The 60948-nt window shown below is 44.4% G+C and overlaps 3 protein-coding genes across 5 annotated transcripts; 1 reads left to right on the top strand and 2 right to left on the bottom strand.

Moving 5' to 3' along the window:
* Positions 1–10958: 10958 nt before the first annotated feature.
* Positions 10959–20167, bottom strand: REM1 (RRAD and GEM like GTPase 1). Of its 2 annotated transcripts, XM_037812350.1 has the most exons (5): positions 20045–20167; positions 18582–19124; positions 17426–17514; positions 14004–14205; positions 10959–11666 (listed from the first exon to the last, which is right to left on the bottom strand). In XM_037812350.1, the coding sequence occupies exons 2-5, from the start codon at positions 18919–18921 to the stop codon at positions 11395–11397; spliced, it is 903 nt and encodes a 300-aa protein (XP_037668278.1). In that variant the 5' UTR covers positions 18922–19124; positions 20045–20167; the 3' UTR covers positions 10959–11394. The 2 variants fall into 2 exon arrangements, with proteins under 2 accessions (XP_037668278.1, XP_037668277.1); XM_037812349.1 differs by lacking the exon at positions 10959–11666 and having other exon boundaries at positions 13002–14205.
* A 52-nt stretch (positions 20168–20219) lies between these two features.
* Positions 20220–28348, top strand: DEFB124 (defensin beta 124). Of its 2 annotated transcripts, none has more exons than XM_037812346.1 (3): positions 20220–20295; positions 26066–26147; positions 28139–28348. In XM_037812346.1, the coding sequence occupies exons 2-3, from the start codon at positions 26090–26092 to the stop codon at positions 28294–28296; spliced, it is 216 nt and encodes a 71-aa protein (XP_037668274.1). In that variant the 5' UTR covers positions 20220–20295; positions 26066–26089; the 3' UTR covers positions 28297–28348. The 2 variants fall into 2 exon arrangements, with proteins under 2 accessions (XP_037668274.1, XP_037668275.1); XM_037812347.1 differs by lacking the exon at positions 20220–20295 and adding an exon at positions 23116–23133.
* Positions 28349–38517: 10169 nt separating this feature from the next.
* Positions 38518–45206, bottom strand: DEFB123 (defensin beta 123). Its single transcript, XM_037811143.1, has 2 exons — positions 45149–45206; positions 38518–38687 (listed from the first exon to the last, which is right to left on the bottom strand). Exons 1-2 carry the CDS (start codon positions 45204–45206, stop codon positions 38518–38520), a joined length of 228 nt encoding a protein of 75 aa, XP_037667071.1.
* Positions 45207–60948: the final 15742 nt, after the last annotated feature.

The following is a 60948-nucleotide window of genomic DNA, read 5'->3' as shown; positions in this document are numbered from 1 at the left end:
GGTAGGTATGAGTATTATTCCTTTTTATGGTTGAGGAAACAGGCTCTAAGAGGTTAAGTTACTTGCGTAAGGACTTACAGAGGATAAATAGCAGCACCAGAATTTGAACCCAAGCCAACTAGCAGCACAGCTCTGGAGTCCAGGTCTGTAACCACCAGGCTTCACTGGCTGTTAGTAGTAGTGTGTTGTGGCTGTCCCCTTTAGGTGGGGCATGTGCTTTCATGTCACCAGGTCTTACACTTTTTTTTTTTTTTTAAACCTGTTTGGCCCCTGGAGGCAGAGTTTGTGAGCACTTGGTATAGAGAGGACACTTATCACTACTGAGGGCAAAGACAAGGGGAGAGAAAGGAACTCTTGGAGGCTGTGAAGGGAAGGAAGGCTGGTGGAGTCTGTAATCATGGGCCCCTTCTGCCCCTGACTTGGCAGTGCCCCAAGAAGTGACCAGACTCTGTGGGGATGGATGGACGGTGTGGTTGGGGAGGCTGGACCCAGGCCTGGTGATCCCAGCCTCAGGCAAGACTCCCAAGTCCCTTATTGGCTTGGGAGCAGAACGTCCAGAGCTTGGGCACTGAGGTCAGAGGCCTCCCGGTGGTCCAGTGCCAGGAAGAGCCACCTGGCTTCCCTCCTTGTCCCCTGGCAGGGAGTAGTCTCAGGTAAGGATGGGCATTCAATTTTCCTCCAGCCCAGCAGGATGGGGGCTAGGAGCAGAATTTAATTTAGTTTTGAGAAAATAAAGCAATGACTGTTTCTTGCACACCTCAGTTTTGGGGGCTAAGATTTACGTTTGCTGCGACACTTTGTGATTATTTTTATTATTTCTATTTTTACGAATTTTTCTTTTCTGATTTGTCTCCCCCAAAGGCCTGTGAGCTCCTTGAGGGCAGGAACTTTGCAAGTGGTTTTCACACTGTATATCTGCTGTCTACAGAGTGCCAGGCCTGTAGCAGATGCACAATAATGCCTGTTTACCACTTATACATACTAATTCCTTTGATCCCCACACTACCGTCCTCTGCCCATCAGATGAAGGAATCTGAGTTACAGAGAGACTGAACAGTTTGCCTAGGGTCACACAGCTTGGGTTGTTTCTCATGAATATTCATGGAATGAATGGATGAGCAAATGATTTCCCAAAGTGCACCTTGCTCTCTTTTGCATCCAGGCTGTCTCCAGTCCTACCCAGCTGTACCCCACAGTATTAGAATTACATGTGTCAGACCCAGGCAGGAGACTGCCTCTGAGTCTTCGGTGATGCCCTGAGGCCCAAGGAGAATATTCTCACCCCTGGGACTGCACACTGACCCTTTCCAATCACCCCTGGCCTCTTGTTCTAGCCTAATTTTTCTTTGCCCCACAAAACTACTCCTAGGTTCCCTAAATCCCACCTCAGCCTCCCTGCTTTGGCTCAAACTCTTCTCTGTTCTTGAGACATCCTTCCGGTCCTGAGAGTCCATTATTCTAAAAGGAGACAGCAGGAAGGTAGGCCAGTTCTTTATGCTACTGGCACCCCTGTATAGTAATAAGGACACTAGATTGCATCTGGTCCCAGAGGCTTTAAGATGGGGGCAGTGGGGGTGGGGTGGGGTGGGCTGTACAACAGTATGCTCATCCCTCTCTCTCAGGTGGGGATCCCGAATCCCACATAGGAGAAAAGGCTTGATAAGGGTCACACAGGAGGTCCGGCTCAGAGCAGGGCTATCTTCCGGAATCCATCCTCCCAGCCAAAGGCTCTCTCCACAGCAGGGCAGCTCTGTTTGGCCGTATGCAGGGGACAGGGACTAATCACCGAAAAAGAGCACCTCGATCCTAAACCCAATGTCTGAACTTCTGCCATTGGAGATTATTTCCTTTGGGGGGCAAGCAGTGAAGGCTTTTTGGTCTTCAGGGAGCCCCCAGTTAACGATGAAAAACCCTGCTGCTAAACTCTTGTCAGCCTGTTCCCAGGAGGATGAGCTGGCTGATAGGCAGCCAAGGGTGAGATGCCGTGGGAAGGAGATCCTGACTGAGGGTGGGAGGAATGTGGGAAGCACGAAGGCAGGCAGAAAAATGGTGTGTATGTGTGTGCGCGTGTGTGTCAGCAGTGGAGAGAGTGGGGCAGCTGTGAGAACCATGGGCTGGGAACCAGGAAGCTTGGCTTCACCACCAAGTTGCTGTGTGATATTGGGCAAGTCTCTTTCCTACTCTGATCTGGATCAGTGCTATGGAACAGACTTGCTTCTGGGTTTATCTTAAGGCTTGGGTGTAGGAAGTTGGTGCCCCCGAAGTTGCCATGACGACAATCTCTGCAGAGATAGTGACCAAGGAGATGGTTGTTATGACTACAATGGGGCACCAAATGATTGGCTATCTGTTATGCCGTGAGATAGGTTCCTTCCCTTCCTCTCCTTCCATCATCTGCTAAAGTCCAGTGTTTGTAGGGCCAGAAAAGTTGACACCCAAGGGAGGTGTCAGGAATCAGGGACCTGTGTTCTAGTGCTTTCTTTGATACTGAAAGGTTGTGTGACTTTGGGCAAGTCTCTGCTTCTTCTCTGGGCTTAGTTTCCTCATCTGTAAAATGAAGAGGTTGCACCTTTAAACTTCTACTCATTTGCCTTTACATAAGGTGAAACTTTAAGCCAAAGGGTTGTTTCTAGGGGGCAACAAGAAAAGTATTCACAGCAGTAATGACTGCTACTGACCAATTAGAACTGCCCTTGATGGACCTGCTATGGCAAGTATTACCCCTTTGGAGGCTGTAAGTGGGGAGATCTGGGGGACTGTCCCTGCAGAGCGTCTGGAGTGGCCATTACGTTTGGGGAGGGAGTACTTGAAGGGCACTTGGGACAAGGGTTATTAACAATTGGCAGGAATGCATCTAAATATTTTGACAACCGCATGGCCATGGCTTTGCATACTGGCTGAACATGAGCCTCAGTTTTCTCTATAATGGTATACTCACAGGCACAGTGAGGAGTAAAGAGGGATTTTCTGGGCAGAGGGGCCTCACTGATGTTGTAGAGACCAGGCCCCTGATGACACTGATGGCTCTCAAGCCCGGGCCTGATCAAGATCTCTGAGATTAAGGTCAATCCTCCTTCCTGGTCACCACATCCTCCCTGAGTCAGCTGTCCACAGCTGCTAGAGAGTCGGGTTTGCCAGCATCTCGATGCCAGGAGTGGCTGATACCCAGACAAGTGGGCAGGCATGGCAAGAGCTGGAGGAGTGGGGGAGCCCAAGGAGGAAGCAGGGAGGCCAGGGACGCCTGCTCCTCCTCTCCCAGGAGACCAGGCCCTGGGCAGATGCCAGAGCCATGGCCTCCCAGATCTGCTCTCCCCTCTCCTCTGCACCCCCTCCAGGCCCAGCAGTGCCCCCTCCCCTTGGCTCTTCCAGCAGGGCTCTGCAAACAGCTTCTCTGGATGAACGTGGTTGCCGCCTCCTCCCTGCACACTTTCCATTCCCAGCCCTGAGCCTCAGCCAGGGTTCCTCAGGAAAATTGGCTGAAAGAGACATTTTCCATGCTCTTGACTCCTCTGCTGAGTGGCTGTCCCTGCCTCCACTCTCCCCAGGGTCTTCTCCAGCTGGTCACCCCAGCCCCAAAGGAGGGGAAATATTTGGTCAGCCGGTTGCTGCTCACGCAGCATTGAATTTTATATAGGTCATTTCATCTCCCAGGGCCTCAGTTTCTTCATCTGTGAAATGTGTTAGCTACCCTGGGAAGCAGACTTGGCAGGCAGACATTTCTGATTGAATCCCGAGTTCGGCCGGCTACTAACTGTGGCTTTGGACAAGGTGCTTAACATATTGGAGCCTCAGTTTTTCTCATCTGTAAAATAGTGTTATCTCTTACTGTTGTTAGGATTAATGAAATAATCTGAGAAAAGAGCTTAACTCAGTGCCCTACGCATGACAAGTGCCCAACAAATAGCTGCTATTTTTACAATTAGTAGTTAATAGTGAATACTAGATGTCAGATGCTGTGTTATAGGTACTTTACACATCTCATTCCTAACCCTTATAGTAACTGTGCAAAGTGCATGTCATCACCTTTGTAAAGCTAAAGGTCCAAAGACTCAGAGAGTGCAAGTGACTAGCCCAAGGTCACACAGCTGACGAATGGCTGAGCCAGACAGCTTCACACTCAGGTCTGGTTGATTCCAGAGTTTCCTTTCTAATCCTGGCTGGGTTTCATTCCTTGCAACCGATTTCATTTGTAAGTCATATAACTATGATCCCATTTATGAGAAAAAAGTCAAACAAAACTTCACTTGTGAATCAGATGAATGATTTTGACTTTGTTACAGAAATTCCCAAGACAGTTGGTTTTAGCATTAAAGACATATCTTACATAGCAATAAGTCCAAGGGAGGCAGCTTCAGTGGCTTGACTTCATCATCAAGGACTCACTTGCTTCCCATTTTTCTACTTTGCTGTCCTCTGACTAGATTCTCTCACAAGTGCACGATGGTGGCTACAGTTCCAGGCATCACACTCAGAAGCTCCAGTGACCAGAGGAAGAAAAGGGACTGTAATTTTCTGCTGTACCTCTTCTTTAAGAGCAAAGAAACTTTTTCCAGAACGCTCCAACCAACCTTCTCTCACACTTCATTGGCCAGAGCTGGGTTCCAGGTCCACCTTTAAACCAATCACTGGCTTAGTCCACTCAGGATTTATTCTTGATTCCATAGAGAGGAGAAACACAGGAAAAAATTGTGTCTCTTCCAGCACGGGGAAAGAAGAAGAAGAAGAAAAAAAAGGACAACTGTCTACTACAATGCATATGTATGTGGGCTGAAATAATGTGGAAGGATACACCCGAAACTGATAATGCTGGGCACCTCTGGGAGTGGAGAGGAGCTGGGGGGAGCATGGAGGTGCATGAAAAACTGAAGTTGCCTGTCCATGACCCTTATCCACTTGCCCCTTGTGCACAGGAGCCACTGTGCTTGGGGCAGCAAGGCGGAGATGTGGACCTGGTGTCCTGACGTTGCAGGGTTGATGACTCAACCCTAAAATTGCTACCCCTGGACATCTTGTTAGGAAATGTCCTTATAAGGATTTGTATCATGTGTAGCTGCGTGCATCCTAACAGAATATGCAGTTTCGCTTGTTACTATATATTCTTTGCTGCTATTTTGATGTATTTAAATAGTGAAAATGTATTACTTCTGTAATTCAAAATCGGGCACTCTTGGTATTCCAGTAGGCCTGAAGAGGCTCTCCTGGAAAGGGAGGGTAGAGGAGGGGTTAAATAAAAGGAACAAGCTGTTCTTTTATAATTAAGTACTAGCTGCATGGTATGAGGGGTGAACTTGCGGATTGGAGGATGGCTGAGAATACAGTTCTCTATCGCTGTTTGGGTTTAGACCAGAGTTTGGGTTTACATATTGTCAGTTTGTGGGCAGAATTTGACTGGTGGACATGTTTCGTTTGTCCTGCCCAGGATTTTTAAAAATTGGAATCAGCCATCATTAGTTAAGAATTGGGATATTTCACATAACTATCTGGCTTCTTTTGAAAAACCAAAATATCTGGCAATATTGGGTTCATATCCCACCAGCAGTAATTGGCAGCTTAGTTCATTTTTTCCTTTTAGACAGGGCAGGTGTTTGCCAGTTTCCACAGACGTTGATGCTCCCTAACGTCCTTTATCCAGTCTACTTCACTGATTTATGTGACCTGCCTGGTCCTGTGCACATTTAGGTTTTAGAATTAATGCACACATGTGTACATACATGTATACACACGCATGTGTGCGCGCATGTGGGAGATTCGGCAGTTGTCTCCCAGACAATTGGCCATGGGAAGAGGCATCTATCCTCATTCAGAGGGGTGGGCAGGCCTAGAGGAGGACTGGACTTGGAGTGGACACACTCACCCTGGCCTGTTCTGTAGGACAGGAAGAGCTACCTACTGGGGCACTTGGGTTGTTAATCCTGCCCCCACCATGCAGAGTTGGGGAAATGTACTCTTGGGGGAGGGAAGGCATTCTGAGGAAAGTCTTGCATCCGTGGGTAGAGAGTGGGGTTTTCTGAAAGGTGGGTGGGCAGACATTTGCCCAGTGGAAATCTGAAGAAGCTGTTGCTTCTGGAAAGATGCATGGACTTGAGGAAGGGAGGCAAGGTCAGAATCTGGGGACAGCTTCCCAGTGCTCCCGACATCCAAGTAGCAGGGAGCCCCTTTATTTCAGGGTCTTCTCTATGTATTCATTACAAGAGGATTGGGGGTGGGTGGGTAGGGAAGAGTGAGGACCCATCTACTGCCTTCCCTCACTCTATCCCATTCTCGTAGGCAGACTAATGACTCCCCAAAGTTGTCTCTGTCCTAATCCTGGCACCTGTGAGCATATCATGTGGACCTTAAGATAGGGAGATTGTTCTAGATTATCTGGTTGGACCCAATGTAATCACAGGGTGGAAGAGGAAGGCAGAAGAGGGAGAACCACAGAGAGGCCAACATGAAAAGAATTTGGCCTGGCATTGCTGGCTTTGATGACAGAGGAAGGAGCCACGAGCCAAGGAAAGTAGGAAGACTCCAGAAGCTGGAAAAGGCAAGGAAATGGATTCTCCTCTGTTGCTTCCAGAAAAGAACCGAGTCTAGCTGACGCCTTGATTTTAGCCTAGTGAGGCCTGGGTTGGACTTCTATCCTACTGAACTGCCAGAAAACAACTTTGTGCTGTTTTAAGCCACTAAATTTGTGGTAATTTGTTACAGCAGCAATAGGAAACGAATACCCCAGGCCATCTGGGGGTGAGGGGCATATGTACATGTTCTGGCCAACAGCTCTAGCTGAGATCCCAACCTACTGCCAGCATCAGCCTCTAGACATGTGAGTGAAGACACCTCCAGATGATTCCAGCACCCCCAGCTTTGGACTCTTTCCAGGTGAGACCATGGAGACAAGCCGTACCCGCTTTGCCCTGTCCAAATTCTTGACTCACAAAATCCATGAGCATAATAAAATGATTATTTTATTACACTAAGCTTTGGAGTAGCTTGTTATGCAGCAATAGTAACTGGAACAGTGACCTTTCTAAAATTCAATCCTCACTTCTTGCAATTTTTTCCCTTAGGTAGCTTTTCTCCTTGGTGTGGCCATGTGGGTCTCTATCCCAGCTTGGGGCAAACCCTGATTACCCTAAGACAATGACTGGTTTAAAGATGGCAATATGAGAAATGTGTTTCTGGCAAATGAGAAATGAAGGCAAGTTTGCTAGAAGGCTTCTGGGAAACAGTTTCCTTGATGATGAAAGAGGGATGCTCAGGAAGAAATAGCTTTGCTTCCACTGGACCTTTTGGTATCTGCATGTGATGCCTGGAACAGGGGTGGCCACCTTGGGATCTCAAGGGCAGCTAGTCCAGGGCAAGCTGAGACTCAGAGGATGGCAGAGTGGAAAGATGGAAAGAGAAACTCTTACATATGCATTCAAAGAGGCGTGTGCATCATTCATAGCAGCACTGTTTGCAATATAACAAAATAGCAGCAAAAACAAAGAAACAAACAAAAACAACACCTAAAAAAACAAGAGTCCATTAGCTAGGAAAAAAAATAAATAACTCTTGCAAGTTCAAACAATGGAATACTACTCAGCCATGACAAGAAATGAACTATAGTTATATATCAACATGAGTCAATTTCATAAATATAATGTTGAATGTGAAAATCAAACTTCAGGATACATACAGTATGGTATTTAAGCGAAGTTTAAAAGCATGCAATGCTGTGCTTTAGAGAACATACATATACAGGAAAAAGTACAAAGAAATGCATGGGCACACACTAATAGCTACAGTTTACTCTGCACAAATCTTACTCCATCCCCTCCATCTCCTCTCCATTTTCCAGACGAGAAAACTGAGGCCTAGAGAGTTGAAGTAAATTATCCAATGGCACAGAGTGGATTTTCTTAAGTACTAAAAATCTTATGTAATCCTATAGGATAGGAATTATCATCCCTCATTTCAGGATGAAGGAATTGAGGCTGCAAGAGAGCCCGAGCCCAGGTCACACAGAGACCAAGCATCTGAGGTGAGATATGAACCCAGGTCCCTTCTGGTTCCAAAGCCTGTGTTTTACTTCCAATCTCTTATCACATCCATGAAGCATGGGAATGTAAGCCATAACATAAACATGCACACTCAAAAAGTGTGCCCTGAACTCAAACCGGATGGAACTGGAGAAAACTGCACACATTGCTGAACCCAGAGGTGCCATCCCATCATTAGTACTATTTTTAACTGAACCTGGAACCAAACAGAAGGGAGCACTGCTCAAATTGAAACTGAACTTGTGTATTTTTTCAAGCTATTGTTCTAGAATATTCAAATATTCTTGAGACAGAGACAATTACACTGAGACTTCTACCCTAACCCCTTCACTCTGTATATTTTGATTTGGCTAAGGTCATGGCAGAGCTGAGAGTTTCTTAATCTTTATAAAGCACTTGTAGATGAATTTTCCACCACGCCTACCCATCATTTACCCTTTCCTTCCCTTCCCTTCTCTTTCCCTCCCTCCTTCCTTTCCCACTCCCCCAACCCCTGTCAGAGGGAAGGGGCTTGGAAGCTCATGAATTTGACAACTGTGACCCTCCCACCCTTCCATCAGAGCACACATTGTTTTTTCAGAAAATCAATGTTTGCAGAATGAAGGAAGGAGTGAGCCTGTGAGACATGTATTTCCCACCATCTAAGATCAGGGTGCTCTGGCCTGAACCTGATTCCTTTGGGGACCCCAAATGGAAGCTTCATGCCCCTGGCCAAGGAGTTGGAACTTTCCACCAAGTCCGGTGATCCTCTGTATCTGAGAAGCCCAGCTGGGGTGTCTCGGGGCCCAGATCCAGGTGGCCTTCATCTCATTTGGACCAGGCCGGCGCATCTGTACCCTTCCCCCACAGCAAGGGGGTGAGGGGACTCTGAGGAGACTAGGGGGCCCCTGGGGAGACATTCGGATTTTCCAGAGCTTTATCATTTTTTCCATAACAGTACCCATCCCTTCAAGGTGAAAAGGCCCAGCTGGCGGCAGAGGATATTCATTCGCAGTATGCTTTTGTTCTCTGCCCTGCCCCCAGCCCTGGCAGCAGGGTGCAAGGCAAAGACACCTTTCTTTTTATACCAGCCTGCTCCCTGACTTGCTGTACCAACAGGTGGTGCAATATAGAGGAGCCCTTAACACCACAGGCCTGGAGTTCCCCGGTGGGTCTCTGGCTTTTCTATTTGCTAGCTGTGCAAACTTGGCAGGACACTGAACTTCTCTGTGCTATATAATTTCTTCTGAAAACTGGCACAGCGATAACATTACCAGTTTCGATGATTTAATGAATTAATGTACAAAAAGCACTTTGAACAGCGCCTGCTGTCCCTTCCTCTGGCAGGTCAGCTCTAGACCACTCCCTCGATCCCTTTCCTCTCTAGCTTTCAGTTTTCGCCATCTGTAAATTGAGGGGGATTGGAGTTGATTATCTTCAGGGCCTTCCCTGACCACCCTAATTTTCACCCCCTTAGCAGTTTATAATTATTTTAATCACTTACTTGTTTTCTAGTCTGCCTCCCCACGAGACTGTTGGTTTCAGGAGCTGCATTCTACTCCTTCTGGTTCACCAGTCCCTCCCCAGAGCCTGAAACTGTGCCCTGCACTTAGTAGGCCATCAATAAATATTTGTCGATGAAGGTAAGAGGGAATGATGGCTATTGCCTTCAACTTTCTCAAAGCCAGCTCCTGCGCTCTTTCCTGGGCCCTTCCCTCCCTCTCACCACCCAGAGCAGACTCCGTCCCTCCATCCGGCCTGCATTTTTCCGGGTTTGATATCATTTTTTCCACTCTCCCGGCTGCTGAGGGCTGCCTCTGCCAACTTTCCACAGCTTTGGCCCCTCCCCCCAGCTGCAGACCAGAGACACCCAGCTTGGGGTGGGGGAAGACCCTCCTTCTCTTCCTTTCCTCAGGCTGGGGTTAGGGTGGGAGACTAAGTGCCATCACTGCCCACTGGCACGACCAGGGTGGGTGGGGAGCTGGAGGAGATGGCTCTCCAGTGCTGCAGTCTTCCCCTGCACTGTGTCCCTGGGTGGGTTAACAGGCCGGGATCTGGGTGCCTGTGGCTGGGACATGTCCCACGTGCAGGGCTGAGTTGTCTGGGTGAGGAGCACAGCTGTATTAGGCACCCCGGGACATGAAGGCCCAAACCCTCCTGCTTCTTGTCCTCCCTTCAACGTAGTGACAGGGCTTCCCCTACGTCTGGAAACTCCCGACACAATCCACAAGGCCCAACCCCAGCCTCCCAATTCGGCCCAGTGCCTCCCCACCTCCGACCTCCCAGCCCAGATGAGACCTGAGGAGGTGGCTGTCACTGGGGGCTCTAGTCCTCATGGGCTGGGTGACCCTGGAGTGCTCAGAAATATGAGTGAGCCAGACTTTGAATGGTGGTCCAAACCTGGGATTAATGCATTTGGTTTCCTGCAGCCCATGACCGACCTCTCCCTCCTTAAACCGTATGCAAAATTGTGTTTCAAAGTCCATTTTTCTGGGACTCCACAGCTTTTTGTCACATTCTTAAAAGGAACTATGAATAAATCGGGCATAGATTCTGGTCTGACAAGGCTTGGTTGGACTTTGCGGCAACTTTACTTACAAGCTGTATGATCTTGGACACGTGCCTCAGTTTCCTAATTAGTAAAATGGAGCTAATAGTAACAACTTCCTCTCAGGTGATGTGAAGATTAAATAATACTTGTGACCGCTGAGTACACAGCACTTATATAACAAACACCAGCTATTAAATTGCCAGGGTAAATGCAATGAGACTCCGTTCAGATATTTTATGAGTCTATAATCTAAACAAATGGGTCCGTGAGAAAGGAGCTGATCATCACACTCAACTGCACTTGTTTGTGTACAATGTGTCTCCCCCCAAGACCTGAGCCAGGGACCCAGCGTTATTTACCTCAGCGCCCAGACCAGAGGCTGGGAGAAGGACCTGAGCACACAGTTGGTTTAATTGCTTTAATTGACTGAACTAAACACTAGGCCAGCAGGTTAAATCAGTCTGCAGCCAGTGTAGATGGGATGGCAGCGCAGGAGGTGAGATGCCTGGAAGAGCCCAAGAAGGAGTGGGCTGGGCACTGAGACAGAGCATCCTGTGGTCTGGTTGATTGTGGGGGCTTCTGAGGGCTGGCCAGAGCCCAAGAACAAGGAAGATTTTTACAAAAAGATACCATGTAAAATAAAACCCTGCTCTGTGCCCAACTTGGGGCTTCGGCCTCATGGTCTGTCCATGGCTTCCCCAGGGAGGAGGGGTCCTTGAGGATGCGGCTCTGGGAGATGCCCCAGCTATTGGCGCAACGGACAGACAAGGCACACGATGCGCGTCGGCAGAGGCCCGAATGCACCCCTATATCCCGCTACCACCAGGAGGACGGGCGGCCTCAGAGCACTGCCAGATTGTGGCATGACTTGGAGCGGGCCTTGAGTGCCCGGCGGCGGGCGCTGCGGGCTGTCAGGCGGGCCAGGAAGCGGCGGGCGCGCTGGCCGAGGCTGCCTCGCCGTCGCGGTGCTGGCGGTTCTCCTGCGGCACTACCCTGGCGGCGCAGGCGCAATTGGCGCACCACGCCCTCGAAAAGCTCCGCCACGTTGTGCTGCAGTGTGGCCGACGTCTCGATGAACTTGCAGTCGAAAACCACGGCGCAGGCGCGGCCCTCTGAGGGGGCGGGGTCAGGCGAGCCGGGCGGAGTCGTAACCGGACCGCGGAGAGAAAGGTAGGAAAAGGTGTGTTCAGCCTTAATAGCGAGGCAGTTTTTTCCCGCGTTGTACGTGTGTCAGGCCTTGTGCTGGGTGCCGGGGAACTCAGAAATACATCAGACCCGGCTTTTGGCTTTGAGAAGTTAGTTTACAGGCTAATGTGTGAACTGGGCTGGAAGGATGTGGGAGTTCACCTGCGTGGCAGCAGAGTGAGGCTGGGAACACAGGGAGGCTGGAGACCAGTTAGGGAAGGGTCTTGAATGCTAGGTAAGGGGTCTCATCTGCTGTACATCAGAGTTATCTGGGGGAAGCTTGTTAACATGCAGATTCTTCGGCCCATTCCCAAGGATTCTGATTCAGGGTCTGTGATGAGGTCCTGGAACCTGCATTTTAACGAAAGCTCCTGGGGATTATGCTGCAGTGTTTTTGGATATCTGTCCACGAAGCATAAGACCTTCCACCTCCAGGAGCTGCTGGACCTGGAGGCAGGGCTCTGGGTTCTAGTCCTCGCTGGCTGACTGCTCTCTGGGCCTCTGTGTGCACATCTGCAAATTGATGGAGTTGTACTAATATTGGGGCTGCTGATTAAACTTTGAGGAATGTTGGTTTAGAATGGCCTGTGGGTAGGCCATTTAAAAATCTGTATGGGTCCCACCTGACATATCAAATATAGTAAGATGTTCCCCATCACACTTTAAATATAATTTATATATGACTTTAAAAGTTCTGGTTTCACTTATATGAAGTGCCTAGAATAAGCAAATTCATAGAATAAGCAAATTCTTTGAAAGTAGATTACAGGTTACCAGGCTTTGGGGTGAGGGTGAGGAATGGGGAGTTATGGCTTAATGGGTGCAGAGTTTACATGCAGAATGATGAAAAAGTTTTGGTAATGGATGGTGGCGATGGTGGCACAATGTTGGTAAATGTAATTAATACCACTGAATTGTACACTTGAAAGTGGTTAAAATGGGAAATTTTGATTTGTATATATGTGACCACAATAAAAAGTTAAAAAAAAGTTTGATTTGCTGTTGCTGGTTGACACAACATAATGTTTTTTAGACAATTTAAAGCTTTATGGGTTTTTTTTTTTTTAATAACAGCTTTATTGAGATATAATTCACATACCATGAATTCACTCATTTAAATTGCACAATTCAATGGTTGTTTGTATTTTCACATAATTGTGCAAACATCACCACAATTTTAGAACATTTTCATCACCCCAAAGAGAAACCCCAAACCCAATAGCAATCACTCCCCTTTTCCTTCTACCCACCCTCCCCCCCAGCCTTAAGCAACCGCTAATCTATTGTCTGTAGATTTGCCTGTTCTGAACATTTCCTATAAATGGAATCATATAATATGTGTTGTGCTTATTCTTGCTGCCCCATGTCATCAGTCTGTCCTCCTTCACTGGATCATTCCCATCAACCAAAGCACATGTTCTAGTAACTCTTTAGTCTCTTAATTGAAACCACATTTGACCCCACATCGCTTCTTGAGCTGTATTGCTATTCTCTTCTATAATTTAGAATCAAACTTCTCAAAAGAGTTGTTTGTATATGCTTCCACTTCTTCATCTCCCATTCATAACCACTTCTACCACCCAAGTCTCCCCTGCCCCCAATAAAGTTCTTTGCCTCTTCTGAGAGTGATTAGTAAACAATGTTTGTTTCTTTTTAAGAATATTCATTTCCTTTTTATGTATTTGAAGAAAAGCTTTGAATTTGCTTGAGTTCCTTTGTGATTGCACATTTGATATACACAAACTAAAGCTACTCCCACATTTATTTTTCAACCCACTCTAAGGCTTTGTGAATTTTGATTTATAATTTTCTCACTGTATTTTGGAGCCGATAATTGTCCTTTTTAGGTCTCAAATGCAAGCCCTGGAAAAGCCTGTGGGCATTGGGTCTATCATGTTGGTGTATGCAAGGGAAGGATATAGGGTAATTTTATAGCAAGGAAGTGACAAGGTTGGATATGGTTTTGGAAAACTCTGGTGAGGAGGACAGATTGAGTGGGCATAGAGAAGTACGAGGACTGGTCCAGGCTAGAGGTGGAGATGCCAGAGTAGGGCAGAGGCTGAGAGCATGGAAGGATGGGAATGTAGGATTAAGGGAGGTGGACCCGACAGGACTAGGGGGGGACTGGTTGGAGATGGTGAAGGAGGAGGCAAAAATGGTGCCCAGCTTTTGGGCTCCACAGGTGGATGCAGGACAGGGGCAGGTGGGGGGCAAGGTCCCTGAGATGAAAGTACTGGAGGAGGAGGGTGAAGTGGAGGGCTCACCTTCCACCGAGACTTCCCGGCAGCGCGCCAGGTCCGCTTTGTTGCCCACGAGGATGATGGGCACGTGGTCAGCCTGATGTGTGCGCCGCAGCTGAATGCGGAGCTCAGAGGCACTCTCAAAGCTGCCTCGGTCTGCGATGGAGTACACGATGACGTAGGCGCTGCCCACCTGCATGCACAACTCCTGGCTCCAACTTTCATCCTGTGCAGGAGGGAACCCATTTCATCTCCTTGGAGGACGCCTGGCCTTGGCTGGGGAAGGTGGGCCTGGGACGTTCTAGTGGGCACAAAAGGTCTGAGGTTTACACTTTGGGCTGGTTGGAGGGACGGATTCTCTGCTGTAATTCCCTGTGACACTTTGGGAAAGGTACTGGTCCTCTCTGCTTGAAAAATTGGCTAATGATACTTCCTCACTGCATTCACTCATTGATTCCTTCTGCAGGCTAGGCACTGGAGACAAAAGATTTACTTTTGTCTTCCGCTGCCTGCTAAGGTGAGTTCTGGCTTTGCCTCTTCAGATCTTTTGTCCAGATTCTGAGGAGGATTCTGCCTTGCCAGATAGTTCTTCTGTGACCCAGAATGAAGAGAAAAAAGGAAGGGACAGAAGTGAGGACAGGAAGCTTACTTCACGGGGAGGCATTTTTAGGGCATTTTCATTTTGAAGTGAGAGGTTAAGGAGCAACCGTGCAATGTAAGGATAGGAGAGGCAAGGGGCATTTTAAGAAGTGTGGTGCCTTCAAGCTTTTGACCAAGGCAAGGAAAGGACTTGAGTAATTTTGATAGTCCATTTTGGTTGGCATTCTTTTTTCAGGGACAACACTCTGAGACTGGACACACTGGGTAACGATTTTATACGTGTTTTTCATAAGATGCAGTACCTGCCCTCCGGCAGCTCAGGATCTGGAAGGCAGGCCATGGAAATGGAAAGTTATAATGCAGTGTGAAAAGTACCAGTAAGAGAGGCATATGCAGGTGGCTGGGGCAGTCATGGGGATGGAGAGGGGGAAGCCAGAAGAACTCAACCTGGCAGAGTGTGGGAGGGCTTCCCAGTGGACTGGTGAGCACGATGAGCAGGGCGAGCAGGAGAGAAGAGATTCCAGACAGAGGGGGCAGCTGGAGCTAAAGCCTGGAGTGCACTGGAAGCATTGGTTGTAAGGGGAGAAGAAGCGAGAAAAGTTTTCTGGTAATCACATAAGATAGATGAATATGAAAGCATCCGATCCATGGTCAGCATCATTGTCAAAGGGGGTAAATTTTCAACAGCCATATTGATCCATCCACAGGTCAGATAACCTTGGGCTGGGCAGACAGAGGTGTGTTCTCACCCTGGCCTCATTTTACTATGAGGACTATGAGGGAAGGGGGTTCCTTTCTTCCTTGGGGCCTGCGTTTTCCCCCTCTGTAGAGTGAGAGAGTGGTCCTGAGCCATTCATTCATCTCAGAAATATTTAAGGAAGATCTGCTGTCAGGATAACAAAGATTGATTTACTGGTGGGTAAGAATCCTTTGGAGGCCTGATTAAAAATATAGATTCTAGGACTCCGCTTTTAGATTCATGAGGTCTGGGTGAGGCCTGAGAATCTGCTTTTTAATAATCTCTCCAGGTGACCCTGATGGTCATGCAGGGTAGGACATTACTGGATGAGTTGCAGGCCCACCCAATTCTGTCATATTCTGCCTCTGACATCAAAGAGTACCACGTAGCCTGATGAAGGAAAGGATGGATGTTTATTCCAATGAGGCTGCCACTGGGCGGACCCTCTTTGGGAACTGCCTTCACAGTCACCAGCTTGGTCCAGTTTCCCATTTTACTGGTAGGAAAACCAAAGGCCAGAGAAGAGGAGAAAACCTTTTCAGGGCCACAGAGTCCCAGTTTCTGCTTTTTAGTTGAGCACTTTTCCCAAATGGAATTCCCAGTCTGATTACTTTTCTTATTCACTAGACTGTTCCTTTGGATCCTCAACTGCCTCCAGAAAGCAGATGCTCCCTCAGCAGCCAGTAGGCTCTATGAGAGCAGGGAACATGTCTCCCTAATTCCCTGCTGTATCTCCAGTGTCCTGTCCATGATAGACACTCAGTAAGCATTTCTGAATGAATGAAGGAGTGAAGGAGTAAAACCTCAGCTGAAGTTTCAGAAGGTGACGCTCCAAAGGGCGATGGGGAGGGGCTCTTAGTGTATAAAATACAGGCTTTGGGGTCTTGTAGATGTAGGTTGGAATCCCACGTGCTGAGAGCTTTGGGCACATTACTTAACCTCTGTGAGCTTCAGTTTCCTCATAAGTAGAATAGGAATGAGAAGAATATTTACCATATAGTTTGTGTCTTGACTGAATGTCATAATATATGTCTAGTGCTTAACATGGGGGTGATATTTAGAAAGAGTGTGCCCCATGAACTAGAACCATGATCATTATTATGATGCTCATTTAGAACTGGGTTTCCTTTTTTGCTTGTTAAAAGGAATTGGCCATGTAACTCCTTCATCCCTCTCTTCTCTGGGCCTGTCTCTGGAGCTGTCAGCCACTCTTGTCAATCACCCAACATTGCCCCCCTAAGCCCCACCCTATGGGCAGAGCATCCCTGGGTGTTAGGGGAGGGGGCCTACCCCTCGGAGAGGCAGTGATTGTCTCCGAGATGCCAGGTGAGTTTTAGATCCTTCTCATTGCTTAGATGTATTTCCTTAAAGTTCTACAGTTAACATGTATTACCTATATAACAAGGAAAAAAGAACACCCAGACAAGAAAAAGAAAGCATAACAGGGCCATATCTCTGACTGCTGAATTCCTGCTCTGGAATGGGTTAGGCAAGGACAAGTTACACTCTTTGGTTTCCTTTTTTACCAGCTACCAAATTATGATTAATAAGAATGATCATTATTACAGTTCTTCAACCGTGTTCAGCATTTTTTAATGCTCCAAACTGTGCTCATCTCTGTGAAATTGCATGAGAGCTTTTTAAAATCAGCTGATTGGGAAGGCAGGAGTGATGGACCTATTCATCAGATTAGAAAACTGAAGTTCAGAGTGTTTAAGTCAGTTGCACAAAGCCACACAACTGGTAAAAAGGGGTTCAACCTCAGGCATTTTGGTACCAAGTTCAGTGCTTCTTCCTCTGCACAGTGAGGGGTCGGTAGGTGGGATGAAGTGATAAATAGGAGGGGGAGGCTGGCAGGGGAGGAGCATACCCTGGGATGGCTGTTGGGAGGGGCCCGCAGAGTTAGAAAAGGTCAGGGCCATGAGGTTCTTCTCTCCTTGGCTGGGAGGCTGCTTAGGAGCTGTGGGTTTTTTGGGGCAGGGGTATTAGGGATGGCTCCCATCCAGTCCCTGCTCTGTAGCATCTCAGGAGGGAAGAGGAGAGCAGTACTGGTGCTAAGCTCGGCTTTCCCGATCCCTCCACCCCCATCCTGCTTGCTATGCCATACCAGTTTCTCCGCCTCCCAGGTGTCCACGACTACCAGTGTGGTGTCCTCCCCATCCACCGTGAGGGTCCTCTCGTACACATCATCTGCAACTGAGGGAAGAGCTGGATTTCAGGGAGGAGGGGCAGGCCTGGGGAGCCTCCCTTTCTGGTCACATAGCCCCCTGCACCTCTCCTTGTAAGTGCTTACCAAGCTTGTCTGATGTCTGTCTCCCCTGACAGGTTGGAAAGTTCCACAGGGAACCCATGTCTGCCCAGCTGCCAGCACAGTACCTGGCACATAGTAGGTGTTCAGGAAGCTTTTGTTGGATTGGTTGATTGAGTGAGTGTGGGGTGGTGGGTTAAAGTTGGGCTGGGAATTCTAGTCCTGCTCTGTCCCTGCCCTTAGGGAAGTCATGTTACCCTCTCTGGGCCTCAGTCTCCCCATCTGTAACTCATACAGGTATACATGTGTAAACCTTTCATGTGGGTTCTTACTCTCAGGGTGGTCAAGGCTGGAAAAGGGGCCTGGCCAGTGTGGCCTTACTTTCTCTCTGTTCTTAACCACCCCCCTCCCCACCCACCCTGTGTCCTCTTAGCCAGCCATGCAGGGGCACATCTTTATTTCTTCCAACTTGTCCTTGTACCCCGCCAACTTGGGTCCCCCACCCCACTCAGCTTACTGCATTTCTTGGGAATAAAGAAACCGAGGATCTAAAACTGGGGGTCTGGGAGCCTCCATCCTAGGCAGGATCTTTGTTTTGCTGTAGGCCGCGGTAGCCATGGATGGGTGTCTATGGGACTGGGAGGATCTGGGAGTCTGGGAGAGTGGGGTTAGGAATTTCTCAGCTGGGTGAAAGTTCACTATTCCTTGTCACTCAAGAGACTCATGGAATATCAGTATTGCTCCTTTTATGACATGGAATTGAATAATTCACCTCTTTTCCATGAAAAATTGGCAAAATACTCACTATTCAAGGACTTTCCCTTCCTCAGACCATTGTGCAGACTCTGCCCTGCACAACTCTAGGGGGCACCACTCACTTCATAATCTATGTGAATGATGCCCTTCAGAGTTGAGCAGTATGTGACTTGTACAGCCGTTGTTGGCAGCCCTGTGTCCTAGAAACAGGTCTTTCACTCCTTTGGCCACATCCCAACCACGCCCACAGGGCCCCTACCTCCCAGCTGTTCGTGGAGGTCCCGCTCTTGCTTTCCTGCAAAGAGGTTGGCCAGGCTGGTCTTCCCTACACCAGGATCTCCAAGCAGCACCACACGGTAGAAGGCCTCCCAGGAACCTTCAGAGTCGCTGGATTCAGAGGACCAACCATAGGGGGCAGGCGAGGGGATCCGGGCAGGAGGGTTGAGGGAGACCGACTGGCCCAGCCGGGGATGCTGGGATTCTCTAGAAGGTTCTGAGCACATGAGGCTGGGCTGGTGGCCCTGGGGGGACAACGGCAGTGGAGTGCTGGCTCGCCGATACACGGGGGTCTTTGCTTTCTGCTGGGTGTTCAGCGTCATCCTTGGGGGGTGGGGTCCTTCCTTCTTTCTTTCCTTCGCAAGCTTGAGCCAGGTACTCTGAGCCCTTCCTCTGTAGGGTCCCGGTGACCTGCTGAGCCGGCTTTCTCTAGAGCTCCCTCTTGTTCAAATGGAGAGAGGAGGCACCTCAGCTTCTTGGAGTGGGGGCTCTCTGACTTCAGGCCCAGGGAAACCCTGGGTCAGGCCTAGAGAGGTGAAGGCTCAAGTTGTGAACACACACATGCGTGCACTCAGAGGCCATTTCCCATGTTCTGAGGACAACCCCCACCCCCACCCCAATAAGACAGGCAGAAAGGCAGCAGCCATAGGGAATGTATATTGACCCCCACCCCCACCCCAATAAGACAGGCAGAAAGGCAGCAGCCATAGGGAATGTATGTCCCCCCCCACCCCTGCACTCCCAGAGTGTACACAGACCTGGTCCTTCCATTCAGAACATGAGACCCACGACTGGCAAGTGTCCCCTAGTCCTGTCCCCATCCTCCCCTTCCCCACCAGTCTCTTGCATACAATTAGGGGCTGCGGAGGGGGTTCAGGGAAGGGTTGGCGGCCCCTAGGGGAGTTAACTTCTGTGTCTGGTCCCAAGGGCGATGAGGAGGCAGGACGGGGTGCGTTGGTGCCTCAGAAAGGAGAAAGGGTCTGGGGGGTTCCCTCGGACTGAAACCTGAGCGCCGCGGCACCATGGGAACGGCGTGTCCGGTCCGCCCCCTGCGTGAAAAATTCAGGAGCTGCTGGCGCGACGGCCTCCACCTGGGGTTGCGGGGCGGGGGTTCCAGGCCGGCCGGGCTCCGGGTTTGGGAACAGGACAGGGTCCTGGCGGGGGGCAGGGAGGGGAACCCACAGGGCCCGGGGACGCATGTACCATTTCCGGAGTCTGGGTCCGATCTTTCCCAGTCCGGGGCTCCTGGATATAAGCACCCCGACCCGGGGAATTCCTTACCCGGGGCTACCGCACCCTCTGGCCCCAAGTCCGAGGACCCTCACCCCCGGGGCGCTGGTTCGAGGCCCCCCTTGGTTCTGTCCGCCCGGTAGCGCCCCCAGGCAGGCGGTTGGCGAACTCTGCTCCAACTTGGCTAACTTGGCGGAGGGTTGCGCGGGACTTTACCTCGGCGAGAGGAAAGGTGCTGGGTCCCGGGCCGCTTCCCTGCCGGGTCCTCCAGGCTGTACCACCCGAGTCGGCGCGCATCCCCTCGGGCCGGTCCCGCCCCTCCGCCCCGGCCGGGGGAGGAGCCGCGACCCCGCCCGTCCAGCCCCGCCCCGTTAGGGCAGCCCCGGGGTCCCCGCCCTAAGGCCTCCGCCGCTCCTCGATTTTCCTCAGAGCTCAGCTGACTCGCTTCCTCAAGTCCTACGTCCCGGGTAGGGGTGGCGGAGTCGGGGTGAGGGGCGCGAGGGAGGAAGGATGGGGGCTCTGAATCTCCCTCCGCACCGCAGGATCCAGTGGGTCCGCACCTACTTTAGCCCTCCGAACACCACTTGGAGAGTGGTACATTCCCAGGTCCCACCCTGCCTTGAGAGGCGGTGTCCAACTCCCCTCTCAGCAGTTCTGGGGAGAGGAGTTCGGAAATCTGCATTTTAAGCAAGTGCCCAAGTGATTCTGATGCAGGTAGTTTGCGGACCCTACTTTAAGAAACTGCTCTGGATGGAGAATTAATTTTGGGAGATGGCTTGGGAGAGGGGTGAGTGAGTCCCAGAAGGCTGAACTGAAGAGTTCAGAATATGTTATTTAGGGGTCGTTCATTCACTCGCCATATTCTGATTAAGCTTCCGGGTTGCACCCCAGCTGTTCTGTGCCCTGGAAGAATGGCTTCTTCCTCTCGGATGAATGTTTACAGAGCTTTTGTCAAGTGCCAGGATCTGTTGTGAGCATTTTACCTGGATTAGTAGCTCATGGATCCCAGCACAACACTGAGAGAATGAGCAAACTGAGGCTTAGAGAGGGGAACCAGGCAGATTCCAGATGTTCCACCTATGCTGCGGCCCTGGGAGGGGAACATTCCTTCCTTCCTTCATGCTGTTACTGAGTGTGCTTCCTCTGTCAGAGAGGGACCCCAGCCCCTGACCTCCAGGTCCTCTCACAGTCTTGGTGGTGCAACAAAATGAATGTCCCATAACTATTCTATGAGGCAGCAGAGGATAGTGGCTTGGCCTGGGTTTGCATCCTGCCTCTGCCCTTACTTGCTGTGTGATCTTGGGCAAGTTGCTTAACCTCTCTGAGTCTCAGCTTCCCTGTCTGTTCAAACAAGGTTGTGAGAAGTCACTAAGACAACTGACAGGGCCTGGCACATAGCACATGCTAAACAAATGGAAGCTATTTTTTACAGAACAATGACAATGGTGAATTAATACCATGGCAAGGATGGGAGCTGCGATGACAGAAGAGTTATGTTGCAGTATCTTTCTTTCCCCAAGGCTCTAATTCTTATGGGGGTGGGATGAGGAGAGCCAAGGATATCAGCAGCTTCAATAGCTGATAGAGACTGACAAGGGCCATAAAGGGAGGGAAAAAAAGGAAAAAGAACTCAGGGAGTCAGAAGCATCTGGCTAGATGTGGAGAGGGAGGAGTGCGGGAAACGGGGGTGCTTTCTTGGATGAGATGGCATTAGAAGTTGGAGGATAGGTTTTGGATGTGCATGGATGGAGGCACTGCTGGCAGAGACTACCAGAAGCATCAACGTGGCCCTAGTTATTTTTCCAGTATTAAAACTCCCCTGACACAAAGTTGGCATGGCTGTTCAGATCAGCCGCATGCCGCACCAGGTCTAAAGCCTTCTTGACTCATACCTTTATGGGAAAAGACTTGAGGTGGCAGCGATGTTGTTTTGACTTTGATCTGGAAGATCAGATTTATCGGCTCTCACTTTAGTAATTTCCTCCTAGGAAGATTCTCCAGAATCCATTTAATTCTGATTTTGCCTCAGCTTCTCCACCATTAAAATGGTGATAGTACCTCCTACCTTATGAAGACTGTATTCTGGATTTAATGGGATAAGGCTGAGCACATGATACACGACTACAATAAATGCAAGTTCCATTTTTTTATTCATTCATGCAACTTCCATTCATTTATTCATTCATTCATCAAACATTAACCGAGTGCCTATTATGAGCCAGGCCCTGTTCCAGGAGCTCAGGAAAAAGCAGTGAACAAAACAGGCAAAACTCTCTGCCCTTATGAAGTGAGGGAGACCAACAATAAACATGATTAAATTAAAATGACAAGATAGAGAGTGAGTTGTCCTGTGGAGAAAAAATAATGGCAAGGAGTGGGATGTGAAGTGTGTGGGGAAGGGGGCTGGTGGTGTAGTTGGAATTGAGGGAGGTGGGCTACAAACAAAGTTCTGAATGAAATGAAGGAGCTGGTTATGTAGACACTGGGAGAAGAGTATTCCAGGAAGAAGGAAAAGCTCGGCTGTTTTTGACAATTTTGAGAAACAGAGTGGCTGGAGTGGTTGGGGTAACCTGAGAGGGAGGTAAGGTTGGGGAAGTGACAAATCATGCAGGCGCTGTAAGCAGTTTGGCTCATCGTTAGGGTGAGATGGGAACCATGGAGGGTGTTCATCACAGAAGAGATATGATTTAACTTAATTTTTTTTTTTAATTTTGAGATAATTTCAGACCTAAAGAAAAGTTGCAAAAATAGATTCCCTAGATTCACCAGATTCCCTAGATTATCACATTTAAAAAATATTTTTGTTTTATGCTTCTCTCTCGCTACCTATATAGATATATCTATATATAATATATAATTTTTGTTCCTAAACTCTTTGAGAGTAAGTTGCATTCATGATGTGCCTTTAGCTCTAAATACTTCAGTGTGTTCAATGTGTATTTCCTTAAAGCAAGAACATTCTCCTACATCAAAATCAGGATATGATATTATTATCCTGATACATATTATTGTACACTATTGATACAGTTTTATCTGATTTATAGACCTTATTCAGATTTTGCCAGTTGTCCTACCAACATCCTTTTTTCCCCCCCACTGATTCAGGATCACACATTTCACTTAGTTGTCATGTTGTTTAGTTTCACATGATCTGGACTTTTATTTTAAAAGGGTCCTTTTGACTGCAGTGTTGAGAATGGACTGTGGGTTGGTGGAGCAAAGCAGGAGCAGGAAGATGGTTGGGAGGCTATTGCAGTAGTTCGAGTGAGTGGAAGACTTCAAGAGGAGCAGGGTGAAGAAGGAAGGTGAGAAGCTCAGTTTGGATATAGTTTGAAAGGCCTGTTTTTATGGACATCTCCTTCAGGATTCTTGGTTGCAAGGCACAGAAGCCAAACTCCAACTAGCTTAGGCAAGATGGGGAATTTATTAAATCACAAAGCTGGAAAGGGCAGAGGCAAAGGGTGCAGAATCAAGCAAATAAAGGGCCAAGGTGCCAGGACCTTGTGGCTGGACTGGGTCTCAAAACTGTCAGAATTATATTTCCCTCCTTCTGTTTCTCATCTCTGCTTATCCCTGCCTGCCTCGTTTTGCAGAGAGGCTTTCTCCATGTGACCATCAGCAGCCTCTTAAAAGAAACCCCAGTGGGAAGAATATCTTATTTCAGGCTCTAGGAAGGGCTTTAATTGTTCCTGCTTGGAGCATATGTTCATCCTTATGCCATTAACCTTGTCCAGGGGAATCAGCCATCCTGGCCAGGCCAGTGTCATTGCTCACCCATGTGGGCAAGGGGGCTGATTATATTCTTTTCAAAGAAGAGAAATGCAAGGAAAACATACTGTACAGCCCTTCAGAATAGTTACCATAGTCAGGACTTCAACCAAGCCTCATTAACCAAATAGAGCTTTTGTGATCCCCTTCAGTGAACTAAGTCCAGGTGTGTGTGTGTGCATGTGTGTGTGTGCATGTGTGTGTGCACATGCATGTGTGCAGTCTCTACTCAAAAGGAGATCAAAGTTTAATTCAGGAGACATTCCAAGATGAACATATGTGGAAAAGTCGATAAGAGGCAACTTGAAATGGTCTCTAATGTGAATCCTAGGATCAATGTCAGCTCCTCTCTGAGCCTCAGTTTCCTCAACTGACAAATGACCCTTGAGGTCATCTCTAAGGAATTCTTGAAGGAATGCGGGAATTGGTATAGACAACTCACTGGAGAAATTTGACGGGATGAAAGGGGGGTGGGTGGGCTTGTCTAGACAGTAAATGAAAGTTCTGTGAAAGGAGAGGGAGAGATTGAAAGCTAGAGGGCGAAAAAGAGGGAAATCCACCTTTATTTTACACATTTTTAAAATCTAACTTAATCATAATTCTAAATGAATCTGCAGGGTGGACATCATTTCTATCTTGACTGTTAAAGAAAATGAGGTAGTAAAGTTCCAGAACCACACAAGATCTCAGTTCCCCACCCACTAACTGGTTTGTATTCTGGAGCCACTTAGCCCCCCGAGCCTCAGTTTCCTCATCTGTGAAATGGGTATAATGCCCCTAATCCACACAGTGGCTGTGAGGATTCATGAAAGCCTGGAGTGAGTGTCAATAAAAATTGGCTCTCTCCTTTCCTAACAAAGATTGTTTTCTCCACTGTACAGATGTGGAGACTGAGGCCCCTGAGATCACATAGCACACCCCATGGCTTAGCTGGGCTTGGGACTCGGGTCCCTGCCTCTCAGCCTTGTGCCCCTTTCCATCACGGTCCACTGCGTCATATCCTCCCAGAGGTGTGGGAGGAGGAAAGACACACTGTGATCTTGATGTGGAAGACAAGTTGGCTCTAGAGACCTGGTGGTGTTGGCCATCCACGGGGCCAGGATCCAGGCTTCTTGAGTGAGGTGATACCCCTTAGGTCCTAAGCGATTGGAGACCAGGCTGTACCTGTGGGTGGGGCTCATTCTCATGGCTGAGGGAGTCGAAACAACTCCTGCTGCAGCCTGGTAGACTGGCTCGGCCCACATAGGCCCGGAGCTTGCTCCTCTGGCCCAGCCCTCTGGGCTGTCCTTCACCCGCCTGCAGAGTGGGCTGTGAGTGAGGTAACTTGGCGTGGGGTCCCAGCTCTGTGACTCAATTGTGGTGTGGCCTTGGGCAAGTCACCTCTCCTCCTTGGGTCTCAGTTTCTTTATTTAAAAACCAAATCTGAGCAGGTTACACCCTGGTTAAACACCTTTCACTTGTCTACAATACAAAAGCCTGAACTTGGCATTTAAGGCCTGTCATGCTCTGACTTCTTCTGTCCTTTGCAGGGTCATTTCCAGCCTTTCCTCCCAATAAACCCCTTGCTCTGGACATGTCCCGCTCTTTCAGGTACATTCTGGTCCTTCTGCTGGAAATGCCCGATCCCCTACTCATCTTTCATGATACAACTGAGATGCCTGTGTACCAGGCACTGTTCTAAGCTCTATGGGCTCTATGCATATATTACCTCAGTGGTTCTCAAACTTATTGATGCATTAGAATCACCTGGAGAGCTTTCTGGGTTTGCTTTCCGGATCTTTTGATTCTGTGGGTTTGAGGTGGGACTGAGAATTTGCATTTCTAACAAGAACCAGATGTTGTTAACACTTGCTGCTCCGGGGACCACACTTTGAGAACTACTGTATTACCTTATTTAATTCTCTAAACAGCCCTATGAATTAGGTTTTAATAATCTTCCCCTTTTGAGAATAGGCATAAATATCTGCATAAATACAGCTTGTTTGAATGGGTCATTGTGTTCTGGTTCCGTCTCCTTGGCACTGGGATGCAAAATCTCCATTGATTAGCCCTGCAAGGGAGGGGATTGTAGACTTCATTTCATAGATGGCAGCCTGGGGCTCAGAGGGGTCCAGAGACTTGTCCCAGGTCTCACAGCCATTACAGGGAGATGCTGGGATTGAACCAGATACCTCGCAAGTCAAAGCTTTTCACCACCTCCCAGGTGGGGAGGAGATCCAGTTTCTGCCCCCACACATTGCCTCAGGAAGTTCTGCCCTCATCTTCAGAGCTCAGCAGCTTCCCCAAGATGTGCTGTCTAGTTCCCCAGCAGCTGGCTGAGATCCAGTGGCAGCCTGGGGACCCTGTGGCCCAGACTCCCACTTAAGTCTGCCACCCACAGCCCCACCTTGATCTGCAGCCTAATAAAGCCTGGGTCGCAGGCAGCAAGGCTCAGCACCCTCCGCTCTTTTCCTCTGGTGTTCTCCCCAGTGGCCTCCCCGGAGCCTTGTGGCCATGACACAGCTGCTTCTGCTCACTGTGGTGCTCCTGGTCCTCAGTAATGTGCCACCAGGTAACATCACCTGTGTGTATGTGTGTGTGTGTGTGTGTGCATGTGTCTGGAAATGAAAAAGAGGCTCTCAGGTCCTAGGGGACAGAGGGGCCTACACCAGTGTTTAAGCTCTGTCCCCACCACTGACTTGCTAGGTGGCTCAGAGCAAGTTGCTTGATCAGCCAGTGCCTCAGTTTCCTAATTTGCAAAATAGGATTCACTCAACAAATATTCATTTGAAAAATATTTCACAGTGCCAGGCACTGCTGGGGACCCAGCAGTGGAAGAAAACAAAGTCCTTGCTTTCACGGAGCTGACATTTTAGTCAATGGAGACAGAAAACAGATGACATCTAATATGTGAGGTGGTGATAAGTGCTAGGAAGAATAAAAGCAGGACAAGGGGTTAGAGTGGCATGTGCATGTGTGTGTGGGGAGGGGTGATGGCCATACCAATGGGATGTCAAGAAAGGTCCCAGATAAAGTGAGACTGTTTTTTACTAACTTTTTATTTTGGAAAATTTCAAACGTAAAGCAGAGAGAATAATATAATAAACAAATTTTTTTTCCAAAATTTTTTTATTACAGAAAAATATAAATTTATATGAAATAGAGAATAATGTAATCAAGTGAGATTTTAAAATAAACTTTTTTATTTTAGAAATTTAAAACAAAGGAAAGTAGAAAGCAGAGTATAAAGAACTCCCATGTTCCCAGCATTCAACTTCAACAATTATCAACTCGGACCAATCCTGTTTCGTTAGTCACAGCCTCCCTCCTCCCCACTGAATTATGTTGAAGTAAATCTCATGTGCCTTATCATTTTATGTAAGGTGGTTCTGAGCAGAGATCTGAATCAAGTGGGGATATCCAAGGGGAGATTGTTCTGGGAGAGGCAGCAGCAAGTGCCACGGCCGTGAGGCAGAGAGGTGCTGAGAAATGTTTGGGGAGCAGCGAGGAGACCAGTGTGGCTGGAGAAACAGGGTGGAAGATGAGTCAAAGATATGAGGAGGAGAGAGCAGACCACTTAGGAGACCAAAGGCCACATGTCTGGAAATGTCACTTTAACAGACAAGCCTGTCTAAGTGGTACTCGCCTCCTCTCACTTTCCCATCACAGCACCCAGTTAATTTTTTTCAGGATGCTTATCACAAAGTCTACTTATTTTCTTGGGTTTTAAGTGCCTTCCCTGCCAGTTGAAAGCTCCTCGAGGGCATGGACTTGGCCATCTGGTTCATTGTGGTACCCTGCCCCCTGTCCACTGCCCCGTGTTTGTTGAATGAATATATGCAATGACCTTATGCAATGACCAAAGACTCTTCGGGGGGGTATAGAACACACTTCCCCCAAAGCCATACCTTTTCCAGGTTCAAGGTTGGAAATTCCTTCACTAAACCCTAACATTAAACAGGCAGTTAGGTGGGAGAGGCAGTTGGTGTAATGGATACGAATGGGAACTCTGGAGCCAGGTTGCCTGGGTTTGAACCCTGGCTCTACTCCTAAAGGTTGTGTGACCTTTGGCAAGGTTATTAACCTCTGTGTGCCTCAGGTTTGTTACGTACTAAGCAGAGATTGTAATGAAACTAACCACAATAATATTGTATTGTTATGAAAAGCTTTTAGAGTGTACCTGGTGTGTGGGTTAATCTGGACAAGAAACTATTCTCCAATACTTGTGGCCTGTGTGCTAATCTGGACTGAGCTCTGCAGTCTAAATTGTAAACAATAGTCTCATATATGGCCAGTGGTCTAGCCTGTGACCTGTTTCTGACCTATGACTTGTGGTCTAGCTGATGTCCTGTGGCCTAACTTATGACCTGAGGGGTGTTCCATGAGCCACCAGAGAGCTAGCCTGTGACTTGTGGTCTACACTGGGCTTCTGTGGCCCAATTTGTGACCAGCGCTCTAACCTGCAACCTGTGCCCTAACCTTGAACTTTGGTCAAGCCTGTGACCAGTGGTCTAACCTGTGGCCCATGGGCTGCCTTGTGACCGGTGCTCTTCCTCTGCATAGGGAGAAGCGAATTCAAACGGTGCTGGAAGGGCCAAGGGGCCTGCCGAACTTACTGTACGAGGCAAGAATCCTACATGCACCTGTGTCCGGACTCCTCCCTGTGCTGTCTCGCCTACGTGCTCAAGCGTCCAGTGCTGCCCAAGCCCGATTATGTGTGACAGGTTCTGGGGTTGGCACCCTCGCTCTCCAATAAAACACACGCTGCCTGGCTCTCTCCCTTGTTTCCTTGCCTCCTGCCCCACTCCACCCTGCTGGCGGGGGCATGTCCAGGGTGGGGGAGGGACGATGGTGGTGGGAGGCGAGGTCCCTGGGAGGAAGGGGCGTTAATAACTAATGACTGTTCTAAGTGGTTCCGGTCCTGGCTCTGTCACTTCCTTTCTGCCCAACTCCGGAAAAGTTACACAACCTCCGTAAGCCTCCTCAACCTCCTCATCCGTAAAATGGGGATAATTATAATATCAGACGGTTAGGTCCTTACGGAAGGAATGCAAAATGAAAGGCGGAGTTAATAATAAGCTCCTGTTGTTCAGAATGAGTTGTCGCAGTAAGGCATTCTGCTCGAAACTCTTGAGAGTGAAAGGATTTTCCTATGTTCCTTTATTTCCTATTTTAGCACTTTAAGGGTCTGCCTAGACAGACAGGACCATGAGACTTTTATGAAAGCAAAGTTTTCATATAAACAGGAAGGGGAGATAGAGGAAGAGTCTGTCTCTTCCAAGCCCAAGGAATTGTGGGGACAGGAGGGCACGGAGAAGAGATTAAACAGAGAAGACAGACATCATTCTAATTACCACCCCCCTTTTAAAAAAAATTCTTATTTATTTATTTATTTTTTGGAGTAATGAATGTGTTTAAGGGCTGACTGGGGTGATGAATGCACAACTATGTGATGGTACCGTGAACAATTGTGCACTGTGGATGATTGTATGGTATGTGAATATATCTCAATAAAATTGCAGGGGAAAAATGCCAAAAAAACCCCCACGAAACTTAAAAAAAAAAAGAAGTCTGGGGGTAGTTGGCCAGCATGTCAGGGCCAGCTCCGAGGGTCCTTGTGCCTTTCCCTCAGGGTCACAATGTGGCCACCAGAACTTGAGGCATCATGTCCTTGTTTAAGTAGGAAGTAGGGAAGGATTGGCACCAGCTACGGCTCTTCCCTTTTATCAGGAAGGCAAAACCTTTCCCTGGAGACCTCCTCAGGCAACTTATGCTTACGTCTCATTGTCTCATCGGCTGCTTGACCACACCCAGATGTAAGGAAGGTTGGGAAAGAAACAATTTACCTTTCCCAATCTCTTAGAGTAGATTTGAACTTGGGAGAAAGAGAGTGGAAGAGATCCACAAGGACTGGCTACCCACCTTCTCCCTGAGATTGGGCCCAGAAAGGGGGAGGACTTTTAAAACCATGTTTTTTTCTAATTATAAAAGAAACACTTGTTCACTGGAGAAAACGTAGAACACAGAGAAGCACCAATACAAAAACAAAATCATCTGTATTTTCACTACTTACGAATAAAGACTTGTAAAGTGTGAATTTGAAAATAAAATGGAATCAAGCTGTACATATTGTTTTGTGTCCTGTTTCTTTTATTTATAATTATATCATGAACATTCTCATGTTTTAAAATATTCTTCTAAAACGAGTTTTTAGTACTAAATTGCTGCCTGATGTTCCTTTAAAAACTTCCAATTTTTTATTACTTGAAAAATATGTTTAGAACACATGGGAAGATAAAAAATAGATAAACCTCAAAAAATTCATTGCTCTTTCATAATCCCTGTGAACAATTTGGTACACATCCTTTTGGGATATATATACACACACACATATATATGTATATATATGTATATATATATATTCATACACACACATACACACATATATACATATATATGTGTATATATATTACAAAATATATATAATATTTCTTCCCAATAGATTTGAAACATTTCCACATGCATCAGAAATTCTTCTACTAGAGGAGTTTCTCATTCTGCTGACCAGGTGGATACTTTTGGGCTCACAGGTAGGGAATGGACAAGGAGATTACAAAGATGGAGTTGAGGGTAGGATTTGGTCCCTGACTTCTACCCCTCACTTGCTTCCCCACCTGGGTTTTCGATAGCAGCATTCCAAGGAATTGCTTATTAAACCAGAGTTAGGTTTAAGCCTGAGAGCCAGGCGACAATCGCAAATGACCCAAATTACCCTTGAAGATCAGTCAGCATGGTGCCTTGCTGGAGACTAACACCCAGGGAGTTCCCCTGGTTGTGCTCCAGCAGCAGTGGTTGGTTTGTTTAAGGGCCATTTTCATGAAAAATAAATACCTTTTCACAATGGAATCACACAACAAAGTGTGATGCCTTCATTGCCAGAGGCTTTCCCTGCGTGGGAACCCAGACAGCTCTCATCTTAGGCCCTGGATTCCTCTGACTTATTTGGATCACTATTGCTCACATCTGCAGTACATCTGTATCTGACAAAAGACTTATATCAAGAATACACAAAGAACTCCTAAAATCAACAAGAAAAAGACAAGCAATCCAATAACAGAGTGGACAAATATTTAAAAAGACATTTTACAAAAGAAGGTATACAAATGGCCAGTGAGTCCATGAAAACATGCTTCATCAAGGAAATGCAAATTAAAGCGACAATAAGTTAGCACTATACACCCAGAAGAATGGTTAAAATAAAATGAAAAAGACTGACATAGCAAGTGTGGGTGAGGATATAGAGTAACTAGAATGATAATCTTGCTGACGGGACTGTAGCATGGTACAACCACTTTGGAAAGAGTTGCAGAGTTACTTATAAAATACTTTATAAAAAAGAGACTTACTATAGGACCCACTGATACCAAAACAAATGGAAGCATATGTCTAAAGACTTATTTATCAATGTTTATAGCAGTTTTATTCATACTATTCCATAATTGGAAACAACCCAAATGTCCAACAGGTGAACATAAATTGCATCATATCCACACAATGCAATATTATGCAATAAACAGCAGCAGCAACAACAAATTACTGACACGTGCAACATGAATTAGACTAAAAAACATTATTTTAAGTGAAAGAAACCAGACTCAAAGGAGTACATAATGAATGATTCCATTTACATGAAGTTTCAGAGAGGCAAAACTAGGTTGATTTAAAAAGTAAGAAAAACTTTTTGAGAAAAAAACCTTATTATTTCTCTATCTTTTTTTCCTGAGCACACATAGTTGAATTTGGGTAAGTTATCTGTGCTTATAAAATGCAGCTCCATTTTTCTCACAAAGAAGAGATGATCGTGCAAGAGAGAAAGCATTACTTTTTCAGGACTGTAATGGCTAGATCGGTGGTTCTCAAAGGGGAGATACTGCCCTCTACAGGTAATTTTGGGAATTTGTTGAGGGCATTTTTGTTAAAATTAATGAGGATCCCTACTGGAATTTTAGTAGATTGGGGACCGAGAATGCTGGACTGTTCCAGAAAATGAAGTTTTGACCTGTTTCCTAAACAAAATTCAAATGTCCCCCAAGACATTAACACAGGTGAGAAGCCCTGAATCTAAGGCTGTTTTCAAGTTAAAAAAAATTTTTTTTGCATGGTTTTAACGCATACTGATTTTTCCAGGAATGAAACTGTTTAAATGAAGGAATTATTGCACTTCGTTTTGGTTAAAAATTTTCCCAAGCTGTTCACCGTTTTGGAAAATCAGGACACAGAGAGCAACACTACGAGTGGTATTTGAATTGCTGCCATAATAAGCCCATTTGCGTCTGCATTTGTAGCTGGTGCATTCATGCTATATATAGATACAAGATCTGACTGTTTCATTATGTTTTCAGTGTATTTACACATATAATAATAAAATATTATTATAAAATAGTTTCCTTTTCTCTCCTTTGTATTATAGTTAGAGCTTAATTCAACTTTTTTCTTGAAATTATGTGAATAGGTAGGTTACAATATTTGTGACATTTATTTTAGGACAGAAAGGGAACATTGGTTTTAAAAAGGGAGCATTCATTGCATCTAATAGGGAGTAGTGACTGTCTAACGCTCAACCACAGATTAATGGGACTTAGGAAGAGGGTGGAGAGAAGGCCTGCGTCCCTTTCCCCAGAATTCCACAGAGAGGCCCATATTTCAGTGGTGTTCATTCCTTTTTAATCCTAGGGGCTCAGCGTTACTCGGGGATGGGAGCTGACATAGTCCTCTCACTAGAAGTTTATAGCCAGGATTCTCGGAAAGGGGCACAAACAGGACACTCTACATGCCCCATCCATTTATACTCTTCTAGCTCTGCCTTCTCATCCTACAGGTCCCAGGTAAAATGCCACATCCTTGGAGAGGCTTACACTGATAGCTTCACGACAGTTCACCTCTCCTGCGACTTCCCCCCACCCAGTTATTCTCAATCACTATTCCTTTCATAGCCCTGTATGTCATAGGTAACTATGAATTTATTTCTTGTTTAATGCTCTTTATCCCCCACTAATCAGGTTGTAGACTCCATGAAGGCAAGATCCATGCTTGTTTTCTTTACCATTTGTATAACTAGAGACTAACACAGTGCCTGGCTCACAGTAGACCACCAACAAGCATTTGTTGCATGAATAATTGGACAAATCAATATATATTTCACAGGGATTCTGGTTCAAGAGATCTATGACATGGTAGGAAAATCATTAATTTCACAATATTTTAGGCACAATTTTCAAAGATAAATTTCCAGAATTTTGTACATGTTCATTAATTTTGCTCCTTTTCTTCCTAATTTGAACCCACAGTAGACTGGCTTATATCCAGTGAGCATCTGATTGAGGCTAAGGGTTCCCTGATTTGTCACACCTAATGATATCTATTTTTGCCCCAACTGCATTAAGTTAATGATTCCCACCTTTCACATTGCTAGCATCAGCATGTTTTTTTTTTAAATTCAGTTTTATTGAGATATAGTCACATACCATGCACTCATCCACAGTGTACAATCAATTGTTCATAATACCATCATACAGTTGTGCATTCATCACCACAGTCAAGTTTTGAACATTTTCATTCCTCCAAAAGAATAAAAATACAAGTGAAAAATAATACCCAAAGCATCCGATCCCCCATCCCCCTATTATTCATTTAATTTTTGTCCCTATTTTTCTACTTATCTAGTTAAAGGGAGTGTGAGCCACAAGGTTTTCCCAATCACACAGTCACAATGTATACATAGTTATACAATCATCTTCAAGAATCAAGCCTCCTGGGTTGCAGTTCAACAGTTTCATGTATTTCCTTCTAGCTATTCCAGTACACTAAAAGCTATAATATATATCTATGTAATGCATAAGAATAAGCTCCAGAATGACCTCTTGACTCCATTTGAAATCTCTCAGCCACTGAAACTTTATTTTGTTTCATTTCTCTTCCCCTTTTTGGTCAAGAAGTCTTTCTTAATCACCTTGATGCTGGGCCCAGGTTCATCCCTGGGAGTCATAGCATCAGCACTTTTGTTTTTCCTGTTTTCCATTAATCCAACTAATTATTATTGAATACCTACTATATGCTAGACACTATTCTAGGTACAGAGTCAGAAATAGAAATAAATTCCTGCCCTCATGAAGCTTACATTCTAGGGGTAAACCCAGTTTTGGCTTTGGTCTCAGTATTCAGCCTCAGTTTCACTCTTTGGAAGGTGGAATGGCCAAATACCTACTTCAGTGTCTTTCTTACACCCTGAAGTTGTGTGAGTTCAGTGATTTAGTAATTGCATTGTTTGCCAGCATTATCTGTTTCAACATAACACCTTCAGGAATATGAGCAAGGCATGTCATTTGGATTTATTGTATATGTATCTATTCACTTTTTAGGTAAACATTCTAGATGTAACATGGAGTGAAAACTACATGCATTTTATATGTTTAAACTCATCAATTAGTTGAAATATAAATGTCTATTCATTACTGCAAGAATGAAATGTTACAACTGTTAAAAAGATTGTGAACGATATCAGTATTATGAAGAAAAATAATGAACTTTCAATCCTTCAACTTAGGAGAAAATATAAAAATAGTTAATTTAAATATTGAGAAAATGGGTTAGTTTGATAACTTTAAGAATGTTATATCCAGTAAATAGTTTTAATATTTTGAATATTAACATTAGTGAAAATAATAGAGACTATATTATAGTTCAAATCTTGGTTAAAATATCAGCATTCATGACATTAAACAAAACATTTTACAACTGTATTCATTTTTTAGTTATTTAATTCCATTTAGAACATAAATCTTTCTAGGGAAAATTCTGTTTGAGTATTTTGCACATCTTATAAGGATGAATTAAAAGCAAAGTGTGAAATTTGTCACCTCAAAATTTTATAAGGAGGAAAATCTGCAAAATCATGTACAATGACATCAATGATAAATAATCTTCAGTTTATACGTACTATTGAATATAAAGAAAAAGATGAATAGAGAAAGTGTTAGGGAAAAAGTGAGGTACCCTAGGTATATTTTATCTGCATTAATCGATCTTCAAAATAAAAAGCCTTATGGAGGCTAAAAAATTTAAGTTTTTTGAAGTTTTTGCTATAAACTACCACCCATTTTCAGCAACGACAGAGTATTTTTGACATTTTCTCAAGCTGTGAATCCTAAATAGATAATTCTTTCTAGAAAGCATGTTTCTGAAATACATTTTCCTGAATTACATTCCTCCATGCATGAAAAAGTTAATGATATCACTGAATGTGCTAGTTGAAACAGAGCTTCTATTTAGTATAGCAAATGTGCAGAATAGTGACCGTAGGAGTAATTGTTCTATATCAAACCTTCAAAATGGGACTTCTGGAAAAATTAATAATGATAATAAGTTTTGGTGATGATATTTCAGATTTATCCTTACCTTCCAGTTCAGTCTCAAGCCCACCCTTTGCTACTGGGCCTGGAGTCTGAAAATTGTAGTTTCCCAGACCCCTTTCCAGATAGCTTCCTATTAGGTTCTGTTCAGGGGAGATGCCAGTGGGTGACTGAAAGTGAGAAGAGGGGAGAAGGAACTCTGTTTCAGACCCCATCAGCATCCCTGCAGCAACTTGCGTGGCTATGGGTTTATGACCCGTAGCTTCTCAGAGGCGACTGTGCCAACCGTGATGTGTCTCTCTCCCCAAGCACCAAACTGGTGCATAGCAGGTGTTCAATAAATTTGTAGTATGCGTAAATGAGTGAATGAATATAGACTGCATCCCCAGATGTTCACACAGCAGTGGGCTACCACTCCCCTCAGGCTGGGCACCACCATGCAGAGGCCCCTTGTTCAAATTCCGGGGTCCTGGTAATACCACCTCATCCCTTTTTGTTTCCTTAGCCCTAGGGGCGATAGCTGCTTCCTGTAGATGCTAATCTCTGAATTACTTCAGTTTTCCCTTTTTGCTCTGTTAGCCTTTCAGCATCCATGTAATCAATTCCTTGTATAAAATTTCCTCTGTTGAAATAGCTAGCATGTTATCTGTTTTTTGGTTGGACCGACCATAACTGAAACAGTACTTGGTACAAGAAGTAGTTCTAAGAACCAAGGCTACTAAAATGGGATTCTGGGATGGTTACTTCTGTGATCTTGAATGTAGTTATGACTTCTGTGCAATGGAAGGTAGCATGCTGGTGATCTGTGGTATGCAGTGATACCAGTATTATTTGAATCATCAGCTGTGGTTGCCTGGGCTGAGGTATCCAATGAAGACATGATTTTGGGAAACCAAGTGTCTAGTGCATTTCACTATTTGGAAGTAGGGATGCCTACGTGAGGGGGGCTAGTGATTTCTGACTGCACTGAAGAGCTTATAGAAAAAAAATGACAAGTGCAGGGCTTTTAACTCCCAGCCTAAGTCATGTTCAAAGCAGAGAATCAGAGAGCTTCTATGCAGCTTTAAAAGCTTCTCTTGTAGGTGCAGAGATATGGCTGAAAATCAGACCCTAAATTTACTTATGTATGCTATAGAATTACAGTGGAAGTTGAATTCACAGTCTTTTAAGTGAGAGGTAGGGCACTGATTGGGAAAAAATAATATCCTGCAACCTGGCATGGTGACATTTGAGTGGACGTGGATGAAGCTGAGAGCCTTGTACTCCTAAACATCACCTGAGCTCCCCTTGCCAGAGGGAGCAGCCTCTCCTCCCCTGTCTGAGGATACTCTCCTTTCCTTGCTGGATGACTGTATTGTTGCTTTATTGCCTCTAGATGAATGCTGTCTAATAGAACTTTCTATGATGCCACTAGCTACACTGAGTACTTGAAATGTGGCTAGAGTAACTGATGAATTGGATTTAAAATTTCCTCTAATTTTAATGAATTTAAATTTAAATAGATACATGCAGCTAGCGTCTATCATATTGAAAAGCATGGCTCAAAATCCATAATTTTAGTAGACCTCAGCATAATCCAGGGGCTTAGTCCCAGCTCAGGTCAAGAGCATCTTTCTGTGTGCTTATTTGCCATCTCTCTATGTTTTTTGGTGAAGCACATGAGTGGGACTTGTCAATCGTGATCTTGACTGTAGGGTGATGCTGGTGTGACTCGGTTATTTAGTTGGTGGAAATGCTAAAGTTGGTATCTTTAGATGTTTTCTATTGGGTGGGTCAGATTCCCCAAAAAGACTCTCCTGGATGTATTACCCTGAGAAAGACACAACATCACTTGGGTAGTAGTATTCTGGCTGAGGGTTTTAACCTGAATTTAATCATGAGGAGATATCAGACAAACCCCAATTGAAGAGCATTCCACAGAATAACTGGCCTGTATTGTCAAAAACTGTTAATGTCATGAAAGATGAAGAAAGGCTGAGGAACTGTTTCAGATTAAAGGAGAATAAAGGGGCAAGACAACGAAATGCAATTTGTGATTCTGGCTAAAGCCTCGATCGAAAGGAGAAATGCTGTAAACGACTTGATTGGTCCAAGTGACAAAAGTGGATTATATACTGTAGATTAGACAAAAATATTCTTTCAATGTTATATACATATCATGTATTATATATATGTGTGTGTATTTATGGGGTGGGGGGAGATATGCAATAGTTTAAAAATTAGACCTAGAGATAAACACAGTTCCTTGCTTAACTCTTTAGTTCCTATAACAATTTCAGAAAGTAGTACCCCATTGCAACATCCTTGCCCCAGCTTTTCATTTGAGTTTTTATTCATATTGACTATTTGCAAGCCCATATTCTCTACCCTTTCCTTCAGGTCTTACAGATCAGTATTGAATCCCAGTGCCTCCTCTGGCATCGGGGAAACCACTTTACTGCTCTGAGTCTCAGTGTCCCCATCTGTGAAAGGAAAGTGATGGCAATATCTCAGGTTGGTTGTGAGGAATAGATGAGGTAAAGGATACACAGCATATGGTGGGTGCAGTTTCCTCTCGTTGTGACATCTCCCTAAACCAGCCTTCCTCTTCTTGAACATGACTGGGTAGACTAGTGGTTCTCAAATGTTTTGGTCTCAAGACCCTCTTACACTCTTAAAAATTATTGGGGGGGCCACTCAAAGCTTTTGTTTATTTTTTTGTTTGTTTGTTTAGCTCAGGGGTTGGAAAACCTTTTCTGGGGCCAGAGAGAAAATATTTTAGACTTTGCAGGCCGTACAATCTCTGTCACAACTACTCAGCTCTGCTGTTAGAGCCAAAAGAGGCCACAGACAATACATAAATAACTGGGCACAGCTGTGTTTCAGTTAAACTATATTTACAAAAGCAAATGGCAGGCTGGATTTGGCTCTCAAACAGTAGTTTGCTGACCTCTTGTATCTATGGGTATTTACCATATTAAAAATTAAAATCAAGAAATATTATAATTAAAAATTAAATATTGTAATGATAAAGATTACAATGAAAAAATTACTGCAAAAGAAGACATGGTTCTTGCGTTTCTGCACAAGTGTAAGGAAAGATTTTGGGATTTCAAAGTAATGATTTATTAGACGATAATGAAGTTATGGAAATTAATATAATTACCAAAGATAGCTAGTAAGAGTACAGTAGATTTACCGAGAACAAACTGAGTTAATTTCTGAAAATGAACATATTTGTATCCTAAACCTTCTGTTTTAGACAATTTTAGAGACACAAGAGTATACAAATACACCTTTTGTTGTTAGAACAATGATATCATTATGTTATGTGGATTCCAGAAAATTCCATTGCACACTTTTGAGAGAATGAGATTGAAAAAGACAAGCAATGTCTTCTTCTTATTATTATTATAAGGATGATGGGGATGATGGGACTAGTTTTGATCTCACAGACCACATGAAGGGGAATTCCTTGGAAATGCTGGGGCAGAATAACAGGCAAACACAAGGAGCAGCCAGAGGTGTTTTAACAGAGCTCAGGATCCCCTGGGGTCAGACTCCGGGTATCCTCATATTCGGTTTCATCCACGGAAGATCTTTTGGATGGTTCTTGGGCTTCACACAGCACATTTTATTATTTGTGCAGTAAACATAGATCCTTTCCTTCTTGCCGCACTTGTTACGGCATTTACCTTGAAGATTCCAGCATTTTTGGGTGCTGCCTGTTACGAAGAGAAAGAAGGGAGCAGGTGTCAGTATTAGGAAGAGGTGAGTCCTGGTTTGAAAGGTCGGTAAAAGGATTAAGACAGGAACCATCGAGGGTCTCCAGTCTCCCTCACCTTCCACCTTAGTCTTCTTTCTCATTTTTCCTTTCCCCCTTTTATTGCCACCCCCTTGTCCACAAATTTTGACTAATGATAATGAAGTTATGGAACCTATAAAGCTTGTAAAAACAGTTCTCGAAAGAACTGTTCTGACAGTTTGGGGGATGGGATTTGCACCAGTGGCACAGAGCAAGAGGCACAAAAATGAACAATTCTCAGCTGTTCCAACCACATGTTTTGCAGCAAAGACAGAAACTGCTACTTGAGCCAAACCACGAGGGTCCTTAACTTTGGGACCCTTAGTTTTTCAATATGTCTTTCTCCTCAGTCCTTCCACCCCTATTAACCTAGTAGATTGGAACATCTGGCTCCCTGGGGAGTCAGTTTTATGCACTCACCAAAGGGCATTTTCTTTATCATCCAGATTTTGATGACCCAGTATGTCGTCTTGTGGTGGCTCTCTTTACAACCCTGCACTCTTGTGTTCTCAACTCCCTTCCCTCTTAAAATTACCTGAATTTTATCGTTTACTCTCTTCAGTACCTGACTTCATCTACAGAGGTGCGGGAAATAAACAACATAGAACCTTTATGACCCGTAAGTCTCTGCCTAAATTGCCCCAGTATCCACTAATCTCTTCCATATTTTGGAAAACTTTGTGAGGGACCTGTGTTAATGTTCCCTTAAACGTTTGGTAGAATTCACCAGTGAAGCTGTCTGGGCCTGGGATTTTCTTTTAGGAAAGTTTAAAAATTACTAACTAAATCTCCTTACTTGTCATTAGCCTATTCAGATGTTCCATTTCTTCTTAAATCAGTTTCAGTTGTTTGTGTCCTTCTAGGAATTTATCTATTTCATCTAAGTTATCTAACTTATTTGCATATAGTTGTTCATTGTATTCCCTTATATTCCTTATTTCTGTAAGGTGGATTGTAATGTCCTTTCATTCCTGATTTTAGTAATTTGAGTCTTTTCCTTTTTTCAGCAAGAATAAAACATCACATTCTTCCCTGGAGGGACTGAGTCTTTCAGTAGCGGAAAACAGCCTTGATTTCCACACTGGGTGCAGAGCTTCACATATGGGTTTTGGATAAAAAATCCCACATCTCTCTTAATTTTGTAGTTTCCAAGGAAAAGGACCCTGAATCTGCTTCTCAGTCCAGGCCTGATGTCAAACCCTACCCACCCTCCCTTTTTTTAGAGAGGACGGGGGAAGGATAAAAAATTTGACCAATGATAACTCCAAACCTACAGCCCATGTTGAACCCACCGATACTTAGCAGAGACTCCTGCACCCCATTTCATAGAGAATATTGAGGCTCTAAGCTCAGTTTGGCACCCTCTGACCTGTATGTGTACCAACCACATACCTAAATTCTGAGTCAACCTGTTTAACACTGCACTCCTTTGCCTCGAAGCCTATCAAACTCTACTTCATTTACATTTTACCTAAATTCCACCCTTCTCCATTGTATCAGTCAGGCTTCTCCAGGGTTCAAGTTGACTCATGAAATGAACCATCACACCCATAATCTTATAGTAACCCTGTTTTTGTCTGTCTTTGGTGAGATGTTCCATGGTTCCTTTGGTCGTGCAGCTTCCTTCGCTGCGGCATGTTAATACATCTAACCTCGTCAGACTGCAGTTGGGTTTCCCTTGTGCTCTTTATAAAATGGGCTTTATTACAAGTAAGCTGTCAAATTTCACCAGGGATATGTAGCAGAAGACTGAGTAGCCATATAAAATAAAGGGGTTTCCACTAGCCAACAATGGGAAAATTTGAGTTTCAGTCAAAGTAAAGAATTGCAATGAATAAAAATCTTCAAGCATATTTAAATCCATGAGTTTATAATGATATTAAAAACTAATTTTTCACCTTTGGAGAATGATAGGAAAATAAATCATTATCTTGCAGAGTCCTAAATATTGAAAAATTGCCACATATTTATTCTGTCTTTCCTATATGAATGATACTGCTGAATAAACACTGGTAGATGATGAGGAGTAGCTTTTTTATATAAGTATTTCAGCTAGCTACTGAAAAATTCTATGTAATGGAATATCACCATTTTGCATTAAGTTGGCCATGAGCATCAATGACTGCTATTGTCAAGTTATAAACGAGAGACAAAATGTATGTGCCTTCTGATGAAGAACACATCACCATCAAAAGTTTTGCCACAAAGGGTAGAACTTGAACCCGATCAAACCTTTGAATCCAGGTGCCAATTTGCAGAGGTCAGAAATACAGAGGTCAGATGATTGACCTTCACCTTGAGTATGCAATCAACAAAATTTGTACTGTTTTGATCTTAAAAAACCAAGTCAAATGGCCCATGTTTTTCAAGAGACAAATTATAAGGACAAGGGATGAAGATGAAACACACAGAATAAAAGAGTCTTGATGCAACAGATTTTGAAAATGGGCAAGACAAAAATAGGGTGTCTAGGGACTCACCTTGAGCAAAAAAACTCTGAAAAAGTGTGAGGAACTGATTGCCATAAAAGTCAGGATAGTGCTGAATTTAGGAGAGGGAGAGGGTTGTGATCGGGTGAGGCGGGTGGAGGGGCTTTGGGCAGCTGTCGATATTTTTTACTAAACTGGATGGTGGTTTCCAGGTTGAATTTGAATTAATATTCAGTCTTTCAGCATTTCTCCTTTCTCTCACCCCCCCCTTCTTTCTTTGATAGCATTTAGGTTTAGGAAAAAGTAACTTGATATGTCATTAATTACTTTGTTCACTCAATAAATATGGTTGAATGGATTTCATGTGCCAGGCACTGTGCCAGGGGCTGAAGATAGAGCAGTGAACAAAACAGAACAATGCATTAAGGTGCACATATGTTACGTTGGTTTTCCTTTCTGCTTTGCTGTGTTTTATTTCACCAAAAAGGTAAGGAAAGAGCCACTGTTATGAAATGAGATCTCAATTTTTAATTCAAGAGTGTCAAGATGAGCTTTTGGTGGGAGTGAAGGGAAAGATATGGTCATAAACTTTGTTTCAGCTTCTCTGGAGGCTGCTTGGCAATAACTTACATATTTAAAAATTGTGCACAGTCTTTATAAGCATGTACTTTCTAAGGGAATTCTTACATGTATAGACAGAGAAGCTTATAAACTGGAGATACAACTAATAACAAATTAGAGATAGACACCTGTCCTCAGAGTCCCAGCATAGTGGGGGAGAAATAGCTTCCTGAATAGTTGATGAACTAAAGTTGTGAAAAGTTATAAAGGAAGAACTCAGGGTGCTCTGAGGTGTGTAATGGAAGGACAGGTGTCATGTCCAATATACATCTAATCTCTGCTGGGTTCTTGGGCTTTACATACATGCTTCGAAATTCCCACAATTAACCTAATGGTAAGTGTGACAATATTTTGAAAATACTGTAGAGATGTATATTTCATTCTCCTTTAAATAGGAGACCTTTTGTCTACCAAAAAGCAGTATTGGGCAGAATTTCTGGGCTTTGGCGAAATGATAGTTCTATTCAGTGTTCCATCCAGTTAGAACAACAAAGCCAAGTAAAATAATGCTGGTTTTAGTTTATAGCAAGACAATCGTTTTAAGAATCAACATTTGTCAAGAAAGTTCTGGGATTGCTAGATTCCAAAGAGCTCCTTTATATATGATCAGAAGAGCCTGGTGGATTCAGACAATACCACCTCAGGAGCCATAAGCCATAGAAAGTGAAGGCTGAGGTTCTGGCTAAAGAAGCTTCCACTAACCTCCATTACCACTACCACCACCACCCAACAGGAAGCAGAAGGGAAACTTCCTCCTGGTGATTTCCTAGGGGAAACTGGGAAGCTTAAACCCACCTTCAGCAGCAGCAGCAGTGCAGCAGCAGCAGGTTCGAGGGCCCCACTAGAACTATGTCTCACCCCTGCCACCCAGCCTGAGGGTGGACCCTCCAGCAAGCTAGGGAGAAAGGCTCCCCCTCCTTCTTCCCAACTGCTGGGTGAGCAGAACGCTTGGGAAGTAGAGATCAGTAATGTAAAAAAGGAAGGGGCAAGGGTTAGGCATGAGGGTGTCTTGCTATAAATACCTAGACTGATCTGGAAAAGTCCAGTGCTGGGGGGTCCCTTATTCTTTGCCTCTCAGAGCATAGCACAGGGAAACTGCTACCTCTTTAGAGAAATTCCAATCTTTATCATGGAGGGGGATTAGAAATGGCTGAGGGTAGTGGGTAGGCACCTCTGCTCTCCTGTGGCATGGGATCCAGAAGTTCCCATGTGTCCCTAGAGGAGATAGGAAAACCAGTGAAAGGTTGAGAGGCTGAAGGGCCTGCCAAGAGTAGACCCTTATGCAGAAAGTATTGGGGGAGGATGTGAACAGCCTAAACCAGGGAGCAGATGGAAGATCTGGCTGAGACTTAGGCGAAGGGCTGAGTCAATGGGGCCCTTATCAGGGCCAAGAGATTTCATCAGCCATGGAATCCAGTAGCAGTCACCAGCAGGCACGCACTGACCACACACAATGGGGGACAGTGCCGCAGAAGTCAGTGAGGGTCCAGCACTGGGCCCTGTGCCACCTCTTCTAGGTCCTGCCCCAGGGCCTTTGTACAGCTTGACTGTTTTCTACAAATCTGCATGGCTCATTCCTTAGTTTACCCTCTGGCCACAGGGAGCTGGTCCATGTACACCTGCTTTAAAGTCACAAACCCACCTCCCCCCTGGCGTTTATTCTTGCCTCTCCTGCCTATTCTGTTAATTTCATTCATCATCTGTCATACTATATATTTCACTAATTTATGTTTTTATTCCCTGCCTCCCTCAATACAATGGAATCTCCAAGAGGACAAGGTTTTTGCTTATCTTGTTTTGTTCTGTTTTGTTCACTGCTCTATCTTCAGCCCCTGGCACAGTGCCTGGCACATGAAATCCATTCAACCATATTTATTGAGTGAACAAAGTAATTAATGACATATCAAGTTACTTTTTCCTAAACCTAAATGCTATCAAAGAAAGAAGGGGGGGGGAGGGTGAGAGAAAGGAGAAATGCTGAAAGACTGAATATTAATTCAAATTCAACCTGGAAACCGTTTTAAACCAGAAAAGAGGAATATTTAACTGCTGAGTTTAGGTATAGCTCCTTTGCATCCCTCTCCCAACACTTCCATCAGCAGGGGGGTGGTTCCTGGGAAATTTCAGATGAGTTATAGAAAATAAAGAAGCCAGATTTTTGCATATCAGCATTTCAGTGTGTTCAGTGTTGTCCCTTCAAACTGGTATTAACATATGAGACATATATGATATTGTTATAGCAATTTGAGAAATGAGAAAATTACAATTGTGGGCAGCTGAGCTGCTTTCTGAGGCAGGTTCTAACCTGAGTTCTGGAGCTTTCCCTGTACTCCATGTGAATAATGTTTCAGGCTGTGGTCAGCTTGTTTGAGGAAATTCATGCACATCCTGACTGTGTGTAAAGGTTTGACGAAAGTCTTGGGGTGGGCAGAAGCTTCTCCCAGATGAACTGGAGGGGGTGGGTGGTTCGTGCTGGAATCAGTGGAAAGGGCAAGTCTGGCCAAGGCCCCTCTCTGCTAAACTTTTCCATGGCTGCCTCACCTGGACCTTGAAGCCTCCTCAGTTTACCTCTTGCTGCTCCCCTAACCCACTTCTCCATTTCTTAGTTCCCTGGAGGAGCTGTGCAATTTCCCACATCTGGGTCTGGGATATACTTCCTAGCTCCACCTCTTCTCTTTCCCCTTCTAATTTCTACTCACTTCTCAGGACTCAGGTATCCCTCCAGGAGGACTCTCCTGACCTTCGGGGTGGGTCTGTCTGTCCTGCGTGCACCCAGCCCCGCTAGCTTCCCTCTATTGCCGCTTATGTCACCCCGGGTGGCAAATGCTGCCTGCCTGTCTCCTCCCGGAAGTTTCCCCCGAGCCGTGCCATTCATCTCTGTGGTTCTGGCTCCCAGCACAGGGTCTGGCCCAGTGACAGCAACAGTAGATAGGAGCTTTGCTCTCCTGTTAAGGCGGCTGTGATCTTCACAAAGCTGTATCATTCTGGGGACTGTTTGGTCAAAGGGCTACAATTGCTTTCCTCACTTCCCTGCTTCTCCAGCCCACCCCTTGTACTCTTCCTCACACACAAGGCCACTTGCAATGCTCTCTGGAGCTGAGCAGGGACAGAAGTGGGGGTGGCTGAAAGAGAGGCTGTGGATGTTGTAGTTGGTACCTAAGTTTTGGCACCTGTTGCTGGTGAAGGCGGCTCCAGGGTGCTGGGTCCTCCTCTACGTGGCTCTGAATGGCGAACTTCTGCTGCCTGGCAGCCCACCCTCCCCACCCTTGGGATTCCTTGACCAGACCTCAGTCTCCACACTCTGCCCCTCCCCTGAAGACGTCCAGGTTACCTGGTGTTAGCTGGGACAAGAGCAGCAGCGCAGCCAAAGTCAGCAGAAGGAGCTTCATGGCTGAAGATGGCCCAAGGTGAAGCGCCAGTCCGATGAGGTGGCAAAGCAAATAGGGGAGAGCTCCGGCCTCTCCGACTCCCTCTGATCAACCGGAACCCACGTCACCCACCCGAGCCCTCAGCTGCGCTTGGGTACAGCCCCCAAGCCACTACACACTCCTGAGCTGACACACCTCCCTTTGCCATTTAGGCCAGTAGGGGGAGGTCAGGCAACGGCCAGAGGAATCTTTTAAAAATGTAAGTCAGACCATGTCATGACCCAGTTTAAAAGTTTCCAAGACTTAGCACACATCCTTCCACCCAGCTCTAAACCGCTGGAACCCAAGGAACCAGAAGGGGGCGCCACACACACGGAATCCAGAAGATCCGGGAAGACTTCATAGAGAAGGTGACACTGAGCAGTGTTTTGAAGGATAAAGACCAATGCACCTGACCGATGAGCCCAGCTGGTGCTCCAGTTAGAGGAAAGTCTGTACAAAGGCTCAAGTTGGTGGTGGCAATGAGAAATATGGTGTAAAATGGAGCAAAACCCGGGAGGAGAAAGGCAGGAGATGAAGCTCCGTGCATCTCCTGGTTACTAGCCTTGTAGTAGACCTCAGCCACTTCTGGGTACCTCAGAGATCTAAGAACCATCTATGCAGATCCCTCTGAACCTCAGCTTTTGAAAACCCCTCCTCCTCCCTTTTGTGCCCTTAGCCGTAAGTGGTAGCTGTGTCCTGCAGTTACTCATATCTGTTTCCTCTTTCAACCATTGAACAATGTGTAACCAATTCCCTACATTAAATATCCTCTGTTTCAAAATGCCTAGTGTGGCTCCCATTTGTTGACTGGACCCTAGCTGATACAGAGCACAAGTGCCTAAAAATATTTATAGGGTTTGTAACATAAAAGAACAGTAAAAAATGTAAAAACCATTTCTGTAGGGGCAGAAAACATGTTGAGTGGAGTTGAAAACTGATAAATGAAAGAGTGAGGCCAATAAATGTAAATAACTCTTTCTAAAACCTTAATAATGGAGAGGAAAAGAGACTGTGGCTGGAAAGGGACTCATTGCCTAAAGCCTAGAAATCCACCATAGTCATCTCTTACTTTTAATTTCTGTAAAGGAGGCTCATCTTTTCAAACATTAGGGTTCCATCAGGGAAGCGGAACTATTATCAGTACTATGGAATATATTTTAAAATTAGACTCTCTTCAATTGTGGGAGGAGCTGGGAAAGTAAAGGTCTGAACAGGATCAGAGGGAAGTCACTAACCAGCCCTGGCATGGGTGAACAAGCCAAGGAAGCTAAGCAAGCCCCGGCAGTAGTGGGACCACCAAGTGAGCAGGTGCAGAAGTCTGGGGAAGGTTGCTGGCTCTTTGTGGTTCTTGCCTGTTCACAGAGAAGTGTTTTAGTGGCAGGCTTGGGCCCCGGGGTCACTTCAATCAGCAGGGTTGGCAGTTGGGAAGGAGCACTGACATGGAGCTCGGAAGAGGGAGGACAAACCAAACCTGCAGGCACCTCTGCATCTGTCCCACATCACGACTCTAACCAACGACGAACCTCAAAGCACAGTGGCTTGCTGCTACATTTCCACATCCCAAATTTAATGCAAAAACCCAAAACAAAAGAAAACCACCAAAAAATGTTTGTGGTAAATCCTAACCCAGTTCCATAGAAGGAAGTGAATTGGGAAATGTAATTCCATCCTACCTAAGACTGCCTGAGAACCTTCCAAACGTCACCAAATGCAATGATCTAATCTGGGGGCTAGGGAAAGGGGCAAGGAGGATAAATATTCCTTCTTTGGGATCATGTGTCTGTCTTTTGGATTCTTTTCCCCTTAGGGAAGACACTCTGCCTAAAATGCCTGGATATATGGAGGATTCTGATATTGAAGGTGGGAGAGGCAGAGTTGAAAATATTCAGCTCCTAGTCCTGGTTCTTCCACTAATTTTCTGTATGATCTTGGGAGAATCACTTTTCTTTGGGCCTCAATCTCTTTAATCAAGGGTTTGGAGCAGATGGGTAGTAGGATCAATTCAACTATGTTATGGTCCTCTAGATGCTGAAAAGACACCAAAAATGGAAGGATGCAACAATTCAGTGCTGTGAAGAAAGGATCCAATTTGATTTATTATTTTCTTTGTATGTGGCTATCCAGTTGTCCCAGCACCATTTGTTGAAAAGAATAGTTCTGCCCCATTGAATTGTTTTAGCATTCTCATTGAAAGTCAATTGACCACAAATGTGAGAGTTTATTTTTGGATTCTCAGTCCTATTACAATGATTTATATGTCTATCCCTAAAGTAGTGCTGCACTGTTTTGCTTCCTACAGCCTTGTAGTAAGTTTTGAAATTGGGAAGTGTGAGTCCTCCATCTTTGTTCTTTTCTTTTAATGTTGTTTTGTTTATACGGATCCCTTGCAATTCCATATGCATTTTAGAATTGGTTCTCCAGTTCTGCATAAAAGGCCATTGGGATTTTGGTAGGGATTGCATTGACCCCATAGATCTCTTTGGGGATTATTGCCATTTTAACAACATGAAGTCTTTTAACTCATGAACCTGGATGCCTTTCCATTTGTTTAGGTCTTTAATTTCTTTCAGCAGTGTTTTATAGTTTTTAGTGTATAAGCTTGCACCTCTTTGGTTAAATTTATTCGTAAGTATTTTATTCCTTGTGATGCTATTGTAAATGTAATTGTTTTCTTAATTTCCTTTTTCAGATTGTTCATTGCTAGGGTATACAACTTGTATCCTGCAACTTTGCCAAATTTGTTTCTTTGTGTGGATGCTTTAGTATTTTCTGGATATAAGATCATGTCACCTGTGGATAGAGATAGTTTTACTTCCTCCTTTCCTTTTTGGATGCCTTTTATTTCTTTTTTTTCTAATAGTTCTGGCTAGGACTTCCAGTACGATGCTGAATTGTAGTGGCAAAAGCTGGCATCCTTGTCTTGTTCCTGTTTTAGAGGGGGAAGTTTCAGTCTTTCACCATTGAGAATGATGTTAGCTGTGGGTTTTTAATATATTCCCTTTATAATGTTGAGGAAGTTCTTTTCTTTTTCTAATTTTTTGTGTGCTTTTATCAGAAAGTGTAATGGATTTTGTCAAAGAATTTTTCTGCATCAGTTGAGATGATCATGTGTTTTTTCCTTCATTCAATTAATGTGGGCTTAATTCTATGGCTAAGTTTTCATTCTTGTAACAGTATTATTTGAAGAGCAGAAGTTCTTAATTACAATGAAGTCTAATTTATTAAATATTTATGGATTTCTAAGAAATCTTTGTTGAAACCAAGGTCTCAATGATTTTTTTCTGACACTTTCTTCTGGAAGTGTAATAGTTTTAGATTTTACATTAATGTCTGTGACTTCTTTTGAGTTAATTTTTTTATGTTGTAGAAGATATGGATCAAATGCCATTGTTTTTGCATATGGATATCTAATTTTTCTTGCAGCATTTTTTGAAAACAGCATCTTTTCTCCATTGAATTGCCTTTGCATCTTTGTTAAAAATCAATTGACAAAATATTTGTAGGTCTATTTCTGGACTCTGTTCCATTGATCAATTTGTCTATCTTTTCACTAATATAATATTGTCTTTATGATTGTAGCTTCATAATAAGTCTTGACATCAAGTAGTGTTAGTCCTCCTACTTTGATCTTTTTTGAGTTGTTTAGATTATTCTAGCCCCTTTGCATTTACACATGAATTTTAGAGTCAGTTTTTCAATCAAATCCCAGTAAATTTTTTTCTGGGAATTGAATATTTGAGCATTTTTGAAAGATATTTTTGCTGGGTATGGAATTCTAGGTTGACAGTTTTTTCTTTCAATGTTTTAAATTTGTTTTTATACTGTTTTCTGGCTTGCATTATTTCTGATGAGAAGTCTGCTGTCATTGTTATGTATTTTTCTCTGTAATTAATGTGTTTTCTTTTCTAGCTGCTTTCATGATTTTCTGTTTATCATGGGTGTCAAGCAATGTGATTATAATGTTCGTTGCTGTTTCATCGTATTTCACGTGGTTGGAATTTGTTGAACTTCTTAGATCTATGGGCCAGTAGTTTTCATCAAATTTGGAAAAATTTTAGTCATTACATCTTCAAATAATTTTTTTGTTCCTCCTTCTCTCCATTCTCTTTCAGTGACTCCAATTACATTGTATGCAAGGCCACTTGAAATTGTTCCACAACTCACTGATGGTTTGTTCGTTTTTTGTCTTTTTTCTCTTTGTGATTCATTATAGATAGTCTCTATTTTTTTTCAAGTTCACTAATCTTTTTTCTGTAATGTCTAATCTGTTGATAATTTGATACAGTGCATTTTTTCATTTCACATATGGCTTTCATTTCCAGAAGTTTGATTTGGGCATTTTTTTATATCCCTACTCAACATGTTCAGTGTTTCCTGTATCTTCTTGAATATATGGAATAAAGTTATAATAACTGTTTTAATGTCCTTATTTACTAATTGTATCACTGGTGTAATTTATGGGTCTGTTTCTATTGATTGATTTTTCTCCCCTTTATGGATCATATTTTCCTTCCTCTGTACATGACTAGTAGTTTTTGTTTGGATGCCAGGCATTGTGAATTAGCTTTTTGGGGTGAGGGATAGTTTTGTATTCTTAACATTTTCTTAGCTTTGTTCTGGATTACAGATAAGTTTGATTATTTTTGACTTTCTTTTAAGCTATTGTAGGTGGGATAGAAGCCGCCTTTATTCTACATTAATTTTCCTTCGCCACTAAGGCAAAACCCTTCTGAGTACTCTTTCCGGTGCCCTGTGAATTATGAGGTTTTCCATTCTGGCTTTTGGGAGCTGGAACTATATCCATCCTCGTGTGAGCTCCACAGACTGTTTCCTTTTCAAGTGGCCCAGCCTTGGATGGTTTTCTAACACGCATGCCCTGATCAGTATTCCTCTGAAGAGTTGAGAATACTTGGCATCTCTCTGGAGCTCTCTTTCTCTGTGCCACTCTCTTCTCTCCAGTATCTACTCTATAAACTCTAGCTGCCTTAACATCTCTAGACTCCCAACTCTGTTTTCCTTACCCTTGGGAGAACTCCGGGCTCTGGCTTCTGTCCCCCTGTGCCATGACCTGGGAACTCTCTCAAGGCAGTAAGATGGGGGCTATCACAGAGTCCACCTTTTTTTTTATTTTTGAACCATATCTCAAGAATCACTGTCTTTTGTTGCCCAATGTCTAATGTATTGAAAGCTGTTGTTTCATATATTTTGTCTGGTTGTTTAATTGTTTCAGGTGGGAGGGTCAATATGGTCCTTGTTACTCCATCTTGGCTAGATGCAGAAGTCCTAGTCCAATAGAATTTACCGGAAAATTCTATCAAACTTTTATTAGACAAAAAAAAAACCACCACAAAAACCTCCTCAGTTTACACAAACTGTCCCATAGAAGATAAAGAGGCAGTACTTTGTAACTCATTTTATGTAGCCAGTATAACTTGATTCCAAAGCCTAAGAAAGACAGGATTAGGAAGCCCACTCTCATTCAGGAACATGGATGTATAAATCTTAGGCAAATACTAGCACATCAAATCTAGAAATACACAAAAATATTAATACTTCATGATTAAGTTGGGTTTGTCCTAGGAATGAAGGTTTAACTTAGAAAATCAGTTAATATAATTAATCATATTAACCATTTTCTGGTTAAAAAATCAATATACAAAAGTTGATAGCATTTTTAAGCACCAGAAAGAGAAAGAAAATATAATTTTTAAAAGCACACCATTGGCCTTTTGGATAAAAGTGGTGGATTGAACACTTACACGCCTTTAGTTGTTCACTCCCCAAATCTTAAACTCCAGGAAAGGGATTTTTTTTAAAGGCAGAGACTAATAAGTAAGAGCAGAATGATGGAGAAAACAACAGTTTGACAGCTAGAAAGCGCACAGATGAGTTGTAAGTGAATTAGCAATCTAAAGAAAACTGAATTAAAGCAGGCAGTGGGGAAAATCAAGAACCACCTAATTTAAACCTCAGAATACACAAGAACTTAGAGTCTGGTGACACTGTGAACACCCAGAAGTAGGGATAAATGGGGAGGAGCCAAAATAAGGAGGTTTTGTTGAACGGATGTTTAAGATTCAGATCCTTAGATACCTTCTTCTCCCTTTCATATAGATGGCTCCCACCCTATCCCTACTGTACTCCAATCCTGACAAAACACTGAAGACTTTCTCTGGCAAGGGTAAAACAGAGTTGAACTGAGAAAACAGGAGGATTAAAGCGCATATATTGGTTGCTGAGAAACCTTTCAACCTGCAGTCTTTATTTCCCACTCAGTCCCCAGAATTCCTGGCAGGAGTTTACAAAAGATACTGGCATTGGCATTTCTGCACTAAATCACCCATCAAACCTCACAATTGGAAAACCTCATTCATGTGCTTAGAGCATCTCATCAGCATTTTAGTACCTCACTCTTAAATATTAGCAAATAAATATTACCAGACCTCTGAAGGAAGATTCTGTTATGAAAGACAGAAACTAAAACAGGCAGACAAAAGCACTCACGGAGCTTCTAATAAGCTTTGAAGAGGCATACTCCTAAAGATTGTTAGTCATATGAAGAAAACATCTAACATAAACCAGACGAACAAACAATCAAACGACTTACAAGCCAACTGTAAGAAGAGCTTGTGGGCACTTGTTGATAGTAGTGACGGGGGACTGTCTACGGTTTGTCCAGAAAGATATCCAGGGTTGGAGCGCCTTTACCTGTGTCTCCACCACAACGTAGTTGGGGAGGGGAGGGGGCTGGTGTTGTCAAAGGCAGCAGCTCTCAGTGGCCACAGAGGCACTGGGGGAAGGCTTGGCAGCCTTTGTGGGATCTTAAGATGAAAATAAAACCAAAGATCTCACGGTTGGGCTGGCAGGTCTTTATCACGAATATGGGAGTGTCAGTCTTTGAGATCTCCACAAATATGGGGCTACACTTCCTATTCAGGATACCATAGATGACCCCAACATTTGTTACAGACAATGCATTCCAGGCAAAGGTGAAAAGACAATGACTAGACATTTGGTTGAGAAATGAGGTGGATAGCTACCTTGGACAACTCTGCCAACACCAGGCAAAGAGAATTTCTTTTCAGAGATGCTGAGGGCTGCTGACTCTGTGGCCAAGCCAGGTGAGAAGGCTGGGGCAGGAAGATCCCTTTTTTTTTTCACCAGCTGGGCCAGAGGGGACTTCCATGGGAGTTTTCTCTAGGAAAGTGAGAAGTTGAAAACAGGTTGGTCAGCTGCTCCTCACTCCGTTCTTACCTGTGGGATTGTCCCAGGACCTCAAGGTGTTCCAAGGAGAGGTGAGAAGTTCATGTCAGGCATCCAAATGTTGGAGTATGGGGTCCATTTGTGGGTTCTTTGGAGGCACTTTGAGGAGATGTACATATCAAAGTGTTCCTTAAAATTGAATAGCCGGTTTGGATATATTATTGTACCCAAAAATGCCAGTCTTGTGGGGGCTGACATATTAGTGTTGATTAGGTTGGAATCTATTGATTGAGTGTTTCCATGGAGATGTGACTCAGTCAACTGAGGGCAAGACCTTTGATTGGATAGTTTCCATGGAGGTGTTACCCCACCCATTCAGGGTGGGTCTTAATTGTATCACTGGAGCCATATAAAAATATAAAAAAGCTGACAAACAGAAGGAACTCAGAGCAGCTGTGAGTGACATTTTGGAGAGCAGCTTAGAGAGACATTTTGAAGATGGCTGTTGAAAGCTGAAGCTGACATTTTAGAGAACGCCATTTTGAAATGCAACCTGGGAGCAAGCAGATGCCAGCCACATGCCTTCCCAGCTAACAGAGGTTTTCCAGATGCCAATGGCCTTTCTCCAGTGAAGGTACCCAATTGTTGATGCCTTACCTTGAACATTTTATGGCCTTACGACTGTAACTTTGTAACCAAATAAACTCCCTTTATAAAAGCCAATCTGTTTCTGGTATTTTGCAAAATGGCAGCAGTAGCAAACCAACAGTGTCCTTCTGCAAAATTCATGTCCACCTGGAACTTCAGGAAATAAACTTATTTGGAAACAGGGTATTTGCAGATATAAATAGTTAAGATGGGGTCATACTGGGTTAGGATGGGCCCTAAATCCAATATGACTGGTGTCCTTGTAAGAAGAGGGATATTTGGACACAGACACACAGGCACAGGGGGAAGACGGCCATGTGAGGTGGAGGCAGAGATCAGAGTCATGCCCAAGCCAAGGAACATCTGGGACTACAGAATCTGAAAGAAGCAAGGGAGCATGGCCCCACAAACACCTTCATCTTGGAATTCTAGCCTCCCCAGAACTGTGAGAGAATAAATTTACGTTGTTTTAAGTCACCCAGTTATGGTACTTAGTTAAAGAAGCCCTAGTAAACTAATGCAATAGGTGATGAACTCTCTAGCTCTTGTGATCTCTCTCAGCTCCAGCTTTTGAGGGCCTCCCTCCCTAACAGGAAGTCCTATTGGGGGGAGGGTGTCCTGTCAGATTGGTTTGAACTTTAGCATATCAGCCTCCTGCTCTATCTAAGTAAGCATTTTATATTAACAGCAACTAGTGGAGATGCATTGGGCCCACTTCCCTCAGGAAATGTCATAGACTCAGACCATCCTGTACCACATGGCGGCATCATAATTGTCACAAATGTGAGCATGTGTGTCACTTCTAATTGTCTGCATTTTAAATAGTGCTGCAGTAAACACCGTTGTAAGTCTAATTCCATTATTCTTTGTAACAGTCAGAGTTCATGCAGGAAAACAGAAGCCAATGCCAGATATTTAAACAGAGAGAACTGAATGTAAGGAATTGGTTAAAGAGGTATTTGAGAACTGACAGAGGGAAAGGGGATGTTGCGGTAACACAGAGATAGTAACTACTGGAAGCAGCTTCTGTCCCTAGGGCTGGGGGGACAAAGGGAAGAGGCTGGACATATTAGAACCTAGAAGCTCAGACCCAACAGAGTTGGGACGCAGACCTCAGAGTGGTTCCCAGCTGCTGCTGATACGTCAGAGCTCAGAGGAGGTGCTCTGTGGAGCTGGGACCCTGACTTAGGAGGAAGGGCCACCAGGTGGCAGGTGCTGATCTCTTTCTAAAGGAATATGATGGGGCCTGTTCTGGGGTATAAGAATAAAAACCTGGAGACTGGAAACTAGTGCTGCTGCCAATGTGAAGGGGCATTGCTAAGGTGGTCCTGACAGAAACAGGAAGCAAACAGGAAGGAGCAAATCCTTTCTCCTTCCTTGAGTCTTGCAGAATCCCTCTTTCGCCCCCTATTGGCAGAGCCTAATAAAGAACCAGTAGGAAAATGAGAAACGGGGTTTGCAGAGTCCCAGCCCCAACATCACGGAGCAGAACAGAGAAAGGTGGGTTTGGAGCAGATGCACAATGACTTAGTAACTGGCACATTATTCCTTTAATATAAGAAGGAAAGAATGGTGTATGAGTTAGCTTTTGCTGTGTAAAAATCATTCCAAAACTTAGTGGTTTTCAACATTAAAAATTAATTATTTCTCAGGAATCTGGTTTGGTTGGGCAGTGTTTTTGGTCTGGGTTAGCTTGGCTGGGGCTGGCACTTTGCTTGATGTCAGCTGTGGATGACTGGGCCACATTTCTCTCATCATCCAGCAGGCTAACCTTGGTTTGTTCACTTGGTAGGAGTTATAGGGTTCCCAAGAACAGTGGCAGAGGTGAAGTGGGGTGATGGAACAAGCCCCAGTATACAAGCACTTTTCAAGCCTCTACTTCCACCCTGTTGCCAATGTCCCATTGGCCCAAGCAAGTCACAAGGCTAGTCCAGATACTGGGGGTGGAGAAATAGACTCCATCTCTTGATGGGAGGAGCTGAAAAATGTGTTAGGCATATTGAAATTTATTACAGAAGGAAAAAAAAACCTTACTGTTAGATGATCAAGACTTTGCCAAGGGTTAGAAGCATGTGCATCCCTGTTCTTATCTTGGCATCAAGCCTCCTATTGCACATTGGACAGAGTGCTTATTGGCTGGAAATTCAGCAGTGGAATCCCAGTGGACAGAAGGGCTCTCTTTCTCAATAGCTCCAGCAGAAGTTTCAGCATTTGATCTGGTTGCCCACTTCCAGTCAAATTTCCATATCTGAACCTATCACCGAGACTCTGATAAACTGTACCTGGTTGTGTATCTGCTGGTCATGTGCCCCCTCCTGAAGCCAGGGAGATGCGATCAGCTTCACCTGAACCCATGAGCTAGAAGTGAGGGAGGGATAGTTCCCCAAAGGGAAATCAAGGTTCTGCCACTAGAAGAGGGCAGAATGAATGCTGGGCAGGCAAGAAAAGTGAGTGGCCCCTATATACTCCTAGAAACAGAATTCCTGTGCTATATTAAATCTTTTGATGTCACATCCCTTTCAAAAAGTTTGCACCAATTTCCATTCCCACAAGCAAAGTACAGGGTTGCTTTTTTCTTGATCCTACAAAATCCTGGGATTATCATTAAAAAAAAAGAGGTTTTGGCCAATTTGATAGGTAATTGTTAGCTTGATGCCACTGGAATTTGTTTTCATTGGATTTCTGATGATGTTTGGGCCTTCAGCCCACTGTGGACAGGCTGTGATGTCTGAAGTATACATAGGGCCTTCCATGCATCATCATCAGTACCCCATGGACACCATTCCCAAAACAGTCTGGTGTGGTGAGACCCATTCAAGGGCCCTGGGGAGGATATTAAGCCTTTAATAACCAGAAAAAAATCTCTGTGCTTTGACTATACAAGGAGCAGGCCCAGTGAAGGACTGTGGTTTGCCAGGGCCATATAGCATGTTGGGTCTTTGTATCAAGGAAAGAGGCCAGTGACCCAAGTGTGTCAAGAGACCTGGGGCCTAATGAGGGCGGCCCTGAGAATCCCCAGATGTAAGCCTGATTGGCTTGGCCTGAGCTGGTGGTGGAAACCCAGATTCTGCAGCCTTCCACTTTTTGTGCCATTAAACATCCAGAGAACCATAGCAGGCAAGGATTGTGTTGATCTCTACAGCCCATATGCTCCAACCCCTTCACTGATGAAGGTGAGGCCCAAAGAGGGGCAGTGACTCTCCCAAGATTGCACAGCGAGTGCGTGGCACAGCCAGGACTAGGATCTAAATGTGCTTGACTTTGCCCTCTCTCACCCTCAGTGCCAAAAGCCTTCAAGAGACTGAGAATTTTAACAGTGGGGTCTCTTCTCTAGAGAGAAAATAACCCCATAGACATATTCTCCTTAAGGTTTGAATGCTCCACTCCTCAAATTCAAAATTGGAAAATTATATTTGAAAAAGGTACTTACTTAACTTAAATAAGAACCACGGTAACAATGGATTTCTAGACCAGATAATGTGGGGCTTTGTTTAGGTCAGAGAAAAGATTTTGGATTTATTTTCTAGGTATGACATCGTAGGAGTTTAAGTTGGGTTATATTAAGGGCTGACATCTATTTAAAAAAAAATATTTCTCTGTCTGTGGTATGACTTTTCCCTGCTGGTCCCTAATATGTGAAGGGGACAAAGGGAGATGTGTTGACTCAGGAGTGTTGGCTGGTGACTGAGGAATATGAGGGAAGGCAGGCTGTTTCATGTTCCAGGGCAGGCTGTACCCATGATGTAAGTGATAAGTGTCCCAATTGATTACACGGAGCCGGAGAGTCCTGAGCTCTCCCCGATTTGTCACCTCTCCAGGCCTGAGACTACTCCTTGGGCTTCCTGAAGCCATGAAGATTCTTTTGGTAACTTTGGCTGCTCTGGTGTTCTTATCCCAGGTCATTCCAGGTAAACTGGACTCTTCAGGGGAGGGGCAGGGTGTGGAGAGTGCGTCGTGGTCAGGGAACCCCACGGGATGGGAGGATGAGCTGGCTGGCGACCATGGCAACACCACTTGTCTGGGGAAGGGGGAAGAGCCCCCTCAATTGAAGACCCTGAATTTTTGGTGTGCAGTAAACATAGCTTCTTTATTTTCTAAGCCCACATAGAAGAGGACCTGGCATCCAGAGAGCCACCTTCACCGGTGGCAGGTGCCAGATCTTAGGCACCAAGTGCAGCCTCCAGTCTTTCCCCTAGCCACCCAGCTGTCCTCTCTTTGGTCAGCTCTAGGGGGCCTGGACAGGAGGCCAGGGGTGTGAGCAAGAGTGGGGGAGGGCAGGGAAAGCAGGAAGGAGGGGAGGAGGCAATAGAGACCCTTTCCTAAAACAGTCCGTGTAATCTTGGATTTTGCACTATTCACAGCTGCCTTAAGGGAGACAGATCTCATAGTTATTTTTGCCTGCCTGTGCCAGTCCCTGGGCTAGAGCCATGGAGAAGTCTTAACCAGAGAAGGGCCCTCTTCAAACTTGGCCAGCCCAAGGTGCTCTTTCCAGCACCACCTCTTTCTCCCCTGCCAGAAGCTTCCACAGGGTCAGGTTGTGAGTGAATTGCTTGAGGCCATGCTGGACTCAGACCTGTTCTACCTGTAGCAGATGTGTGCAACCCCACTCACCTGGGGAAGACTGAGGAGCCCTAATCCTGGGTTAGAACCTGCTCCACTGTTTATTAACCTCTGCTCCTCCCAGAAAGTTACTTGGTTGTTCTGAGTTTCCGTTTACTCTTTTCTCAATTTGTAATACTATACTGTATTAGGTTGCAGGGTCAACATTGAAAAAGCTGAAATCTTGGTGTGCAAAAAATATAACTTCTTTCTTTTCAGTAATTCGTCTGAACTCTCCCACCAACTTCCACCCTGCTGGTAAAGTTAGGGTTGGAAAGGGCACAGGGCTGTACCCACACACAGCAGTTAATTATATTTTTCTTTTCAGCTTTAAAACAGGCCCTTTGATGAATTCTTTCTGCTTTGGGTAAATGTTTTGTCTTTTCGTGTTTCTACTTTTCCTTCCTATGATGGCAGCTGGACTTAGGGGGAAGCTCCTATGTTATTACTTAATTAAATAATTCATTCACTCAATAAATATTGTTGAGTGGATTCCACTGTGATAAGTGCTAGAAATACAGCAGTGAAAATAAGAAAGAAACAAAAAATTCCCTGTCCTCTTGGAGCTTACATTCCATTGGGGGAGGCAGTGAGCAGAGCAAGGGAAGGGGACAGCAAATACCAGGGAGGTTCAGTTAGCAATTTATTAAGGGGGTGCTCAGGGAATGCCTCACTGAGAAGGGGCCATTTAAACAGATTTGAAGGAAGCGAGTGGGCGAGCCATGCAGCGTGGGGAACAGCATTTATATACTGGATGGACTACTTATAAAAGTGAGGCTTCCCTTTATTTACTGCTTGATTATCCGGAGATAACAGTTCAGAGGCGAAAGGCAGAATAAGTATTTGACTCTCTCTTTGTTTACCAGGTTGCAAGGTAGCAAATTAGTTTTCTATCAATTTTTGAGGTCAAGAAATTCATTTTTCTTAAATACTACTTTGAACTCATGGCAAACCATAAGTTCAATATACTGCAATTATTTTCCTTTTTGAAACACAAATTGGCTTATTCTTGGCCATTGGGAGCTGCTTCAATTTGGCTCCTGAGTCTTTTTGATATATCTCTATTAGTCTTTGATAGCTTCCAATCTGGTATGACAGAATGTTCCAGGCTCCTTTGAACATTTCCTGCCTAGAACTGGAATCAGCCATATCTCTACGAAGCCATAGTTTCTTCTACCCTTGGGGGAAATGGTGTATTAAGACTGCAATATGGGTGCTAGGGACATAATTTCTACTGGTTGGTCAAAGTTTCTGGGCTTTTTCAGTGAACACAATAACAAAAAATCATGTCCATCTATCTTGCACATATCTAAAATAATATTTGTGAATTCATACTGTTACTTCCAATTTAAATCCAGAACTCAGGGTTTCTACTTCACCTCTTCCATATCACTTCAGTAAATTTTTTGTTTCCCAGGAGATTATAGAATTAGAATATCCTGTAATTAGTCATTTGAATTAATCCACATAACATACATAATAGTCTCAGTATAATAATATGAATATGGTTTCCATAACATGATTACTAAAACTACTTAAAATTTCTGTGTATGTCTCACTGTTTTATTTTATATTGTATTGTATCTATGTCATCAGAACATATAGCCATTGCATACTTTATGCTTTTTCTTTTAACTTTACTTAATCTTAGTCCTACAAGTAACTTTATATTTAATATTCATTACTGGTCCCATGTCAATGCACTTCTAGCTCCTTTGGTTGTCTAAAGCACTTTCCTTAGTCGATTCCTTAGGAAGGGCTCATGGAAACAATATTCCCTGAGTTTCAGTATTTTGTTAACAGTTTGTTATGTCCTTGGGTACCTGGAAGTCAATTGTGTTGAATATACATTGTTTGCTTACTTTTATTTCCTTGAGAATCCTAAATATGTTACATCATTTTTTTTTCTGGCATAAAGCATTGTTGCCCAAAGTCTAAATGTAGTCTAATTTTCTCTCCTTGATGTCACTTGCTATTTTTTTTTCTTTTTTTTGTCTAACTGCCCATTTTCTTTAATGTCCAGTAATTTTATTAGAATATATCTTACTTTGGGTCAATGCTTTCAGGCATGCCACATACTCTATCAGTATGTATTCTCAAATTCTTTTCTATTTCAGAAATATTAATTGAACAAAGTGTGTAGTATTTGGCATGTTCTCTTGTTTTAATTTTCTGTTTTAGCTCCTATTATTTGTATGTAGGATTTCCTTTTCCTATCGTCAGTATTTGTAACTCTCTATTGATTCTTTCTTATTTTTCCCTTCCTTTCTTTTTTTGATTGATTTATCTTCTTTTCCATAGTGTATTTCTCTCTTTCATTTTCTGTTGTTTTTATTTGCTCATCAGTTCCTTGTAGTTTAGTCTTTATTTATGAAATGATTTTTAATTCTAATTCTTTCCTAGCACCTGTCACTTCATATCTAATTTTATTCAATGCTAGTGACTTTTAAAAATTATTTCATTTTATACTCACAGCAACTCTTTGAGGTGGGTGTATATCTTCCATTTAAAAAAGAAGAAATTGTCATTCAGAGAAAGGTAGAAACCTGCTTCAGGTCTTCCAGTTGGCTTGTGGTGCAGACAGGTTTCAATTCCAGGCCATGGGTGCCACCAGCCCATGCTCCTAACCCTGATGACCCACTGAGACAGGAGAGGGGACATCCAGGAGGGGCTGAGATTGGACTAGGGTGTTCAGGGAAGTTATGAGATGATGCCATTATCCTAAATAAACCAGAGATAGTTCTCCTTCTTCTAGGGTTCCCTTTCTCTGCCTGGTCCTCTGTCAGTCTTCTAAAATCCAAGACCTATGTCCCCTTAGGACTGACACTGACTGCCTTCTTTTTGTCTCTTTGCATTAGGCAGCACTGAAAAATGCTGGAAGCATCAAGGCAGTTGCCGCGATAAATGCACCAAAGTTGAAAAGCTCTATATTTTCTGCAAGAGTGGGAGACTGTGCTGCGTGAAGCCCAAGTACCTGCCAGATACATCACAGAGATGATTTCTGTGCTTTACTGTCTGAGGTCACAAAAAATGAAGATAAACCTGCCCTGCGTCTGACCTCGGTGGATTCCTGAGCTTTATTAAAACCCTTTGGCTGTCCCCTGTGTTTGTCTCTTATTCTCCCTAATCAAGATCAAACAGAAGGAAACTGTGTTGTTTCCTTTCCTCATCTACTCGTTTCAACCAATCTGTGAGGTGGGTACTGTCACTTTCTTTTTTTTTTTTTAATTCAGTTTTATTGAAATATATTCACAAACCATACAGTCATCCA

Source organism: Choloepus didactylus, chromosome 19, assembly GCF_015220235.1.
Source record: "Choloepus didactylus isolate mChoDid1 chromosome 19, mChoDid1.pri, whole genome shotgun sequence".
Lineage (NCBI taxonomy): Eukaryota > Metazoa > Chordata > Mammalia > Pilosa > Megalonychidae > Choloepus > Choloepus didactylus.
Note: the sequence above shows the minus strand (reverse complement) of the source record. Positions and strands in the feature narration are given on the sequence as shown.

What these genes read in the sequence shown, in the direction of transcription:
- REM1 (XM_037812349.1), bottom strand. Translation starts at nt 18,921, where the DNA reads ATGACGCTGAACACCCAGCAGAAAGCAAAGACCCCCGTGTATCGGCGA. An exon ending in CCTCCACGAACAGCTGGGAG is followed by an intron (nt 17,515 to 18,581) that starts GTAGGGGCCCTG and finishes CTCTTCCCTCAG; the next exon opens with TTGCAGATGATGTGTACGAG. An exon ending in CCTGGGAGGCGGAGAAACTG is followed by an intron (nt 14,206 to 17,425) that starts GTATGGCATAGC and finishes CCTCCTGCACAG; the next exon opens with GATGAAAGTTGGAGCCAGGA.
- DEFB124 (XM_037812346.1), top strand. Translation starts at nt 26,090, where the DNA reads ATGACACAGCTGCTTCTGCTCACTGTGGTGCTCCTGGTCCTCAGTAAT. An exon ending in CCTCAGTAATGTGCCACCAG is followed by an intron (nt 26,148 to 28,138) that starts GTAACATCACCT and finishes TCCTCTGCATAG; the next exon opens with GGAGAAGCGAATTCAAACGG.
- DEFB123 (XM_037811143.1), bottom strand. Translation starts at nt 45,206, where the DNA reads ATGAAGCTCCTTCTGCTGACTTTGGCTGCGCTGCTGCTCTTGTCCCAG. An exon ending in CTTGTCCCAGCTAACACCAG is followed by an intron (nt 38,688 to 45,148) that starts GTAACCTGGACG and finishes TCTTCGTAACAG; the next exon opens with GCAGCACCCAAAAATGCTGG.